The sequence below is a fragment of the Hemiscyllium ocellatum genome, chromosome 32 (genome assembly GCF_020745735.1).
Source record: "Hemiscyllium ocellatum isolate sHemOce1 chromosome 32, sHemOce1.pat.X.cur, whole genome shotgun sequence".
Lineage (NCBI taxonomy): Eukaryota > Metazoa > Chordata > Chondrichthyes > Orectolobiformes > Hemiscylliidae > Hemiscyllium > Hemiscyllium ocellatum.
The window spans coordinates 41200420-41272508 of NC_083432.1; the positions used below are offsets into that span (position 1 = coordinate 41200420).

The 72089-nt window shown below is 41.8% G+C and overlaps 1 protein-coding gene across 1 annotated transcript; it reads right to left on the bottom strand.

Annotated features, from left to right (window-relative positions):
* Window positions 1-3333: 3333 nt before the first annotated feature.
* Window positions 3334-46936, bottom strand: tbx21 (T-box transcription factor 21). The gene is made up of 6 exons (XM_060848515.1): window positions 46238-46936; window positions 23711-23865; window positions 12677-12798; window positions 11720-11878; window positions 9846-9907; window positions 3334-4490 (listed from the first exon to the last, which is right to left on the bottom strand). The coding sequence occupies exons 1-6, from the start codon at window positions 46765-46767 to the stop codon at window positions 3785-3787; spliced, it is 1734 nt and encodes a 577-aa protein (XP_060704498.1). The 5' UTR covers window positions 46768-46936; the 3' UTR covers window positions 3334-3784.
* Between the last annotated feature and the right edge of the window lie 25153 nt (window positions 46937-72089).

Consider the following 72089-nt stretch of genomic DNA (forward strand, 5'->3'; position numbering starts at 1 on the left):
ATAGTCAACAGATCACGAGGAATGAAATGTTTAAAATTAGCCAGACCAGCAAGATCTGAAATCTGGTCAATATTGAGTTAGTTAACCTCAACGCTATTCCTGTGACTTTCAGTTGTGTCATAATAATTCAAAGGTCCTGGCTAATACTCTAGAGACATGTGTTCAAATCCTGAGGCCATTGCAGCTGGTGAAATTTAAGATCAATGAATAAACTTCAAATGTATTTAGGGGATTTTTTTTATTCTTCTCTCTCAATATCTGAAATCAAAACTGGCCTCCTTTGTGAAAGGGTTGAATTTACCCATCATTTTATTAGCTAGGTAGATATTTTTAGTTAATCTGTTCAGATGTATTATTGCGCACCTCTAGAGCAGATGGGAGTTGAACCAAGGCCTCTGGCTCAGAGATAGAAGCCTACCACTGCACCACAAGAGTCTTGCTTTTTGGAGGCATCCTTAATATTTTTGTTTCCCGTCCAACGCCATGGAACAATGTGACTTGAGCCTTTCCATCCAATCCATCCCCACTAATGCACTGCTAGTATTAATGGTTCAGATTAGCACCTCGGTGTACTGTTGATGTGAAACCTTGCCAGAGCTGAAAATGTGTTGCTGGAAAAGCGCAGCAGGTCAGGCAGCATCCAAGGAGCAGGAGAGTCGACGTTTCGGGCATGAGCCCTTCTTCAGGAAATGAAGAAGGGTTCATTCCTGAAGAAGGGCTCATGTTCAAAACATCGACTCTCCTGCTCCTTGGATGCTGCCTGACCTGCTGCACTTTTCCAGCAACACATTTTCAGCTCTGATTTCCAGCATCTGCAGTCCTCACTTTCTCCATGAAACATTGCCACCAAATAATAGGTAATGTGAATCAATATTGCAGGAACATGCAAAACAAACTTGACTGGTGATTTGAGTGCTGAGAATGGGAATGTGAAAGCAGGCCTTTCAGCCCATTGAGTGCACACTGACCCTTCGAAGAGCAGCCCACCCAGACCTACATCCCACCCTAATCTCATGGCTAATACACCTACCCTGCATATCCCTGGGCACTATAGGCATATGGGGGCAGAATACATAGCAAAGAATGAGGCATGAGCTAAATGCATGGTGAGCAGAGGGAAGATTTATATTTATTCTTTCATGGGATGTGGATGTCACTGGCAAGACCAACATTGTTCTTCAGCCATAATTACACTTAAATTCAGTGACTTATCTGGCCACTGCAGAGGGCAGGTTAGAATCAATCATATAACTTATCGGTTTGGAGTCACATACAGGCCAGACCAGGTAGGGATGGCAGATTTCCTTCCCTAAAGAGCATTAGTGAACTGGATGGGCTTTTGCAACAATCAATGATGGTTGTCATTGCAATCATTTCTGAGACGTAACATTCAAGGGAAGACTTGAAGGAGAATAAATATCTCAAAACACATCTCATATAAAACAGTGATCTACCTTTAAGGTTGAGGATTGCTAAACATACTTTCAAGGTTCTACAGTTCTTCAATGAAGAAAATGAATGTAGTCAGTCATTTCCTCCTTAAATTTCAGAGCTTGGGTAAATTTTAGGTGTTTACAAGTAGCTGCTAAACCACACAATAACCTTCCAGCAATCAGCCGCAGAATGTGCCTGTTTGCACTGGTGAGGGATTGACCTCCATTGTGTGCATTTACAGCACATGTGTCCTACAAATGTGAACGTTTGAATCAGGAGCAGAACTAGACCACTTAGCTCTCGAGTTTACTGTGTGATTCAAATAGGTCATGGTTGACCCGATTGCTGCACCTTCTCACCTACCCCTGATAATCTTTCATCTGCTCGCTTACCAAGAATGTGTCTTCAAAATATTCAAAGACTTGACTCACCATGCCTTTGAGAAGAGAGTTCTTTCGACTCTCAGCCCTCTGTGAGTAAACATTTCTGCACATCTCCACCTTCAATGGTTGGCCCCTTATTTGCATTGTGTCTTTTTAAATTAATCCTTGTAGCCATAAAAATACACATTGAATTGCACACAGTACCATTTTAACAGAGGAGCCCTACATTGTGTTAAATGGTAAAACTCTTCAACCCACATGAAAAGGTCTATCCTTCAAACATAATTGAAAATCCTGGTCTCAGTCATTGTTTCATTTAAAAAATCAATTTCAACAATGGAAAGTTTGATGTAATATTATTCTTTTTTTATTACAAAATGAAATAGCTACAACCATTGTGCATTTATTTTCTATTTATTAAACATATACATTAACCTGTACAAAACCAGTAATGTACACCAATGCTTTTTGAATAAATTAAGTTTTCAAGAATAAAACTTCATAGTTAAGAAGTAATTCTACACTTAACATTGACACAATAGCAGAAATCTTTTTTTTAATATATACACAATTTATTTGTTGTGCATCTTGATTGTTAGGTCACATTTGCATTCAGTATCAATGTTGGTGGTTTGGTGATCTCTCAGGATTATATAAATGAGTCAATTTACAATTGGTCCCAAATAATTACATAATATATATATTTACATGTGGTCATTGTGCTAGTACGGAATAGCTCTTCCCTTCCCAAGGCTCAATTGCTAACTATACTGCTGGAATCAAATCTGATGAGCTAATCTCAGTTTAGGATGCTGGTCTGAGCCACAGCATTGATCTTGGCAGCTGTAGGTATGGAGGGTGAAAGATATTCATGATTCTCACTCATGACTGCCAGCTAGAGTTGTTTACTGTTGTAAGCATTAGGTGAAGATAAAACTAAGATCGGCAATGCTGCCCAATTATAAGTAACCCGATTTTCACTCTATGTCAAGGTTGCCTCAGAAAGAATGGAATTTTAGCTGAGACACTGAAGCCATGGGACCACACTCCAATGAGGATAGATCTGGGGTAGTTGGCGATTAAGGAAATGAGAGATCAGAGAAAGAAACACAGCAGGGTAATGGTAAACAACAAGGTAAACAAAGCAAAAGATGAGTGTTAACAGATTCATTTTAAAGTACATTTAAAAAGCCAATACTGCAGAAGATCTTGAACACAGCTATTTATTTTCTGCACATTTAACTTATCAAGACATTTTACTTTTAAAAAAATGAGAAGCTTAGTTCTGGCCCTGGCTCTGGCAACTTACAACATTATGACCTGAAGATCGTGTGCTGCCATGCTAGGAGAGCCAGTTTTCCTCAATACCATGAGATGAATTTTGCCTAAATTCATTACAGTGCAATGAAAGTTTTATTTAATCTTATTTTATAAAATCACATTTATAAACCTTGAAACACATAAAAAAAACAATCATATTTGGGCCTGCATTTTGGCAGCCACTTAATTGGTTCAAAAAGAATTCATTGTCTCCATTTTAAAATTATCATTTTCTCCCTCTGTATATTGCAATCCTAAGAAACATTGGTGGTGAAACGTTCATCGGTGATTGATAAAATTGTGCTTGATTGAAGTGTTTTTTCCAATAACCCCACGTATGTCACATAATAACTAACATACTTGCCCTTCAGTATGAACACTCCATACACCTCAAAACATTGCAGGTAACGTCTGTGTTGGAAAGACCAATTTAATAAGAAATAAATTCCCACCCCTCCTGCAGGGCTAGAAGATTTTCTCTATCCCTCTGAAGGCCAACGTCGTTAAGGGAACTTTCTAGAACAGTAAAGGGGAGTTGCCACCCCTTCCATCTTTGGGGTGATGACCAGTCCTGGGGACCCGATGTAGTTTATATCATTTGGCATGTTGTGCAGAGTGTGCTTGTCCAACATTGCCGTAGGAGTGACTCAGTTGGTATAAAAACTGTAGTACCCTGTATCACTTCCATTTTCCTTCTCATATTTCTCACCATTCTGATTGGGGGGTGAGTTCTCAGTGCTTGAGGTATAAGGAGACACTTTCCTCCGTTTACAATCTGCCTCGTACAGTCCCGAATCGGAAGAATCAGCCGACTTAACGGAATGAGGCTCGAGCCAAGACGAGTCCTCCGTTTCTTTGCTTTTGTCCTCTATGTTGACCAGCGTTGGCCTGGTATCAGCCACCGGCCTGTACCAGGTCAATGCGGAGCCAGGCTTGCTGTGGTGAAATTGAGAGGGTGCCCTTGCACCCCATGCATTTCCTGAACTGAACGGATGATCCTGGTAGTAGCCCAGAGGATGGGGAGTTGCTTGAAGAGGAGGGAAACCTTTCATACTGTAAGTCATAAAGGCATTCCCGGCATAGTCTGGATCATAGGAGCCAAAATCCAGTCTGTTGCCACTCTGCTGCTGTACTGGTGACACAAACCATCGGTGAGGGTTTGTAATGTCTTCTCTGTGTTTAGATGTGTGAGACACAGTCCGATCACCATTGTAGTACCGACCTTGAGGCAGGGCATTCATGTACTGGTCATGTAGGAATGGCTGATACCGTGTGCCTGGAACCAGCTGCTGGCAGTTTGGCTGATCCGGTGGAGAGGGGGTCAGTCGATCTCCTTCAGAATTCCCATACATTCTGAAAGAAACAATCCAAGGGGGATGGATTCATAGGAGGGATGGAATAGGAGAAACCCACTCCCAGTGTGTTCTATGAAGTTATGGCGTACTTCAGTAAGGCGTTCGACAAGGTTCCCCATGGGAGACTGATTAACAAGGTTAGATCTCACAGAATACAGGGAGAACTAGCCATTTAGATACAGAACTGGCTCAAAGGTAGAAGACAGAGGGTGGTGGTGGAGGGTTGTTTTTCAGACTGGAGGCCTGTGACCAGTGGAGTGCCACAAGGATTGGTGCTGGGCCCTCTACTTTTTGTCATTTACATAAATGATTTGGATGAGAGCATAAAAGGTACAGTTAGTAAGTTTGCAGATGACACCAAAACTGGAGGTGTAGTGAACAGCAAAGAGGGTTATCTGAGATTACAACAGGATCTTGACCAGATGGGCCAACAGGCTGAGAAGTGGCAGATGGAGTTTAATTCAGATAAATGCGACGTGCTGCATTTTGGGAAAGCAAATCTTAGCAGGACATATACACTTAATGGTAAGGTCCTAGGGAGTGGTGCTGAACAAAGAGACCTTGGAGTGCAGGTTCATAGCTCCTTGAAAGAGAAGTCGCAGGTAGATAGGATAGTGAAGAAGGCGTTTGTATGCTTTCCGTTATTGGTCAGAGTATTGTGTACAGGAGTTGGGAGGTCATGTTACAGGACATTGGTTAGGCCACTGTTGGAATATTGCATGCAATTCTGGTCTCCTTCCTATCAGAAAGATGTTGTGAAACTTGAAAGGGTTCAGAAAAGATTTACAAGGATGTTGCTAAGGTTGGAGGATTTCAGCTACAGGGAGAGGCTGAACAGGCTAGGGCTGTTTTCCCTGGAGTGTCGGGGCTGAGGGGTGACTTCATAGAGGTTTGTAAAATCATGAGGGGCATTGGATAGGAAAAATAGGCAAAGTCTTTTCCCTGGGGTCGGGGAGTCCAGAGCTAGAGGGAATAGGTTTAGGGTTAGAGGGAAAAGACATAAAAGAGACCTAAGGGGCAACTTTTTCACACAGAGGGTGGTACGTGTATGGAATGAGCTGCCAGAGGAGGTGGTGGAGGCTTGTACAATTGCAACATTTAAGAGGCATTTGGATGGGTATATGAATAGGAAGGGTTTGGAGGGATATGGGCTGGGTGCTGGCAGGTGGGACTAGATTGGGTTGGGATATCTGGTCAGCATGGATGGGTTGGACCGAAGGGTCTGTTTCCATGCTGTACATCTCTATGACTTATGCATCTACGGCTGAACTACAACACAACTCAATGTCCTCACCTTTGCCTGGTACCCCTCAATATCTTTGATTAACAAAAATCTATTGATCTTAGAGTTAATGATTGATCGGGTGTAAACTACTCATTTAGCAGAGTGTTCCGAAAGTCTATCACCATTTGTTTGAAAGGTCATTTTCCTTATTTTACTCCTCGAAGATCTAGCTCCAACGTTTCGATTACAACTCTTGTTATAGGGTCCCCAAAGAGCACAAACAATTTCTCTTTAGCTTGTCTATCTAATTGTCTTACTATCCTGAAAACTTCAGATCAAGTCAATTGTTAACCTTCTGTAAAGTAGGGAAGACATTAGTTTTCGTAACCTTTCCTTCTCAACTTCTTTAACTCAGTCAAGATATCATTCTCCTGAATTTATAGTGCATAAGACCATAAGACCATAAGACATAGGAGTGGAAGTAAGGCCATTCGGCCCATCGAGTCCACTCCGCCATTCACTCATGGCTGATGGGCATTTCAACTCCACTTACCAGCGTTCTCCCCATAGCCCTTAGTTCCTCGAGACAACAAGAATCTATCAATCTCGGCCTTGAAGACATTTAGCGTCCCGGCCTCCACTGCATTCTGCGGCAATGAATTCCACAGGCCCACCACTCTCTGGCTGAAGAAATGTCTCTGCATTTCTGTTCTGAATTGACCCCCTCTAATTCTAAGGCTGTGTCCACGGGTCCTAGTCTCCTCGCCTAACGGAAACAATTTCCTAGCGTCCACCCTTTCCAAGCCATTTATTATCTTGTATGTCTCTATTAAGTCTCCCCTCAATCTTCTAAATTCCAACGAATACAATCCCAGGATCCTCAGCCGTTCCTCATATGTTAGGCCTGCCATTCCAGGGATCATCCGTGTGAATCTCCGCTGGACACGTTCCAGTGCCAGTATGTCCTTCCTGAGGTGTGGGGACCAAAACTGGACACAGTACTCCAAATGGGGCCTAACCAGAGCTTTATAAAGTCTCAGTAGCACATCTCTGCTTTTATATTCCAACCCTCTTGAGATAAGAGACAACATTGCATTCGCTTTCTTAATCACGGACTCAACCTGCATGCTTACCTTTAGAGAATCCTCGACTAGCACTCCCAGATCCCTTTGTGCTTTGGCTTTACTAATTTTCTCACCATTTAGAAAGTAGTCTATGCTTTTATTCTTTTTGCCAAAGTGCAAGACTTCGCACTTGCTCACGTTAAATTCCATCAGGCATTTCCTGGACCACTCTCCCAACCTGTCTAGATCCTTCTGTAGCCTCCCCACTTCCTCAGTACTACCTGCCTGTCCACCTAACTTCGTATCATCGGCAAACTTCGCTAGAATGCCCCAGTCCCCTCATCCAAATCATTAATATATAATGCGAATAGCTGTGGCCCCAACACTGAACCCTGCAGGACACCGCTCGTCACCGGCTGCCATTCTGAAAAAGAACCTTTTATCCCAACTCTCTGCCTTCTGTTAAGACAGCCAATCCTCAATCCATCCCAGCAGCTCACCTCGAACACCATGGGCCCTCACCTTGCTCAGCAGCCTCCCGTGTGGCACCTTATCAAAGGCCTTTTGAAAATCTAGATAGACCACATCCACTGGGTTTCCCTGGTCTAACCTACTTGTTACCTCTTCAAAAAATTCCAACAGGTTTGTCAGGCATGACCTCCCCTTACTAAATCCATGTTGACCTGTTCTAATCAGACTCTGCTCTTCCAAGAATTTAGAAACCTCATCCTTAATGATGGATTCTAGAATTTTACCAACAACCGAGGTTAAGCTGATTGGCCTATAATTTTCCATCTTTTGTCTTGATCCTTTCTTGAACAAGGGGGTTACAACAGCCATCTTCCAATCATCTGGGACCTTTCCTGACTCCAGTGACTCTTGAAAGATCTCAACCAATGCCTCTGCTATTTCCTCAGCCACCTCTCTCAGAACTCTAGGGTGTATCCCATCGGGGCCAGGAGATTTATCAATTTTAAGACTTTTTAATTTTTCTAGCACTATCTCTTTCGTAATGGCAACCATACTCAACTCAGCCCCGTGACTCCCTTTAATTTTTGGGATATTACTCATGTCTTCCACTGTGAAAATGACGCAAAGTACTTGTTAAGTTCTCCTGCTATTTCCTTATCTCCCATGTACGGAAAGAAACTTTTACTGTCATTTCTAATATTACTGGCTAGCCTACCTTCATATTTGATCCTCTCATTTCTTATTACATTCTTTGTTATCCCCTGTTTGCTTTTGTATCCTTCCCAATCTTCTGATTTCCCACTGCTCTTAGCCACTTTATAGGATCTCTCCTTTTCTTTAATACATTTCCTGACTTCCTTTGTCAGCCATGGTTGTCTAATCCCTCCCCGGATAATCTTTCTTTTCTTGGGGATGAACCTCTGTGCAGTGTCCTCAATTATACCTACAAACTCCTGCCATTTTTGCTCTACTGTCTTCCCGGTTAGCTTCTGCTTCCAGTATATTTTTGTCAGTTCCTCTCTCATGCCCTCATAATTACCTTTATATAACTGTAATACCATTACATCCGATTTTGCCTTCTCTCTTTCAAACTCCAGACTGAACTCTACCATATTATGATCACTTCTTCCTAAGGGTTCCCTTACTTTAATATCTTTTATAGGGTCTGGTTCATTGCAAAGCACTAGGTCCAGAATAGCCTGCTCCCTTGAGGGCTCCATGACAAGCTGCTCCAAAAAGCCATCCTGTGAGCATTCGATGAATTCCCTTTCTTTGGATCCACTAGCAACATTATTTACCCAGTCCACCTGCATATTGAAGTCTCCCATGATCAATGTGACCTTGCCTTTCTGACATTCACTGCCATCAGAGTTACTACATCCTTACTACTTCTTATAGCACTGATCAAAGGTCTTGAAGCATAACTGTGTGCACTCTGTTCACTAAATGAATGATTAGGTAATTGGATGATTAGGCATGACTTTCTGAAAATACAATGTTAGTTCTTTTCAAACAAATGGTGAAAGAATTCTACTAAATTCTATAGCATGCGTAGGAATTTCCTGAGAAAAGTTGTAGAATGTCCTACTTTGGGAAGGAAACATTATTGTTTGATTGTAATGCGTTTTGGTTTCTAAATGGCAAGCCCAACAATAGAAAAGTGAAATGGAGTTGATGCTGATTTCCCTCATGCCGCTCATTCAGGTCCTCAGAAGACCAGGCCAATTGCTAGGAACGCAAAATCTTCCTTTCCGTCTGCACGTAACCCAACAAGATGATTCCTCTGTGGATGAGCTGGTCTGCAGGGAGCTTTGCATTGGTATGTTTGTTAGTTTAGCTTTTAACCTCCTGCAGTGACTTTGCACACATCTTGCGAATTAATCCAAGGCTGTTGTCAATCTCAATGAGCTGAGATGTCCCTTGGATTTTAATTCGAGATGCATTCAGAATGGGCAGGATGTGAGGGAGACTTAAGCAGGAGTCTGGACTCAGCAGGACTTCCAGTAAAGCAGGACAGTGCAGCATTACTTCTCGTCTGAGAATAGTGGGAGTGAGGCATCAATGCCACTAGAAAACCAGGAGAATGTGGTACCCAGTGGGGAAGTTGGGATATGGAAAGGGTATGGTTGAGGAGCTACTTGTGTTGGTTGGGACAGGCAAGGCTGGACTGGGAAGCCTTGAAGGACCTGGAGTGATTGAGGGTGCAGATGTTAGAGTTGTATTGGGGAGAAGATTTCTTATCCACTGGGATTGGCTAAACTGGAAACGCAATGTGGCTCAGCTTGTCCAGTGTTTGTTGTGACCCTGAAAGCAACTATTTCCTAATCAACCGGCTCAGAAATGCTGCAGCACACCTCTGGACCTTGAATACATGCATGAGAAAGGACCAGCCAAGTTACTGCCTGCTCCATCCAATCAGGATTGGGAACTTTTACTGCCTATTTTCTGCAGGGTGGACCAGTAACCAGTGCAACTTTAAATGTCCATCGTCCCTGCTTCTGGCAGAGGTTAAAAATGCTCCCTTCAATTCTGCTCAGTATAACCTCAAAAAATAATTGAGCCTGTGAAGATATGATACAATAAATATACTTACGAGTCAAAATTGTCTCGGAAGCCTTTAGCAAAAGGATTGTGGTCTATTTTAAGTTGTGTGATCTGGAAAAGAAATATCCCATAACAGTTACAGGCAGGTATCTTTCCCCTTACACTTCCAAACATTGCTGCAGCTTCATTGGTGATTATGTTGCTGAACACATCAGTTTTCTGTTTAATGGAAAATATTTTTGGTTGCAACATCTCTTTGATCCATTCACACCCAATCTGGCCTGAACCATGCTGGAGTTCACGATGACAAAGTACCACTCAGTGATGTAACACACTGGAGAAACTCAGTTGATCTGGCAGCATTTGTAGAGAGAGAAACAGAGTTAATATTTCAAGTCTGATATGACTCTTCATATTCTGGTCTCTGAAGAAGAAGAAACCCCTGAGCCAAACCACTCCAAGTGTCTGACTGACCGTACACAATCCTCTGGACTCATATTGAAGGCTGTCCTTGCTTTAGTGTGTTGGGACCTCCACACTGAACAGTGTCTGCCTTGAGTTTATTGAGGATTACTCTCCTTAGACTTCGAGACATTGCCATTTAGCAGAGGCACGAATGGTGTGTTTGGTGTCTACGTGGTTGGCACACAGTGTAGGTGTGAGGCTGATGAAGCACGTTGCCATACAGTGTCACATCCAACCCCCACCCCCCTCTGCTTGACTGGTCACTGCTGGCAGCCAGGATAGGCTGCCTGGCATTGGGTCTACACTAAGAGGGAAGGCAAGACAGAAGCAAGGTGTGTGCCTTTCAGCTCTGGGTGGGACAGCAAAGAGTGAGAAGGCAAGGCAAGGCTGTGAGTATCCAACTAATCGCAAAGTGAGTGAGCACAAAAACAGCAATCAGGGACCTGAGAAGCGGCCAGATCCGGCCCACAAAATGGCTGCTGGAGCCTGTACACAAAATGTGCTGGCACTAACACTCCAAGGTCATGATGTACTCCAAGGTACAGCACTGGAGAACTGTGTTGGGTCAGAGATAGGCCATGAGGCTGTGGTGAGGCTGGTGCATGTCCAATGCCAACCTCCATGGATGAGGGATGGATATGGTCATTGCCCGTGAGTGTTGGCAATTGCTGTCCAAGGTGGAGGCCCAGAGGATCTTGTGGTGAACTGGAGACACCAGATAACCGCTCTGACTTTCACTGAGGGAGCGGTCACCATGTAGCTTCTATTTTTCTTTTACTTTTTTTTCAGAGTCAGTCCCCTAAACTAAGGAGATTTTAAATCTCCTGGTTATGTTAATCAGCCAGGGTTTTCCTGATTGTCGCAGGTGAACAGTACACACTGACTGTGGCCCAGCCAGCACAGAGTCAGTCCCCTAGACTGAGGGACCATGTAACTTCTATTCAGTAAGTAGGACAATGGAAAACTGCAATTAAATGAGGTGCAATTAATTAATAGTGAGACGTTAATAAATCCAAATCGGCCACTCAATATTCATTCTCCTCTGGGTTGGAGAATTGATCATTTTGCTCATGACATAGCGAATCCCCTTACTGCTGATATCACCCTATTTACCAACTTTCTCAGCAAGGCCCAAGTCATTCACTTGCTGGAAACATTCCACCCAGAGTCCATTTTGTGGTTTTTTGGTTCCAAAGAAGTCATATTGGACTCAAAAACGTTAACTCTGCTTCTCTCACCAGAGATATTGTCAGATCCGCCGAGTTTCTCCAACAGCCTTTTAAAAAAGTTTTAGATCTCTAATGAGCACAGCATTTTATTTTTATCCAAACATATTATTCTGGTTGCCATTAGGGATATAAGGCTACATACCACTCTCTAGCCCTTCTCACCCTCTTCAGACATCCTGGCTAACAAAAATAAACAACGGGCTTGAAACTTTTACCAAGGTCAACTCACATCAGCATTCTGGTAAGCAGTAACAGCGATGAATTGTGTTTCGGGGAATGTGAAGGCTTGCATTTTCGTTGTGAGGTATGGGTCTTCAGTGCCGTCCTCCTTCACTTCCACAATGTGAAGCCGTGGCTGGTACTTGTGTAGGGACTGCAACACAATCATCTGCAACAGAAAGGTAGGAGGCAGTGATGGGCTGGGGGATGGGAGCAAGACACTCCTGGGAAGACTCAAAACCCAAATAAATACGGCAAACTCCAGCTGATCCTCACTAGAGTGAAACCTAGCACCCAGTGAGCCATGCCTGAAGATGACACATCGGCAAAGCCATTCTCTGGTCACCTGACATCCAAACAAAATTTGACCTCTGCCCTTATTGGAGGACAGTACCAAGTGGTGGGTGGGCTGATAAATTTTGACCACTGAGCTAATTCACAGATACATTTCAGGAAGGGGGTTAGAGTGGGGGCATTGAAGGAGAAGGAAAAAAAAGGTGCTACTTGGCGTAATTTATCTCTGTGAGCCTTTAGCTCCGTTTTTAAAGAAAACCTTTCTTACAAGCTGTCAGGGAACATTCCCTTCCCCCGTATCTGTCAAAAGATCCTCTCAGACCTCCAGTGTTGGCTGATTATCTATCCCCAAATATGGGCACAGCCAAAGAGAAATGGGGGCAGAAATATCTGAAGTCAGGAGCTAGTCAAGTGGGAACTAAAGATCATGATCCTGGAAATAGCCATCTAGTTTAGACCCTTCAGCCCATCGAGCTGGTGAAAAACACGCACTTTTGAATCCAAAGCTCTTATGAGGGGTCTTCCAGAGGCCCAATGGGAGCTGAATCCCGAAATTCGAGTCAGAGCAATTCCAATGGGGAATGTGTGGTTGAAGTGGAAGAACGTGGAGCTGAATTTACACAGACCCCACCTTAAAGAAAATGCAATTAATTTTCAGAATGGATTTTCTTACCTGAGTGACATTGTTAGATGCTCCTTTATTGTTGGTCAACTTGAGCTTCCCAAAGGAAATTTCTTGGCGCATCCAGTGTGCCCCTGTGTTTGGCGAGTCTGGGTGGATGTATGTCCGATTGCCTGCAATGGAACAATTGTGCCCATATCATCAAATCAGCCTTTAAGCAGATGCAAGGACATTTTTGAACTGACTTCACGAGGAAGGAATGACTCATGACAGGACTGCAATGCTGCATTTATCTGAATTTTAAATGAGTCACTAGTGTTTCTAAGAAAGAGGATTTAGCATATGTTAAAAAGTTAACAGGTACCTACTTGCAGTAAGGATGGATTAATGAATCTGGTGATAAATATTTGTACTGCATTATTGCTATTTTACTGGTTATTTGATTAGGGCACGTGTAAATGAGGCGTTGATTAATGCAAAGCTGAACTTGGGTTTCCCAGGGAAGCAACGTAAAAGTGGTCTATTGACCTTTAGGATGTGTTACTTTATACCTTCCTAAGACCAGGACTGGCTCCTGCTGTCTGGGTTTCACACTGCTGACTACAAGACTGGAGTACTTTTTTTAACAGAGACACTCTGCTCTCTAGGATTAGAAACCCCCCAGCTAACTCGTCTGTTCACTGCAGCTGATGGATGGTCACCCAACCATCAGGAGGCAACATTGCTGTTTATAAGCAGTCAAAATCAGTTTTTGTAAATTCTGCAAAATAAAGATGGGCGGCACAGTGGCACAGTGGTTAGCACTGCTGCCTCACAGCGCCAGAGATCCGGGTTCATTTCCCGCCTCAGGCGACTGACTGTGTGGATTTTGCATGTTCTCCCCGTGTCTGCGTGGATTTCCTCCGGGTGCTCCGGTTTCCTCCCACAGTCCAAAGATGTGAAGGTCAGGTGAATTGGCCATGCTAAATTGCCCGTAGTGTTAGGTAAGGGGTAAATGTAGGGGTATGGGTGGGTTGTGCTTCGGCGGGTTGGTGTGGACTTGTTGGGCCGAAGGGCTTGTTTCCACACTGTAAGTAATCTAATCTAATCTAAAAAAAGATAATAAACCTATTAAGTGATGTGCGGTTGCTGTTGTATTATATAAAAAAATGCAGCAGTCACTTTGTGCACAAACAGCAAAATGAGAATGGCTCCATCAGGTTGCTATTCTGTTCCAAGTGATGTTGATTGGAAACACTGACACCAGGCAAAACTGCTCTGCCCTTCTTCAAATAACATCACCAGACCCTTTGTACCCAGCAGAAAGGGCAAAAGGGACATCAATTCTTAAGTCTCTGAGTGACAGCACTTCTGACAGTGCACTGTTCCTTTAAAACCACATTGGAGGAGTGTTGGCTCAGATTTAATGCCTGCACGTGGGACTTGAACCCATTTAGCTTCTAACTCGGAGACAAACGTGCTACCTACTTAACTGAAGCCGACAGCTTGACATCTGCTTCTGCTGGATGTGCAGCCCAAGAGAGAACACTCACTAAAGCCATCCCTGCATTTATTTTTGCTTAAAAGACTCACTGCGCCAGGAAATAAACAAATGGTGCTTCACACACCAATGGCCTCCAACAGCACAAATGGAATGGTTGAGATCTCATCTAAGGTTTCCCTCAAGCGCCTCCAAATAGGAACCTACCCAGACACAGGCCGGTCACGCACCCTCATATGCAAGGTTGCCTCAGAAAAGAGGGATGACAGGGAGATCACTTCAGCATGTCTCTGACTTAGGGAATTTATTAACTCAATCGAAAGATGTGCAAGTTAGGTGAATTGGCTGTGCTAACTTGCCCATAATGTTCAGGGGTGTGTAGGTTAGGTGCATTAGGCAGGGGTAAATGTAGGGGAATGGGTCTGGGGGGGATACTCTTCGGAGGTTCAGTGTGGACTTTTTGGGCCGAAGGGCCTGTTTCCACACTGTAGGGATTCTAATTTCAATTCTAATTCTAATTGATGTTCTGATCCTTTCTAATCAGGAAATGGATGTTGTCACAAATGGAACCTCCCCTAATGGTTTAACTAGTATCCAAGGCCCATCAGAAAGCGATCAGAAGTCACATGACACCAGGTTAGCATCATAGAGTCAAACAGCATGGTAATAGACCCTTTAGTCCAATTTGTCCATGCTGACCAAATATTCTAAATTAATCTAGTTTCATTTGCCAGCAGTTGGCCCATATCCCTCTAAATCTTTCCTATTTATGTACCCATCCAGGTGCCTTTTAAATGTTGTAATTGTACCAGCGTCCACAACTTCCTTTTTTTATAGAATCCCTACAGTGTGGAACCAGGTCCTGCAGCCCAACAAGTCCACACTGACCCTCCAAAAAGTAACCCAACCAGACCCGTTCTCCTATCCTATATTTAGCCCTGACTAATGCACCTAACCTACACATCCCTGCACACTATGAGCAATTTAGCATGGCCAATCCATCTAACCTGCACATTTTTGGATTGTGGGAGGAAACTGGAGCACCCAGAGGAAACAGACACGAGGAGAATGTGCAAACTCCACACAGTCACCGGAGGATGGAATTGAACCCAGGTCTCTGGCACTGTGAGGCAGCAGTGCTAATCACTGAGCCATCGTGCCACCCTGTGCCCAATCCTTACACACACAACCCTCTGTGTGAAAAGGTTGCCCCTTAGGCTACCTCTACATCAGGTGTAATTTCAAATAAACTTGTTGAACTATAACTTGGTGTCATGTGACTTCTGACCTTGCCCAGCCCAGACCAACAGCAGCACCTCCACCTCAACATTAGAAAGAGGACCCATGCAGATGGGAAGTTGCTGATTGCCTTTCCCTGGTATGTATTGTATCTTAGCGAAAATCAGAAATGCAATAATTTTCTCCAGCACCCCTAGCTTAAGGATAGAAATGCCCATCCAAAGGGCATGCCATTTCTGACTGGAAGAAACAGGAGAGGTTTAGTGCATTTCCCTGATAATTAAATTTCCTCAAGCCTTGGCATCTGGAGACTACACGTCAGGTCAGTGTGAATACTGAAGGTGTTAAATCACAGGAATGTCAGCTGATGAAGGCATTAGGAATCTGGTGCACAATGTGCAAGGAAACAGCTGCTGTAATACTAGCTTAATATAAAATAAAGGTTTGGCTGGAAAATATTACAGTGCAATGGTTGCCGAAACAGCAGATCACTGTCGGAAAATTCATGATTCATAGAAATTGCCCGTCTAAATGTCTGAGGGAACAGAGAACCCCAGTTATTAGGCAATAAGTTGGGGTGGATCCATTTATTTGCTTTTTAACAGACTGGCTTATTCTATCCTCTATTGGAACAACATTAACAAGTGTCTGTGTGTTAGGAAGAAAGTCTCCCAACCCCAGGCAGTACGCAGCCCCATAAGCTCTAACATTTCAACTCCTGAGGTCCTGAAAATGTAATATTCCTGATCTATGGGTTTGTTTTCTTTTGAATTTTCTGGGCATGGGATTTGGAATTCTACTTGTATGTGATATATGACCATTTCATTGCTGCTGGACAATTTGTCTTACGTGAACCAGTGTGATTCTGCAATACTAGCCTCCTTAGTGTATCTTAAAACTGATTTTGGAAACGTAATGAGTTTTGGTGGGGCACCTTTCAGTTTAGGAATTGGACAAGCCTTACGCATTCAAAAGCAGCGAATCACCCAACTATTTGAGTAGATCATCAGGCTCAATTCTCCAGAGTTATTATTGCTGTTAATTTGCTTAAAGGCTTAACAGTTGTAAATCAAGCTATGATGCATCTACTCACTCAAACAATAGCTAATATGCTCTACTCCCTTGTGAATGTACAGATGAATGGGTGCTTTAAACTCTAGCTGTTAATGTAGCCATTAGCAAGTAATTAAGATGAGGCAATGTGATCTTAAGCTGCATTTTATGACACTACTGTTGCCAGCAGTCAATCTCAATGCCAGACTGTGACAGTGAATAGGGAGGTCTATGTGTGTTGACAGCTAGGTGAGGCTATGGCAGAGTTATTCAGTTGGATTCTTCTTTAAAAACGAAAGAACTAGAAACACCAATCTGATCCAAGGTTTTCCAAGTAAGAGAATCAAAGTGCACAATCAAAGATGATCAAAAACTTGCATAAATCCTTCCAAGAGTCCCATTTTTAATCAAACCACAGAACGGCATGGCACAGGAAGTGGCAACTTAGTCCACCTACCAAGTCTGTTCCAGCTCTTTGACAGTGATTTTCAATTAGTCCTTCTCTCCCATTCTTTCCCCAGTACCCTGCAAAGTGCTACCTTCTAGGAGAAAGTGAGGACTGCAGATTCTGGAGATCAGAGTCAAGAGTGTGATGCTGGAAAAGCAACGCTGGTCAGGCAGCATCCGAGGAGCAGGAGCATCAATGTTTCAAGCATAAGCCCGTCATCACTCATTCCTGATGAAGGGTTTTTGCCCGAAACGTCAATTCTTCAGGTCCTCGGATGCTGACTGACCCACTGTGCTTTTCCAGAATCACATTCTCAACAAAGGTCTACCTTCACTATTGCTCTAATTTCTTCTTGGGCCTCCTACATTTTGGAGCCTTGCCAACATCATGGATGGTGTAGAAAAAGAAAATCATTAAAATGGTACCAGTGTTTGGGAGGTTTTGATTATGAGGAAAAACTGGAGCTGCTTCACCAGAACGAAGGAAGGGATCTGAGCGTGATTCAAAATAACAATGAGTTTTGATAGATGGTGAATCCAGTTAAGCTGTTTTCACTGAGCGAGAATTGACTATCACCACCAATGATCAGAGGGCGAAATCAGCAAGTTGTTCAGAACAGAAACAAGAAATGCAAATAGGATCTGTAGGATGTGGAAAGGGAAGTGGTAAAATATTGGAAGAATCTGGGGAAAGGGCATGGGAAATGAAATTCATTGGAAACTTCTTTTGGAAAATGAATACGTTAAGACTAAATGGCTTGCTTCCATGCTGTGAAATGATCAATCTGCAGTCCACTCGGTAACATTGTCAGTCTATCTGCTACAGTCCCTGTTGCGAGGTGATGATTGTCTGTTGCCTGGTTTAGTGATTCGAATGAGTCGAGGGTGTGTCGCTGGAAAAGCACAGCAAGTCAGGCAGCATCCGAGGAGCAGGAGAATCGACGTTTCAGGCATAAGGTATTCATCAGGAATGAGGCTTGTGGGCTGGGGGAGCTGAGAGATAAATGGGAGGGGGGTGGGGGGGGCAAAGTAGATGTGAATGCGATAGGTAGATGAAGGTGGGGGAGAAGGTGGTACGTCGAAGAGGGCGTGTAGCAGACAGATGGGAAAGGTGATGGACAGGTCAAGAGGACGGTGCTGATTTGGAGGCTTGAGATTGGGATAATGTGGGGGGAGGAAAAATGAGAAAACTGGTGAAATCCACATTGATCCCTTGTAGTTGCAGGGTCCTAAAGCGGAATATGTGGTGTTCTTCCTCCAGGCGGCCTGAGACGGAGGTGAGCGGAGAGGTGTGGATGCAGGTTTTGCACTTCCTGCGGTGGCAGGGGAAGGTGCCGGGAATGGGATGTGTGCTGGTGAGAGTCATGGATCTGATGAGGGAATTGCAGAAGGAATGGTGTCTCCAAAACGCTGATAGGAGTGGGGAGGGAAATATGTCTCTGGTGGTGGGGTTCGTTTGTAGGTGGTAGAAGTGGCAGAGGATGATGCGATGTATAAGGAGATTGATGGGATGGAAGGTGAGGACTGGGAGTGAGGTGGGGGGGAGGGTTCTTCCCTTGTTGTGTTGGGAGTGATGGGGTTCAAGGGCGGAAGTACAGGAAGTGGAAGAGTTATTGGATATTATCGTCAACCACGTGGGAAAGGAAACTATGATCTTGGAAGAAGGAGGTCATCTGGGATTTTCTAAGGTGGACTTGATCATCCTGGGAACAGATGCGGTGGAGGCAGAGGAATTGGGAATAATGGATGGTGGTTTTACAGTAAGTAGGGTGGGAGGAGGTGTAATCTAGATAACTTTGGGAATCAGTGGGCTTATAGTAGATGCTCGTGGTTAGTCATTTGCCAAAGATGGAGATGGAGAGGTCCAGGAAAGGGAGGGAGGTGTCTGAGATAGTCCAGGTAAATTTGAGGTCAGGGTGAAAGGTGTTAGTGAAGTTGATTAACTGTTCAACCTCCTCATGGGAGCATAGCATAGCTTTCTCCTGATTGGAATGAGGGCAGTGGACCTCATTGACTATGAGATCCTTGATTGGGTTGTTTATCTGGGCCAATCAGGGAACCCCTGGCTGACCAATATAAAGAAGACTTCTACTGCTGTTAGGCAGTAATGTGGGGGAAAATAGGAGAAGGAAGAAAAAAACCACATATGTAACAGGAGATTTAGAGTCTCCTCAGTTTAGAAAAAAAAAGAGAAAATATATAAACAAGAGATTCAGAGAGTCTCCTTATTCTTGGGACTGGCTCTGAACTGGGAGAAAGTGAGGTCTGCAGATTCTGGAGATCAGAGTTGAGAGTGTATTGCTGGAAAAGCACAGCAGGTCACACAGGATCCAAGGAGCAGGAGAATCAACGTTTCAGGCCAGAGCCCTTCATCAAAGCTGGTTGGTCAGAGCCCTTGTCCTTTGCACCAGTAAATAAATGGTGACCCAGTTATTGGATACTGGCCCCTGTGTAGTTATTTCATTGCATTACAACCTGCAGAGTGACTGACAATTTCAATCAAGCACCTTTGATGTCCAGAGAAGACTCTCTGAAGGTCACTATGTCAATCATTCAACAAACAATCCTCACCCACCTTCAGTTCTGAGGAGGATTCATTAGTATTCCTCTCTCCACAGATGCTGCCAGATCTGTTGAGTTTCTCTGACATTGTTTTTATTTTAAATCTCCAGCATTCGCAAAATTTTGCTTTTGTTTCATCATACCTTTATATTGAATTGAAAGGATGATACAAGATTGGATTTTGTTATCCCTCGGTTTGTTGGTGAGCTGTTGGCGATGGCAGTGCCAATAGTGTCATGCCACTGTGGTCAAACGCTGGAATTGTGCCATCCAAAATGGCTCTGATGTTAACTTCAGAAAGATGCTGCTATTTTGATGCCAAAACTGTTTTGTGCTGACACAGAAATTATAGTATAACTGCACCTCTCCTAGTTTGTCACATTCAGAAACCATGTAATACAGTAACACAGAAACCATATACAGTAATTCAGGTCACCCTCGATTGTTTAACTACTCTTTATAATATAGATTGTAGAAAGAAAAAGAATCACTGGAAGCTTTGATGTTATATAAATCCTTATTTTAATCTCAGAGTTATAATCTAGAGAATGACTATACTAGTATCTCCTTTACAAGTAATTGTAATTAAAGTTGACCTGTTTAAAGGTAATGTCTGAAAACACTTCTCTACTTAAATGGGGATAGAAAACCAGAATTCTCACCATCCAAATGCTCAAACACACCAGAACAGACTTGGGGGGTCAATTCAAAATGGAGCTTGACAGTTTTTTAAAAAAATAATTAAGGTTATTCGTAATTTAGGGGCCAAGACAATGAGATGAAGTCAGCTGTAGGGCTTTATTTTCTTTTTTATATCCAGAGTGTTCTTACACATGACTAAACAGCTTTTCTCCATCACCAAATCACCGTGACTTTAATTTTTTGCTCATAACTGTTAACTGCCACCAGTAAATCACCCACACAACCATCAGAAGTGAGGCAGGAGTAGAAAGAGCGGGAAGCAGCCTTCCTTCTGTTAACTCCCACATTCACCTCTTTTTCAACATTCTATCCTCACCTGGGGTGTGTATTCAACTGTTACCTTTGGTGCTTTTTCGTAACACTCCTTGTCAAACAGGATTGTCTTAAACTCAAAAATCTAGCTTGACACGGCAGGGTAATGTCTGAGGGAGCACTGCACTGTCAGAGTTACTGCCTTTTGGCTGAAATGTTTAATCAGGTTTTCACAGTAGGACCTGAAAGAACCCATGAGACTGGTTCAAAGAGAGTTATCCCTGATGGCCTGGCTAATAACTACTCCTCAATTAACATCACTGAGATCACCCATCTCTTCTCACATTACAGTCTATGAGCGCTTGCTGCGTGAAAATTGGCTGCTATATTTCCTACATGACAATAGTGACCGTATTTCAAAACCACTTTATTTGCTGTAGCAAGGTCCTGAGGTTATTTAAATACACATACTTTCTACCTCCCATTCCTATCAGGAAATGATATTCAGCTTCTGATTGGTCATGGTTTAGGCACCTCTTAGCCATGAAACAGCTAAGATTCCTGACCACTCCAGTATCAATCCTGTTCAGATTGGGCATATCTGAGTGGCTGTTGAGAACAACATCTTCCAGGTGATGACCATCTCCACAATCTAACCATTGCCCCTTGGCATTTAGAGACAATACCATAATTGAATTCTCCACTATCAACATCCTGGGAATACCACTGACTAGCGACTGAGCTGGATTAGTCATACAAACACTCTGGCTACAAAAATAAATCAGAAGCTAGGAATTCTGCAGCGAGGAACTCATCTCTTGTTTCCTCAGTGATCGTCTCAGCATGTACAAGACACAGGCCAGGAGTGTGATCGAATAGTCTCCATTTGCCTGGATGGATGCAGCCCCAGGAAAACTCAGGAAAGTTGACATCATCCATGACAAAGAAGCCTGGTAAGCACCCTATTTACCAACGTCAACAGTCACACACTTCACTGCTGTCACACAGTGATAGCAGTATGTACCATATATAAGATCAACCACAGTAATTCACTATGACTCCTTTGACAACATCTTCAAAGCTGTGAGCACTGGAAGGATGAGGGCATCAGAGGGCAGAATAATGCAATTACATGCCAGCTTCCTTCAAGCCATATATCACCTGACCTGGAACTATATTATTATTCCTTCACAGTTGCTGGGTCAAAATTCAGGATCTACTTCCTAACGTTCCCAACATCTCAAGGACTGCAGTGATTCAAGAACGTATCTCACCTCCACCTTCTCCAGGGCAGTCAGGGATGGTCAATGAATACAGGCCTAGCCTTCGATGCTCACTTCCATGAATGAATGTACGTACCCCAGTGGTTGATCTGTGCTCTTAAGGCTCAAAGTGCCATGAGCCCTGGCTCCTTGCTATGGTACAACAAGCTGTGCATTCTAACTGATGTCAATGGATATTGTGCTGCCTGGTAGAACTCCAAATTATTGATGTGCTTGGCATGAATTCATTTTTAATCTGACAAGGAAAGTTGTACCAGAAAGATTGATATACCACACAGGGGATATCATGAAAATGCAATCACATGAAATGTGGAATATAGATCTATGCATTAACGAAAGACAGGTCAGTCCTGATGATGTGGATGTACTTTGTTGAGAGGGTTTTGTCTCGTTTCTGACTCCTTCAGAGAATAATGCAGTGAGGACAGAAACTGCAATGGGAACTTTTATTCCACAGTAGATTTCATTTACAGTTCCCTTGAAATGATTTTCTCCTTGTCCTTAGTATAAAGGGGATAGCTTTCTGCCCCTTCTCCAGGGATTTGATCAAATGTCTGTCCTTGGATTGAACCTAGGACTGATTACATATTGGCTATTTGATTGTGGAAGTCATCAATGACAAACCCGAGAATGGTTTGATAATGAGTTGGAGTTCAAACCCTGCAGAAGCCTCTTACGTGTCCACATCTCCCTCCCCTCCAATAATGATGGCCAAGACCTCAGCCATTGAGGCCCTAACCATTGAAACTTTCTTCCTTTAGATCTTCTACAGTCACTTGGTGGTCAAGAACTTCAATGTCACTATGAAGAGAGATATGCTGCCAAACCTTTTTGACTTGTTGCCCATTTCAGACCAAATGCAAGAATACCAGATTTCAAATCTATTGCAACAATCTCTGATTTAAAGGTTTATCCTTGAGCGTAAGATGGAAACCTTTAGCAACATAGTAAAATATCATGCAACACCAGGTTATTGTCCAACAGGTTTATTTGGAAGCACTAGCTTTCAGAATGTTGCTGCTTCATCAGGTGGTGAAGGAGCAGGGCTCTGAAAGCTAGTGCTTCTAAATAAACCTGTTGGAAGATAACCTGGTGTTGTGTGATTTTTAACTTTGTCCACCCCAGTCCAATACCGGCATCTCCAAATCATGTTTAGCAACATATCTCTTTTTGCAGCAATATTCCAATGGGAGTTACCTAGATTTCTAATACCTGTCCTAACTGAACAGCATGCAGTCCTTGGGTGAATAATTATTTTGACTCTCCAGCAGTTTGAAGAATTTTGCTGTGGCTTTCATATTCTCAGGACAATTTAGAGCATTCAGTTTCGAACAAAAAAAGAACCCATCCACTGCCAACAGGGGAAAACGTAAAGCTTCGCATCTTCAGTAAATGACTATATTAATGGGATATATTTAATTTTCAAAACTGTTTGGAACAAGCAAGCTCCTCAATTGTATTGCTAAATGTTGGCCAGTGCTCAGTGATGCAGTGTTCTATTATCATATGCCCCAAGTATCTGATAACATTTAATATTTAATATTACCCCTTGGTCTTAACATTAAAGTGTGGTGGCATGAGCTTGTTTTATCCTGCAGCATATTAACACAAATATCTTACAGAATGTTAAGTGAAACCACTGAAGCAAAACTGTTTCCACCAAGAGTGAGGGTACAGAATTATATATGTATCTGTGTCTGTGCACAAGGTCTAGTGGCAGCTGTCTTCTATAAAGTCTGTCATGTAGAAATTATCATGGGCAGTACCTCAAAATGGGTGATATCTGATTAGCTGCCTGTTATATACAGTGCCTGATATTTAGTGCCATTGACTGCACTGGAACTAAATGGCTACACATAATGACTAGCTGATCTGATGCACTCCACTTTATGCTACCTCCTCAGATTAATTTCCAGCACAAAATGTGTACCATACCACCAAGAAATTACGTGTTTTGGACCACGTGTACAGTATACCCTTTCCATATGAAAGGATTTTAAGCGCAGTGCAGACTATTCTGGTAAAGTGCCCACAGATGTTCATGCCTGTTGCCTCTGGCACACTAACCTTGCATGTTGCCTTCTGCTTTGCCACACTGTACCCATTTTCCTCCCTGGTACCTCCAATGATGCTGATCTGCCAGGACAACATCCACATAAATATTATAATGAGCAGAAGGATCCAGCCCCGTGATGTTAAAACTCAGGAAAGGAAACATCCGCCTGGAAAAAGAGAGGAACAAGAAAGGTCAATATTCTGCCCATTTAAAAAAGAAAAAAAAATGAACTGTTTGACAAAATAATGCTCTTTCTGTCACTCAGTCTAGAATCATATTGTTGAAGGAATAGTCTTTCGTTTTAATTTTATATTTGTCACTGTGATTATCATTACCAGAGATGGACACAATTGTTAATCAGAAACCCCGAATAGTTTGATCTCCTGACCAAAGAAAGCCCCTCCACCCATATCATTGTCATTTCCTAGTTTGTCATGTATATATATTTATATATTTATGGATCTGGCTGTGTGCAGAATGACTGGCCATGCTGTTTTTCTTAAAACACCTCTGGACGTTCTAGGGCTACCAAAGTCATTTCCTTGATGCAGGAAAATATTAAGAAAGTCAAGCTGTGTTTTTTCCAAAAATGCTACAACCAATAATTTAATATGAAACTGAAATAGCCCAATAAGGAAAGGAATTCTATCAAAAATTACCTGGAAAATTACAAACCGTCCTTGGATAAAATGATAACAATCGACATTTATATCACACAACCAATATAATAAGCATTCGCATAATTACCCCAGTTTAAATTAAAATTTGACAAACCTACATAAGAGGAACAGAGGGATCTTGGGGTGCTTGTCCACAGATCCTTGAAAGTGGCAGGACAGGTTAATAGGGAAGTTAATAAGGCATATGGGACACTTGCCTTTATCAACCATGGCAGAGATTATAAGAGCAGGGAGGTTCTGTTGGAATTGAGTGCCACAAGGATCGGTGCTGGGTCCTCTATTTTTTGTTATTTACATAAATGATTTGGATGCTAGCATAAGAGGTACAGTTAGTAAGTTTGCAGATGACACCAAAATTGGAGGTGTAGTGGACAGCGAAGAGGGTTACCTCAGATTACAACAGGATTTTGACCAGATGGGCCAATGGGCAGAGAATTGGCAGATGGAGTTTAATTCACATAAATGCGAGGTACTGCATTTTGGGAAAGCAAATCTGAGCAGGACATATACACTTAATGGTAAGGTCCTAGGGAGTGGTGCTGAACAAAGAGACCTTGGAGTGCACATTCATAGCTCCTTGAAAATGGAGTTGCAGGTAGATAGGAGAGTGAAGAAGGCGTTTGGTATGCTTTCCTTTATTGGTCAGAGTATTGTGTACAGGAGTTGGGAAGTCACGTTACAGGACATTGGTTAAGCCACTGTCGGAATATTGCACGCAATTCTGGTCTCCTTCCTATCAGAAAGATGTTGTGAAACTTGAAAGGGTTCAGAAAAGATTTACAAGGATGTTGCTAGGGTTGGAGGATTTCAGCTACAGGGAGAGGCTGAACAGGCTGGGGCTGTTTTCCCTTGAGCGTCGGAGGCTGAGGGGTGACCTAATAGAGGTTTATAAAATGATAAGGGGCATGGGTAGGGTAAATAGGCAAAGTCTTTTCCCTGGGGTCAGGGAGTCCAGAACTAGAGGGCATAGGTTTAGGGTGAGAGGGGAAAGGTATAAAAGAGACCGATGGGGTAACCTTTTCACACAGAGAGTGGTGCGTGTATGGAATGAGCTGCCAGAGGAAGTGGTGGAGGATGGTACAATTGCAACATTTAAGAGTGATTTGGATGGGTATATGAAAAGGAAAGGTTTGGAGGGATATGGGCTGGGTGCTGGCAAGTGGGACTAGATTGGTTGGGATATCGAGTTGGCATGGACAGATTGGACCAAAGGGTCTGTTTCCATGCTGTACATCTCTATGAGTCTATGAGTTTGGTTAGGCCACAGATGGAGTGCTGTGTGCAGTTCTGGTCACTGTACCATAGGAAGGATGTGATTGCAGTGGAGAGAGTGCAGAGGAGATTCACCAGGATGTTGCCTGGGATGGAGTGCTGTAGCTATGAAGACAGACTGGATAAGCTCAAGGTGTTTTCTTCAGAGCAGGGAAAGGCTGAGTGGGGACCTGTTAGAGGGGCATAATGTTGTGAGGAGCAGGCTGGATAGAAAGCGGCTGTTCCCCTTAGAGTGAGGATCAATAACAAGGGGTATACATTTAGGGTGAAAAGCAGGAGGTTCAGAGGGGAATTGAGAAAAATCCTTTTCAACCAGAGGGTGGTGGGTGTCTGGATTGCATTCCTGGGAGGGGAGATGAAGTGGATAACCTCTTGGATAAGCACTTGAAGGGTCATAACATTCGAGGCTATGGGCCAAGTACTGGAAAGTGTAGATTAGGCTGGCTTTTTGTCACTTTAGACTCGATGGGGTGAAGTGCCTCTTCTGTCCTGTGTGATTCTAAGATATGAAGTCAAGAGTTGAGAAATGAAGGGTACTCAAAATCTGGAGAGAGTACCACATGTTGGAGTGTGATGTCACGAGGAACAGACATTACCCAAGATGCTATGTCTAGAAACAGATTGATAAGAATGGAATCAGGAGAGTACAATCCCATCTACTGATCTTCAGGTCTAAGTCAGTGAAGCAGAGGGTGCAGACAATTGAGGAGGAAAGGTTCAACTTGGTCACAGTCATATGATAAGAGTTGTTTTGGTACTGTGATTGGAGGGAGTCAGACATAGCGTTCAGTGAAAGATCAGTGTTTGGGAGGCCATGACATCTTCAAAGACTTTGGAGAGGAACAGGAAGTGGAGTAGGAGTTTGGAACGATGGTGTTGTACAATGTTTTTTTTTGAGGGTGGTGATGGTCACAAATTTAAAAGGAGAGAGGGACAACAGCTAATAGTGAGAATATTAACAGTCTTGGCCAACTATGGGGTGGAAGGCAGAAGAGGAAGTTGCGGGGTCAATGAGTTTAATGAGAATAGGAACAAGGGATCTGGAGGTGGGTGCCAATTATTAGGAGGTAGTAGAAAGCATAGGGGCAGATCCATGTTATGGACTGGGATGGATGTTAAGGACTGGGATGATTCTGGGATAGTAGATGAGAACAGCTGCCTTGGTTTTAAAAGGTTCATCAGAATCTGATTCAGCTTACATTTAGTCTTAAGATTCATAGAGATGTACAGCATTGAAACAGATCCTTCGGTCCAACCTGTCCATGCCGGCCAGATATCCCAACCCAACTTGTCAAATGACTAGCAATAGATAACTGGAGATGCATCATGTATCAGTCTTGTGCCTGATTTCAGCAATTTTGAAATTTCTCCTTGAAACAGGCAATGTGCATTGGATATATTTTTGATAATTGGATCAATTTTCAAATAATGTAAACTTATTTTTAAAAATGATAAAATCAAGTAATCAGAGTAACAAACTGAGTGAGGAAACTGGCTAAGGTTCATTGACTACAAGCCTTTTCTGACTTGCTCACTCTGGTATGTACAGGAAAGCGTAGTGGATCACATGATTGAAACGTTTTCAGTAAAAACCACTCGAGCGGAGAAAGAAAATACAACAGCCAAGTTCCATTACTAGTTTCCGACGAGAATGTCAATTTGAAATGAAACTGAGCCTTGCAATAATCTAAAATCTCAAACATTCAGTGAAGTGGCGGGGGAAGGGCTGCGAGGTTCTATCACAATGGGATAACAATCAATTGGAGGGGCCTGTGGTAAAATGGACACCTAATGATTCAGTAAAGCAGTTTCTTTATTTGCCACCAGCAAGTCACATGAAGTTTTGGAATGCCATCAGTCCAGCAGGTATGGACCATCAAAACCATCTTGAGTTGAATGGCAAACCCTGAATGATTACTATGACTCAGTAACACTTGCATCTCTTGAATCTTGTAGGTTCCAGCTCCTCTGTAGAAAATTGAGCATTACGTCCGGGGTTCTATAATTCGGGGGAAAGAAAGCTGAGGCCCTTAATTGAAGAATAGTAGAGTTTTTCTAGAAAAAGTAAAGTGCTGTGGAGGCTGGGGCAAAAAAAAGAATAAAAACAAAAAAATGCTGGAGAGGCTCAGCAACTCTGGTCCCACCTGTGGAGGGAGAAACACAGTCAATACTTCAAGTTGAATATGACTTTTCTCAGCCTTCAAAGCGTTAACTATGTTTCTCTCTTTACAGGTGCTGCCTGATTTACTTCGTCTCTCCAATGTTTTGTTTTCACTTCAGGGGACTTCTGCCCAGTCCCTGGCCAATATCCATCATGAACCATCATGATCCAGGCATTAATAACCACTTTGCTGTCTGTGAGAGGCAATCTCATTGAAACATGTAGAATCCCTAAGGGATTTGACGGGCTAAATGCTGAGAGGGTGTTTCCCCACCTTGGGCAGTCTGGGATAAGAGAGCATGGTCTCAGAATAATGGGGGTGACAAATTTAAAAGTGAGGTAAGGAGGAATTTCTTCTCTCGGGTTCTTTGGAACGACTTGCCATAGAGCTGTGAGGTTAGAATGTACATTTAAGGCTGAAATAGATTCTTGATTAAGAGGAAATTCAAGGGTTACAGGGAAAACGCAGGAAAATGGACAAGACAAGTGTAGGATTAGCTGTGCTCCTATTGAATCAAGGAACAGGCTCAAGGGGCCGAAAAGCCTATTCCTGTTCTTATTTGATATAGTCTTATGGGAGTAAGCTGGACAGTCCGTGAGAGGAAGGGACAGGAAGACAGTGAGATAACGAGGATTCAGGTGAGATCTCTAACAGTGGATCATTTTCACTGCCGCAGGACACAAATCTTGTTGCCATTTCGGCTGCAATGGACAGTTTGAAAGAGAAATGCAAGGAGTTAAAAAGCCGCCATGAAGCTGTTCACTGGCTTAGAGCTCCACAACTGCCATAAATGCTCAGAGCTCGCGAATGCAACATTTCGGGTGTGTGTCAACCTCCCATTGCATCACTTGCTGCTAAACACGACTTCACAGAATGGATTTGCTTTAGTTTTCAAACAGTCAACAAATTGCACATCAGACCACACTGATGCAGGAAGATAGTGAAAGGGTAATATGACATGACTGTATATAATCATACGGATTCATCACATAAAATGAGTTCACTGATTAAAAAAAGCTTTTGGCTTTCAAATCTAAAAATCATGCAGTGAAGTCAAAGCACCTTTGGCCTTTGCTATATGCATTAGAGAACTATTTCAATTGTAACCGTGATTATTTGCTCCTGTTAGTAAAACCATATTTGGTGCTAGTTTTCTGCAGTTTTTAATGTGTTGAAAAACCACTGCAGTCTCCTGAATACATTAAATGCCATTACAGATGGGTAGATAATTCAAATGTTGAGATTCAGTTGACCAAACTGCAGTCTTAAATGCCATCTAAATATTTAAACACTGTTAATGAGAGTTAACACTTAAAACTATTGGCAGAAGCAAATTGTCTATCCTAGGCATCTTCACTACCCATTGGTTTATGTCCTATCCTATCATATCTGTTGGTTTATGTCCTATCAAATTGAGATCTCTGTGTCAGGCTTCCATAGCATTCATTCCGTGTACACCCCTCAGTCCATCCCCCAACTATACCTTCCCAATCAGAATGATTCCAGAAAAATGCATTCAGCAGTATTCCCAGATAATTTGCAGGGAAAAACAAAATGCATTAACCTAGCAATGCACAGGAGCTCACAACATTTCAGGAAATGCAATAAAAAAAATTTGGTTAACATCATCGCTGCACCAACAGAAAACATAGAACAGTACAGCACAGTACTGGCCCTCGATGTTGTGCCGAATTTTTATCCTACTCTGAGATCAAACTAATCTACATACTTTATATTTTACCATCATAAAAGTCACCATTTTCTTCAAAGTAAATGGCAGTGTTCCACATTTACCAGCAGCTTATGCTGGCTCACAATTAATGGTGTCTAATTTTTTTTCTTGAATGAACCAGTTGATTTGTGCATTTATGATGTACCTTGGTAATTCAGTATTATATTTGCAGCATACTTAGGACTAATTGTGTACTTTCGCATGTGATGGAAAGAAATTTGGAACCTCCACCATCACCTTTCATAGTCCTGAACTACCACATGCATGGAAAACGTCTGATGAATTCCTCTAATTATATCCAATATTTCAACTGAGTAAACTAGCAATCTATGACCGGTAATATTTATTGAAGATAGTTCTAAGACTTATGCAAAACAACAATCAATTCTGTTGGCAATGGGAGAGGATCAGAAAGTCCAATCTTCAATCTCAGACACCAGAACAAAATCTTGGGTTGCCTACGCTAACACCCGCCATTCTATTGTATCTTCTGTATAACATACTGAAGGGGTCCTGCACCGTTGGGGGCACCGTCTGTCAGGTAAGCTATTAAACTGGGACAAAATTGCTAGAAAAACTCAGCAGGTCTGGCAGCATCTGGAGAGAAATCCTAGTTAAAATCTGTGTCAGGTGACCCTTCCTCAGAACTCAGAATGTTCTGAGGAAGGGTCACTAGACCCACAACTTTCACTTTGATTTCTCTCCACAGCTGCTGCCAGACCTGCTGAGCGTTTCGAGCAATTTTTGTTTTTTTCTGATTTCCACCATCTGTAGTTATTTTGGTTTTTGTCTATTAAGTTGTGACCCTGCCAGCTCTCTATCGCATGGCAATATTTCAAAGAATAACAGTGAAATTTTCCCTAGCCTAATATTCACCCTTTAAATCAATATCACTTCAAGGGATTACCAAGTCATTATATTGTCACTCCTTGTGGGATCTTGCTGGGCACAAATTATCTGCTGAAAATGTGTTGCTGGAAAAGCGCAGCAGGTCAGGCAGCATCCAAGGAGCAGGAAATTCGACATTTCGGGCATAAGCCCTTCATCAGGAAGCTTATGCCCAAAACGTCAAATTTCCTGTTCCTTGGATGCTGCCTGACCTGCTGCGCTTTTCCAGCAACACATTTTCAGCTCTGATCTCCAGCATCTGCAGACCTCACTTTCTCCACAAATTATCTGCTACATTTCTCAAAAATAGGGCAATGATTACGTTTTAGAATGATTGCCAGAGGAGCATTTTTGGTTGTCCTGAACTTATGAAAGGTACTATGTAAATGCAAGTTCCTTGTTTAACAACAGTATGTAAATGTATGACTGATAATATATTGCTGAATACATTGCAAAAATACTAGTGCCAAAGAAGGTTCTCCTTGCTACAACATATGCATGTAAAATAATATTATTGCATTAAACATGTTGCAACAATTTCTCTTCTCTTTTTGTGAACCTTTGTTTCCTGACATCAGGGCAGACAATTAATCTGTTGATTGTGAGCCATGACGACAATGTATGACCAAATTGGAAAATACTCTAACACAGAACTCTGAAACTCTGTGTCTCCATTCACTGGTGCTGCAACAATATCAAAGCCATTATAGCACCATACTTTTGCTAAAACATCCCTAATGTGACTCACAGGAACTGTGTCAGATTTCAAATAGAGGGGACGTTAGAAAAGGTGGCTGAACATTTGGTCAAAGGGTTTAAGGAATGTGAAGGAGGGAGAAGTGGAGAGGTTTAGAATGATAATTTCAAAACCAAGTCAGCTGAAGATACAGTTCCAATGATGGAGTGAGCTGGTGAAAATATGCATGAGGATAGCATTTGAGGAAAGCATCCTTCGAGAATTACAGAAATTTAAGGGGAAAGAGGAAAGAAAAGGCATGGCTGCAGTGAGATTTGAAGGTGAGGGTAAGAATTTAAATTACATGTACTAACTTGACATGAGGCCAAATTGGGAGAGATTGCATATATTTGTTCACTAAAAATGAAGATTCTTTGCCCTGATGAATATCTTTGCTTTACACAAACTCTCGTTCATGCCTACTCTGCTTGGTGAAACAGAAAGTAAATTGAAGTTGTTGTAACAGAACTGTATTCAATCCAATTCTTGTGAATCTTTTAACTTGCATTAATAAGAATGTTAATCAGGCACTATGGATGCACAAGATTGCAACTTATATTCATCTAGAAAAACACATCTAAATTGGTGTAAAGGAGGTGATGAAATTATTTTATTGGTGTGAGCATTATGACTAATTTACAACATATAAATACGAACCTGGATGGAAATGAGACTATGAAAGTTAAATGTTAGGTATCCCCACATTGTTCAGGTCGGGGTTGCAGTGCACACATAGAACATAAGCTGTTGAATATGTAAATTATATATTTAAGAACAAGCTGTCTGAAACTAATGTCATTGAGTTTAAATTGGCTTCCAGCTAATCGCTGATGAGAGCACATCTATGCTTTGGGACTAGACAAACAAGATCAATGATTACTTGTAGCTCTGTGAATGTAAATTTCAAGGACTTTTGGATGTTTCTTGTAAATTTATCTCCCAGTGAGAAACAGGGGCACACAGGCCTGCAAGTCAAAAGTTCAATTCTCGGTTTGTGCTGACTTAACTGATTTAACCTCTGAATGTTATAAAATGACCCAAGTATTTAAAAATTAAAATCTTTCAGGCAAAAATTGACAAAGCCAAAGAAAGGGACAATAAGAGATGAATGAAAGGTTAGCCAAAGAAAGACTAAACATTACAGATTAATAATCTATTAAGTCTATTTTCAATTTAATTACTAGGAATGGCTATTGAAGCAAAAGTGGAATTGCAGAACTGTGCTCTGAATATAGGCGCACAACTGGCTACATAGATTCATGAACCTAACACTTGTCATACATTTTACTTCCCAAATGCAATTTGTTTCACCTCACTAAACTGCAGGTAATTCAGCATTTTGCTTTTACAATACTATATTTTCTGGGCTAATTCTCTGACTTATTAGCCATTAACCGTAACATTGTATGGTGAAATCGCATATATAAGCAATTGTCGTTAATAATATAGGAATTCCAACGTAAAGTGCCACAACCCATAAAGTTCATTTTCCAGTAGTCATTTGAAATAATTGAACTTTTAACTAATCATAGTGATTACTTGTTATTATTAAAAGCAATAAAACCTGCAATTATTATAAAGGCTAAAGTTTAGATGGATCAATGATATGGAATATGTCAGGATTATTTCACTATTTTGGTTATACAGGGTGCATTGATGTTTAAGATTTCCCCAGAAACTGAATTTACTTAACTCAATGCAAGTGAGCACTGTTGCAATTGTTTCAATTCACTATCTATCAGGATTGTCAGTGCTGTATTCGCTTCCCATGCACCTTATTTTCTTTCTATGTAAATGACCCTTGTGTATTTTCGTGAGGCAGTTTACATTTCTCTATATTAAATTGAATCTACTATAATTCCCATAACTCTCTAGTACATTCAAATCTTACAGCACGTCCTATTCAATATTTCAGCTGAACAACTTTATTAACTATGTATCATCTGAATGTCTAGCCCCTGTAACTGTGACTTCTAGCTCCAGATCATTTAGGAAGATATTAAGCAAAAGAGGTCACAAGACAGCTATCCCTGTTGGCACCAAAATAAGAATCATCAATTATTAGACCATTACACCACAAGAATTAGGAACAAAATAAGCCATTTAATTACTCAAGCTATTCAATAGGATCATGGCTGATCTAACACTCCTCACTTCCACTTTCCTGCTCTTTCCCCACAACTCTTGATTTCTCCATTGATCAAGAATCTATCTCAGTCTTAAATATACACAAGGACTCTGTGGCAAGGAAATCCACAGATTCATCTTTGATCATTTGAGAGAAGAAATTCGTCCTCATCTCAGTTTTAAATTGTCAGTTCTTTATTCTGAGACTATGCCTTCTGGTCCTACACTCTCCCGTGAGGGTTAACATCCTCTCAGCATTTATCCTGTCAAGCCCCTGAAGAATCCTGATGTTTTAATGGTTCAAATACAGAACAACTGGTTAACCTTTCCTATACCAAATTAGAATCTGCAGAACTATCTTTGCATATTTTATTTTGCATGTGAAGTAAATCTGAAAGTGGTATCACATTGATTGGGGGTTGGATTATCGGACAGTCATTCCATTAATCTCAAGAGTGAAACTTGAGTTTATACGATTACTGTTGTGTCTCGAATACTTGTAAAAGTTTAATTTTATTGCAAATTGTGTAATATCGAAATTGAAATGCTTTGTAATGTATTTTTACAAATGTATGAATAATGTAATTTTTTGGAAAAATATACAAGAAAGTCTGAAACTGTAATGATATGAATTTAATTCTTGTACAACAACCATCCTTTCAGGCATTGTATGAGGTGAAGGAACAACAGTAACATGCATTTGTACAATTATGTAGTAAACCAATACAAGAACCATTATAAAAGATTTGATTACTGAGCTAAAGGCATATTATGACAGGAAACCAAAACTTGATTAAATGGTTGGTTTTAAGCAGCATCATAAAGGTAAGGAGAGATGTAGAGAGGTGGAATAGTTATGAGTAGAAATTCCAGAGTTGAGGATTTAGTCAGTTAAAGGCATGATCGAAAATTGTGAAGCAATTAAAATCAGGACATGCCAAGAGATCAGAGTCGGGGAAATACAAGAAATTTAACCAGGCTGACACAGATTATAGAGATTGGGACTGGTTAGTTCATGGAAGGATTTTCAAACATCAGTGATAATTTTGAACAACTATAGACTAACGTTTCACATTTTTTTCAGAATCCAATGGTTTTGTTAGTTGGGTCTGATATTAGAAACCTGTGCCCCTGAAATTACTATTTGTGAAATTTGCATTTCACCATTTGTGTAATGTTCTTTTGTTGCTATTTTAAGAATGACAAAGTGAATTAATAACTTTACTGATGTAATGAAGTGTTTTCTGCAGCAATTTAAAACAACATTCAATGTGCCTATTGCTTTAGCAAGACAATTTTTTTTGCATTGTAACCCCTTCCTATTTTTAAGTTATTTTTGCAGAATATGCAAGTTGTTGTTCAGTCTCTTATCTGCTTATAGGATTTTTCTGATGTGGTAAATTTGCTGATGTCTGCAGTTTTGAAAAGTGCTGTGTGTAAATACAGGTGTAAAGGGATAAGAGGTCTTGAGGTTGAATGACCTGATTAATATGATTAGTACAGCACTGCAGTATGATATTGGTCCGTTCTCTCTTCTTCCAACATCACTATCCTCAATTTTTCCCCTTTCTATTTCAACTATTTGTTGGTGGATATCCACTGAAGGCTAAATAAATCTAGTGCCTATCCAGTTTTAATTTCACGTCATGTTTGGGATGGATGGTAGTATGGACTCTGGAGAGTACTCAATATGGAAACCCTGGAATCCTTAGGCCTGGGTTAAAGCCAGATAAAGCTTTTGACATTTGCCTGCAATCAGTGAACTCAATCCAGACTGGGACTGAAGTTGGTTTTTTCTTGCGACTCTATCACCCTGGATGGTACACTTGCCATTCAATCCATTGTAGTTTTCAGCAATTCAAGGGTTGTTACCTTACTGCAGCTATGTCATTTGCAATTATAGTGGCCACTTGACTCATTTGGCTTGATTGAAAGTTTGAAGGGGACTGTAAGCCTCAGAGTGCTACTATTGGCCTTAATGCCCTTAAATTGGACTAGACTGTAAAATCTTTACCGGGTTTCATTGGTTTTGTTGTACTTACAAACATACGAATGAGGAGCAGGAGTAGGGCATTTGGCCCCTGGAGCCCACTTTGCCATTTATTAAGATCATGTCTGATCTGACTGTAACCTCAAATCTGCATTCCCGTCTGCCACTGATAATCTTTCAGACCTTGCTTACCAAACATGTATTCCCTTCTGCCTTAGAAATATTCAAGGATTGTTTTTGCTGTGATTTCAGGAAGAGAGTTACAAAAACAAAAAGGCCTTTGTAAGAAAGCTTCTTGTCTCTTCTGTTTTATTTTTCAAACTGCAATCCCAATTTCTACTTTCTCCCATCTACCCAGTCAAGTCAGGGTCTTATATGTTTTGATTAGATTACTTCCAGTCCACACCGACAACAAGTTCACACCGACCCGCCGAAGCGCAATCCACCCATACCCCTACATTTACCCCTTTACCTAACACTACTGGCAATTTAGCATGGCCAATTCACCTGACCTGCACACCTTTGGACTGTGGGAGGAAACCGGAGCACCCGGAGGAAATCCACGCAGGGGAGAATGTGCAATCTCCACACAGTCAGTCGCCTGAGTCGGGAAGTGAACCCAGGTCTCTGGCGCTGTGAGGCAGAGCCACTGTGCCATTGTGCCACCCACAATCGGGTCTCCGATTACTCTTCTAAGATCCAGTGAATATAAACTATAACCAGCGGATTAAAACAATCTAACTTTCCTCATTGGACAACTCACCTATTCTGGATATTAGATTGGCATTTTTTTTCTGAACTGCTTCCAATGCACTTACATCCTTCCTTTAGTAAGGTGACCAGTACTGTATACAGTACTCAAGATGTAGTCTTATCAATACCCTGTATAACTGAAAAGTACCCTCACTACTTTTGCATCCAATTTCTCTCACGATAAGTGATAACATTCTATCGGCTTTCCTAATTAATTGATGTATCTACAAATTATTTTTTTCAGTTCAAGCACAATATAACAAAACTGCTCTGCATCTCAGATCTCTGCATTCTCTCACCATCTAGAGCTGCTCTTTGGAGGGTAGGTGCAGACATGATGGGCCGAATGAACTCCTTCGGCACTTTATTTAATCTTCGGGTCAAAATGTACAAATTCACATGTTCCCATAAAGTACTCCAATTGCCACATCTTTGTCCATTTCTCTAACCTGCATGGTGGCTCAGTACTTAGTACAGCTGAAAAGTGTGTTGCTGGAAAAGCGCAGCAGGATAAGCCCTTCTTCAGGAATGAGGAGGGTGTGCCATGCAGGCTAAGATAAAAATGCGATAGATGGAAGGAGGTTAAGGTGAGGGTGATAGGCCAGAGAGGGGATGGGGGCAGAAAGGTCGGGAAGAAGATTGCAGGTCAAGGAGGCGGTGGGATTCCAGTCTGTGTGTGTGTGTGGAGTTTGCATGTTCTCCCACTCTCTGCATGCATTCCTCCCACAGTCCAAAGATGTGCAGGTTAGGTGGATTGGTCGTGCTGAAATTGTCTGTAGTGTTCAGGTATGTGCAGACTGGGTGGATTAGCCATGGGAAATGTGAAGGTGTAATAGGGGTGTGAGTGGGCTGCTCTTTGGAGAGTCGGTGCAGACTTGATGGGCCGAATGACTTCCTTCTGCATTGTCAGGGTTCTACAATTCTATATCTTTTTGTAGTCTCTTTATGTCCTCTTTAACATTTACTTTTCTAGTTATCTTTGAGTCACCAGTCAATTTGGCAACAATACATTCTGTCCCTCCACCCAAGTCATTGATATAAACAGTGAGGCTCCAACACAATCCCTGTGACACAGTGGATATTAGTTGGGGAGTAGGAATGAGGCTTATCTTTAATTTACCCACCTCTCTATCACACTTCCTGGTCCTGTTCAGTTAGTTGATCCATAATTATCATTTATTCTACAAGAAGACTGATCATTTTATCAAAATACTGAGAGAGTTTGGATAGCACCTTCTATAGAAAAAAGAAAGTTTGTTCTCCGAATCACAAGTACAGTACAATATATTTATCATTCACAGAGTTAACATAAGAAGGTTTTGGCTTGAGGCACACGTTCAGATTTCGGAGTTATGTTTCTGGGTGGTGGCTTTCCTCCTGGGCATTCTCAAAAGCCAACTGATGAGACATAGCTTTACTGACTGAATAACATGCTGTTGTAGATTGTAAACTGCTCTTTGTATTGCTCTGATAAGGAATAGTTGCTAATGTTGGTTGCACTAATAGGTATTGTGAGAAGCTACAAAACAATTAGTAACATTATTCAGATTAGATTCCAGAACTCATTTAAATTTAGAAATTCCCTCCTATTATACACGCATATGTATCAATCTTTCTACCCTCTGTAAATAGATATAAGACACTGCTCCTGCCTAGATTCTGTGAATTACTGCAAAAATTGTGGTTCTTAAGATGCACAATAACCAAATGTTGAAAGCTACAATATTTGGACATTGCTGTTTGAAATCCTGCCCTCCTAAGTGGGCTTTATTTCATATTTAATGTGGTTGGAGGAAAGGTTGCTTCTAAGAAGCTAAGTCTCATCTAGCTGCAGGGCTGACAATGCCGTGGCTCATTGAACAGGTTTATAAACATGTCTCCTGACAGCACTGGGGTAAAGCAGAGTTCAGCTACTCCCAGAACAACACCAACATGTGCTACTACAGAGCTGACAAGAACTTTGCACAGGCCAAATGAGATATACTCTTAACACTAAGCACTGAAAAATAAACACCAGGCAGTACTTCGGCAAAGTGCAGTAGCATATGATCACATTCACATACGTTCATTCACAGACACACAGAATCTGGCCTGGGTAACGAGAGCTAAAATGAGGGTGGGGAGGAGAATGCTACATCCTGGAAATCAAAATGAAAGAACAAATTAAACAACAGCCAAATGCGGCTAAAAGACAGCCTAAACATTTAGAAATTGAAAGCTGTTTGAAATGTTATAACCATCTATTCAGTTTTTCATTCTATTTGACTTGCTAAGCATTTCCTGTCAATGTACAGTACTTAATTTGGTTACAAAATCTCCCACTGCATTCATCTGCTCTAATGTTAAATGTATATCTGGACACAGGTTTTTGATCAAATTAAGTGGGCATTTATCTAGATATTACTGTAAAGATTTCCTTACATAATGTTCACTATGCAGGAACACACATGGTCATATCAAGCACACTAAATAACAGGTCAATCAAAGAGCCAGATAGTACAACAGTTACATACAAAAGGATGATTAAATGAAAGACACATAATTAAAACAGTACAATGCTATAATATACCTGAATATTAGAGAGACTAATAGATCATGATGATAAACTTGCTGTAAGCCTTCAGTGTGCCAAGCAACCTATAAAGGCTGCAATGATAATTCACAAGTATTTAGATGGATCGGTCTGATAGTTAACTAACCTTTCAAAATATTTTAGTATGATGAGTTTATCAAAGATAGCAAAGATTGCACAAATCTGGATCATGATGTATTCGGAAATACCTTCTAATCTTGGAAAGCAATGCTGGTTTAAAGTTCATAGATTGACTGACTATTAAGGTTGGATACAGTAACCTGCAGGTAAAATGGCTTCATAAACACAATCTATATTCCACACATTCAGAAGTGATGAGTGCATGCAATTTTTTTAAAACCACATTTTTAAACAGCACTTGTGCCATTTTAAAGAAGAGAGCGAGAGGTAGTTCTGGTTTCCTGATCAATCCCAGAATCAACATCACAAAAGGCAGATTATTTGATAATTGTCACATTGCTGTCCATGAGAGCTCTATGCTACCTTGCAACAATGACTGCCCTTCGGTTCAAGGTAGCCTGCTTGCAGACATCCTTTAGTCAAGAAAGACTCCAGAAAGATTGCTGCACTTCTGAAAGATTCTATTACTGCACTAACATTTTCCCCTCTATGTGCTCCTACCAGTGTAATATGCTTTGATTTAATGTAAAGCAAAATATTTCTCTAAACATAAACCAAAGTCTTTGCTGTAGGGATTCTATGAAATTCTATGAAAATAATCAATGAAATTATGGACAAAATCTTTACTGTACTTTTTGCAGCTAATGTGGACAGTTTAAAAAATGCATGCATCAGCTATTATACTTTATTGATATATATCACAGTGGAATCCAATGGGATAATACAAAAGTAACACATTCTGGATATTAATAAAGGGCCATTGCATTTGATCATACAACCTGCTAAGTCTCCAAGCCATTGTTGCAATTTATCATTCCAATCCTTCCTGCATGAGGTATATAGCTTAAGGTCCATCAAACTCTGTCTCAGGCTTAATTCCTGATCTTTGCCCAGATCATCAGAAGTTGCAATGCCACACATGACCTCAGTACCTTTCAAGTAGTGATGGGAAAAATATAATTCACCAAAGCTCCTGGTCACCATCCAGTGACCCCAGCTGGAAAGTGCATGTGTGACTGTTGGCTGAGGACCTGCTGACATTCACTGTCTAGACATGACGTATTAAGATTGGCCATATGGGTACATAGCTGGTAGATAGCCAGCTCCAATAGAACCATTTCAATAGTGGACATTGAGGAGAAAAAAGAAACCATTCCAGGCACAAAATTAAAAGAAAATTATAAACAACTTATCTAAGAAATAGATCTTCTAAGTCTTCTGTACTTAAATCTATGCAATTCTAATTGACAATTAATTTTGATATATCTGAAAAATATTTTGTATTTACACAATGAGGTCATTCAGAAACATTCCAAGGTGTTTCACATGCAACTAATTTCTTTAGGTTTTATTGCTGTTGTTAAATGGGTGAACCTGGCCTCCATTTTGTGCACAGCAAGCTACAACAAACAGCATTGATAACCATCCGTATCTGTGTTGCTCAAGGGAAGGATGTTGGCTGTCTGGGTCTTCAACATTCACTTGAACCAACACTAGAATATGCAGGATGGAAATATATATCGGAGCAGAGACTGTATTTAATAGAAACTTTGGTTTGCTGGGTTTGCTGAGGTAATTGTAATACTTCAAAATATTACCATCATACACGGAAGTATTATGAACACTCCAAATTTGTAATCTATGACACATCCAGAATAGCTTCACGTTCATTTATAAAGGTTCCTGCTAATGGTTGCCTCTTTATAGACCTGTGGCTTAACTACTAATTACAGAGAAAAGGATGGATTTCCCAGTGAACATAAAATAATGGAAGTACATTGAATGGATGGAGGTTTAATTCCTTAAGTTTCCAAAGATGTACTGCAAGGTTAGTTTTCAGGTGGTTGGCATTTGGCATTCACATCTGTCTTCGGTCAAATAGAAACAAAACACCAGAGACACTGGAAATCTGACATATAAACACAGGGTGCTGGAGAACTCGGCAGGTCTCACTGTGGAGAGAGAAACTGAATTAATGTTTCAAGTTTGCCAGACCTGCTGAGTTTCTCTGCTTTTTAGATTAGATTACCTACAGTGTGGAAACAGGCTCTTCGGCCCAACCAGTCCACACCGACCCGCCGAAGAGTGACCCACCCAGACCCATTCCCCTCTGACTAATGCGCCTCACTCTATGGGCAATTTAGCATGGCCAATTCACCTGACCTGTTCATCTTTGGACTGTGGGAGGAAACCCGAGCACCAGGAGGAAACGCACGCAGACAAGGGGAGAATGTGCAAACTCCACACAGTCGCCCGAGGCTGGAAGGGAACCTGGGATCCTGGTGCTGTGAGGCAGCAGTGCTAATCACTGAGCCACAGTGCACACCTTCAGCTAGTATTTTGGTATCAGTGTGTTATACACACAGAGGAGAAAGAAAATAATTTATCGATGTCTAACTAAGTTAGCAAGATTGACATGAATTGGGTTGTTTTAACTTAATTGGGATCCTTCTGGTGGAATGGGAATCCCTCTCTCTGAGCTAAAAGACCTTAAGTTCAGGTACTACATCAGGACTATGATGGTCATGGAGACGTGTCTTATAACATGTCCAAGCAGGTTAATTAAAATTGTCAGGTTTTATTAGAAGTGAAGACGTACAGTCCAGTATGGTAAGGGTTGGAGGTGCAATGCTGAATACTCCCATCAGTTCAGATGGCTTTTGGCAACTTTGAGGGCATCAAAACAGGAACTGAGAATTAGACCAATTTTACGAAGTACTTTGAAGCCACAAAGGACAAACTACAGATTCCAATTAACAAAAAATTTTACAAAATTGAACCAAGGTGCAATCCCCTGAAAAAAAAGTTTTTTTTTAATTTTAGAAGAAATCTCACTTGAGACTGGCCGGTGACTTATTTTGAAATAGAATGCTATGTACCATAGCGTTTTTTTTTCCTTTAGCATGGATATGAATGAAGTGGGCGAAAGAAAGGAAGGCCATTTCTTTGAAGAGGAGAGAATTAAAATAAACTCCTACACATTTTAAATAAAGATTTCAGTTTGATGAATCACCCCTTGGTTACTCATTTCACACTGGACTATTCTGACGAAGACAGTTGTAGGGGGAGCGGGAGCTGGCATTTTAGATATAATTCGAACCCTAATCTCCCTGGGGGCCCATCCCGCTGTCTGACCAAAATTCAAACGCACACCCCATCCTTTCGCCAGTGGGAGGTGCAATACTCAGTGGGTCACTGCAAAAAGACAGACTCTAGAGGAAGGTGCTGCGCACGGAGGAGTATGTAGCGCTAGGGAGAAGATGCAAACAAAGTTTGACTTGCGGTTTTTAATATTCATTTCCGTAAAATGGAGATGAAAGCAACCAGGCAGGTTAGGCGCATATACACAAGGCCAGTATAACCTGCAGAAACTACCTCAAAAACACAGAAATGGCTCTTCAAGAAATTCCAGGATAGTATAACAACACAAGGAAATATATTTAGGGAGACAGAATAAAATTAATTAAATAGAGTGTTGGCCGCGAGAGGTGGTTGGTCAGGTTTGCACTCAAGAGATAAGGTAAAACACACGGACAAAAAAAAAGATTCAGAGAAAGGGGAAAGCAGTGAGGCAGAAAAAGAGGGGAAAAGTAAATGTTGTAAGGCAGGATATTTATGTACAGGTAGATATTTAACGATGGTGCAATGGGCCATAGGTGTCGATATAAACTGTCAACAGAGAATAAACTCCCCAGACACAGAGGAGGAGTGAAAATGGGGGGAAGCAGAAACAAAAACATAGTAAAGTTCCGAAAATCCAAAAGGGAGAGAAAATATTCTTTTCGAGAAAATACATTCGAGAACGGAAAATGTCTACATTGCAGCAAAGCCCAAACTGTTGAAGTTGTTGCTACAAAGTGTAACTTCAGCACAGAATTATATGGGGAGGGGGGTGATCTTCTTGTCAATTTCCTTGCATTTGGTTACTCTAATCTTGTTCAAAAGGTTGACGAAGCATCGCTCAAAATCGCCAGTATCAATCAATTCTACAAGAAATATTTACAAGAAAATGAAAGAAGTGATAAGGATAACTCGTCATAAAGCACAGTGCATGCTGCCAAAGCAGTGAGTCGGAACTACTCAAATGTATGTACACTTTCCCCCCAACTGAGATTCATAGGTTGACTGTAATTCTTTTTTAAAAAATTGCAGCACGTAAATTAAACTGTAAAAAACAATCAATTTGAATTTAAAAAGAGCATGTCGTTCTTTGAAATTTTTACGTTATGCATTCTGCACGTTACGAATTCAAGCCCAACCCAACCCCTCTAAAAAAAACTATGCTCTTTCTCTGTGTAAAAAGCAGAATTGCGATGCATTGTCTCTTTTTGCAAGTGATCTCGACTCCCATTTCCTACATGACACCGGTTACCACACTTTGACAAGACTTCCTGGGCTTGTAGAGCGTTTCTGCTGACGCTCTGGGGGCGTGAGGGGCGTTATATCAGTGCTGGCTCTTTCCTATTTGCGTCTAAATTCTTAAAGATGCGGCAATGTTTATTTTAAAGAACCCTAGTCCTTCTCCCGAAAAATAGTTGGGTAGACGATGCAGGCATCGAATTTTACAATACGCCGACCTTAGGTTCTGTTAAAATTGCATGCAAATTCTATTCTAGGACTAGGTATCTAGTTGATTAGGAGCTGACTTGAGACAGATGGTAAAATGTAAGGTTGGGTTTTGCTGACGGGACTAACGCAGTCAAAAAATACAACAGCTACAATTGTGACCCTCCTCGGGTGATGCTGAAGAGCCCCTGATGCTGGTAAATCCAACTCCCTGTGGGGAATGTATTCGGCGAGAGTTTGCCAGGGATCAGTCTCCTTCTCTTTGCAATCTTCCCGAGGTCCAGGCAGACTCTCTTGTAGAGCGAATTTGATCAGAATATTTGGCGGAAGTTGCAAAGATGTCAAGAAATGAGAAAGCGGGAGGGTGGAGGGAAGGATTTTGAAAAATGAATTGTACATCGTGTGGTCATGGAGAATCGAATGAAGCGCTGGGCGTGTATGTGTAGCTTGCTTGGGAGGGTGAACACATTTAGATTTGTATATGCGTAGCATCATTTCTTATGGTTTTATAGATCTATCCTACTTAATATTATTAATGTTGTACTCCGCGGATCATTGGTGTTGCAAGAGGTGATGAAGATAATCAGAATCTATATTGATCTTGAACTTCCCATGAACTGTCACATCTTAAGAAAGAAAAGCAAAAGAGATAGGGTCTTAAGCGTTTGCTTTTTGTCCAGTACTTAATGGGTTAACTGGCTTCGAGTTTACTGGTACCAATGAAGTGGAGCAATGAATCTCAAACCTCTGTGTGGACCACATACTCTTAACAGATTGGCTGTGGTACAGGAACATGTGCACATACACACGCAGCAACAGGCTCGGGGTAATGAGGGAGCAGATTAAAATTTATAAACCTCAAACCGAGTCAGTCACCGAGGCAAGTTGCTGAAATAGGCAAGTGGCTGAGAGTGCCGTTTTGACCTGCCCTCAGTTTGAGTGAATATGTTACAAATACTTTAACATCCCCAGTCCATGAGCGATCCACTCCCTACAAAGAGTGCTTGAAAACTGTGTCTTTAAAAGGAGTCATCCTCGATTACAGGAAATTGGGTGTTTCTGAAAAAAGTGAGTGACAGGTGCGCCTTCAGGTCTGTTTTCCAAGGCAGATTCAAGCTACAGTTTATCACAGCCGATCGCGTTCGGAAAGAGTGGGAAGCCACCTGTGTCACCGAACGGTTTTTACATTAAAAACAAAGTGTTTCAGATTCGAGGGGAGTAGGTATATCTCCTGAGCTCTACCATTCAGTCTCTTTCAAACCCGGATTTCAACCGCTGGGGGTGGAGACGGAAAAAGGGGCACATTTTCAAATGTATGTATCACTCCCGCTCGCAATGACAAAAGCCTGAGCAAACCGTCTGTGCAGACACTGGGGAGAGGGATTGAGAGGGTCTGTGCAGACACTGGGGAGAGGGATTGAGAGGGTCTGTGCAGACATTGGGGAGAGGGTCTGTGCAGACATTGGGAAGACGGATTGAGAGGGTCTGTGCAGACACTGGGGAGAGGGATTGAGAGGGTCTGTGCAGACATTGGGGAGAGGGTCTGTGCAGACATTGGGAAGACGGATTGAGAGGGTCTGTGCAGACACTGGGGAGAGGGATTGAGAGTGTCTGTGCAGACATTGGGGAGAGGGTCTGTGCAGACATTGGGAAGACGGATTGAGAGGGTTTGTGCAGACACTGAGGAGAGGGATTGTGAGGGTCTGTGCAGACATTGGGAAGAGGGATTGAGAGGGTCTGTGCACACACTGGGGAGAGGGATTGAGAGGGTCTGTGCAGACACTGAGGAGAGGGATTGTGAGGGACGGTGGCGATTTCAAATGCAGTTTGGATGTTTTAAAAGTTTCTGAGTCAGGGTCGGACAGCAGATAAACAGTTTACGGCCAAGACACGAAATTGTACTCTTTGCGAGTCTTCCCCCAGCCCGGGTTAGATTAGAGGTCAATTTGAAATAGTCTCTTAGCTAAAACACTGATGCTAACCTGGAGTTTGGACTGCCGTTCCTGTAAGGAAATTTCTCTAATCCTGACATCTGTCTGACTTCACCCAAGGTAAAATTGCCTCGATCGGGAAAAGAAAAGCCCATAGGCCTGGAAGTTCATAACCAAACTTATGGCGCTCAAACCGATGTTGTCCAAAATTCATGAGCTACACGGGCCAGGTATAGTGAACCCGGAAGGGTCAGTCCTTCCTCAGGCAGTTACGGGGTCTCCCGCCCTTTTGAGGCGTCCGGACAACTGGACAGTGGGGGCTAAAAGTGAAATTCTCGCCGGTTTCACGAAATTGACAAGGCGCGCTGACTTGGGAATGGGGAATAGGTTTCGTCTGAAAGGAACGCTGTGTGTGTGTGTGAACAATGGGGAAGTGACTCTCTCTGGGAAGACGGCGGAACGGGGTTTGAAAGAGTACACATTCGCTCGCCAAAATAAAACAACACGGGAAGCGGTCAAGCAATCCCCCTCCCCTGAACCCACACCCTGTGTTTCTGTCAGGGAGGAGTTAGCAAGGCTTCCATTTTTATTATCTGCCGTAGAAATTATCATCTTCAGTCTAGAAGCGGGCAAAAAGAGAGAGAGAGAGAGATTGTGTTTCAAGTTTGGAAACCACACGCGCTCAGCGTAATCCTGAAACCCAGAGATTTGGTTTTGAAGAAGTTAACCTCAGACACGAAATGAAGCAAGTGTTCCGAGTGAGTGAGAGGGACACAGAGAGAGAGAGAGAGAGAGCAGTGAGTGTGGTGCAGGTTTGACCAACCTGAACCTGAGACCTGAAATCTCCACGAGACTTGATGTGTTCCCTCCTGAAGCCGAACAATTCGGACTCGGGTCAGTTCCGTTCGAGTTTTAGACTCGCCAACTCGGATGGGGGAGTGACACAGAACGCCAAATAAACAAGAGCTCGGCTGTAAGAAGCACTCACCTGCCCTGCTTGGTGATGATCATCTCGGTCTGGTGTTTGTGAAATTTAGCCCAAAGCTGGTAATTGCAGAGGAGAATCTGCACTTTCCCGGCCGCCTGCAAGCCCGGCACGCCGTAGATGGATGTCCGCTGGAAGGAGGGAGCGTACGGGGCCGAGAAGGAGTCAGTGCCCGCTGAATAGACCTCGGCCCCGGGGGCTGGGTAGCTCGGCGCTCCGGGGACCGGCGCTCTGGTGGCGGGGTAAGGGCAGTTGGATAAAGTTGGACTCAGGAACCTGCTGGCGTTGCCCACCGAGATGCCAGCCGCCGAGATGTGTTGGCTGGGGTACGGGAGAGGGACAGAGTCCGGGTTGCTCTGGCACTGGTCAGCCGCTAGGTAGAACCGGTCCTGCATGCCATACCTCAGCTCGGGGAAATCTTGCATGGGTTTGGTATTCCTCTCGGCGTCTTTGCTGAAGTTCTCACTGGACTCTGGCTGGTTCAACATGCTGATGGGGAAACTGGAGCCGGAATTTGGAGTCGATCCTCCCATGGACTGTCCAGAGAGAGAGAATTAAAAGGAATAAAAAAAGTGAAACTTTTGTTTTTAAGACCAAAACAAACAAAAAAAAGGACCCTGAGCGTGATCACACTTGGAGATTGCTGTTGAATGTAATAATGTCCATTCTGGTTCTAAAGTCTCTGGTCTACCAACCTCCCAGGTACCAGCTCCCGTTAAATATTACAGGCTGCAGCCTCAGGGTCTTTCTAATCCGATTGGCTCAGTCCTCATTAATAGGCAACATCAACCCGCTCCTCATTGGCTCCCTGTTTGTATTTGCATAGTCAACTCTGATTCGTCCAATCACCCTCTCTGAGGCCCGGAGGAGGATGGGGGTGAGAGGATGAGGGAACCTCGGGAGGGAATGGAGCAAGAGGGTTTGGTGAGGGTTAGGGGGAAGAAAGTGAGTTTATAAGTGAATCTTTCATGTGAAATATATCAGTCAGCAATATCCGCAGTGGCAGCAGAACAGGAAGAAAGAGGAACTGACTCTAATGTATTTTCTGGGGACAATTGAGTCTACACTTTGGGGGTGGGGGGGGGGGGTGAGGGCTGCGTTATCACGGTTTGGGTGCAAGAAGGCGAGGGTGCGGGATTGGGCAGCTTTTCAAAGCGAAACAAAAAAATCTGTCGAGGCGTCCTACTGCTGCAGGGCTAGAAGGTCTCACCTGTCCCCGGAGGTGTGTCAAACCGTATCAGAATAGTTTTTTTGTGTGTGATTTGAAGGTATCGGCTCCGTCGAGACAGACGGAATGGCCTCTTTTTGCACTGGAAATGCGATTAATTTTTTTAAAAATGCTGTCTCTAAGACAATTCCGAGGTCGGCAACCTTTCTAATCGAACACCAGGCCGGAACTCCTGTGATCAATTTTACTTCCAACTGAGCATTCAGTGAAACATGCACCATTTAGCACAGGTCGGATTTTCGCCTGTCATTTCCGTCTTCTGTTATTTGTAATTTCCCAAATACTGAAATAGTTTATTCCATTTGGGTTTAAACGGTTACTTGACTGTTCTCGATGGCTTTGATCTTACACATGATCCGCTCCCTGAGTTCAACTGTTACAAACAATGTCGAATTCATTTGAAGAATACCAACTCTTGGTTGTGTGCGTGATCCATCGGTATTAAAAAAAAACTCAATTTCGAAAATTCAATCAGATCGTTGCGAGAAATAACATGAAAAAGAGTCACCACTCTCATCGTTTCCAAGAGTATGGACTGGTGGCCAACAGAAAAAAAGGGGAGAGAATCAATATCACACACACACACACACACGCACAGACACACACACACGCATACACACACTTACACATGGACACACACACGCACAGACACACACACACGCATACACACACTTACACATGGACACACAGACACGCACACACACATACACATGCACACACAGACATGCACACACATACATACACACATACATATGCACATACACAGACACACACATACACACAGACACACATATACACACATACACATACAACACACACAGACACAAAATAATTAGTTAATCGGATCACACGCAAATACTCAATTTGGAGTTTGTCTTCACATCCATTTACAGCAGTTTTGTCGGGTGCAATTCACCAGCCGCCCCCTGTTATAATCATCTTTACTTTATACTGGGGTGGGGGAGAGGGACGGCGGGTTAATGCTAATAAGAAATGTCTGTGTTAATTGTAAGCCAAACGATAATTGCGATACATAAAGGGAGTGGAAATAGCATTAAGAACCGTCTCCATCGCAAGTCTTCACCTTGAAAAAGCGCTATCTGAATGACAAACTAACTTAAGGTGAAACCCAGCCACCAGCACCCCTCCTTCCAATTCACTCGATGCGAAGAAAGAATATGATTGTTTTCTCTTGCTCCCTTGAAATAAATGGAGCAGCGAATATGGGAAGCGGAAAATCCAGTGACATACCCAGCGACAGCTTATGTCGCAGCCACAGTCCCCTGCCACTTTGCTATATTTTGGTGATAGACATGAATTCTGAAGAAAGGTCACGGGCTCGGACATTTCTCTCTCTGTACAGCTGATGCCAGACCGCAGTCGTTAGGAAGGGAATTTGATTAGCTGAGCAAACCAACATAAATTTATATATGGCAGCATCAGCAGTCCTTTGCTTTGTTATAAATTTATATGTCATTATTTCAGTAACTGGTGGGCTAAACCTAGGAACATGTTTATAAAATTAATGATATACGCCGATGGTGTTTAAGGCTTATTTTAAAACAGCAAAAAGGCCAGAATCAAACGCGGAATTTCACAAAACGTCTGATTTTTTTTAAAAAATCCAGTCCACAGTAGCATACCCTAGTGATGTTATGTATTATTATTAAGGGCAATAATATAAATGTTTTTGTAGATTAGATTTTAAAATATATTTTCATCTCCGATGTTATGCACACATTATCAAATTGTTTTATTCCTTTAAGGTGAGGGCGATGCACCGATTTGAAATATTTGCAGTGTGTACAAAAAGGTAACTTTTAACGAGCGAATTTTTTTGTACATTGTTAAGAAGCCGATTGGTTACAGTTGAGATTTGCAGTGTAGGTGCCAGATTTAGTCAAACACCTTTTTTAAATAATAGTTCGAATCAAAATATGTGCTCCCCAGGTAAACCTGTACCTCCATGATCTAACAATGCAAGATCCCTACTCTTTGCTTTCCAATGGACACCATACCGAATACAACCATGATAGTGTAGGAAATGTTTTATTCAAGCCTTCCCTCCGGTCTCTCTCCGTTTGGGAGTTTATTCCCTACTCTCCATTATCTTTGCAGTCGGGTTCCATTTGGTTCACCCTAAATTAATTGAGTTAATTAGCGTGAACAAAGTAGTGATTGAAACAAAACTTACATAAAATAACAAAACAAAATGTAATTGGAGCGAACTTGGAAGATGTGGATAAATAGTACGCTTCATAAATCACCTACGGCCAAAGAAGTAACTGGTGCTGTGTAAACATTTAAGTTAAATTATTCGATGCAATTGAATAGGTGCAGATTTAAAAAAAATAAACACACACCCAGCCATTTTACATCTAAATGTGTCAACATCTGTTTTTGTATAAAATGCCAATTGGTGACTCTGTATATTTACAATATATCTTATATAACATTTCTTTACAAGTGGCCGTAGGTAAATGTTCATTTCCATATCCCACACCACTTTCCGCTCATTAGTCAAAAATGTATAATTTATTGTATATTCTGTATCGCAGGAAAACCTCTGCAAATACCTTCAATGGGCCTTAAAAGTGATCAGAGTTGGTGAAGGTTTCTATGTTACGCAATTAAAAAATTACCATTTCACCTTAACATGTTCTGCAATCTGTTATGTTTGTAATAAGCAACATTCTCAACAATAAAGAGCTCGCTCATCGAACACCAGGCTGGCTGGATTACCAACGTGTTTAGATCTCTGCTCCCGTCGAGATGGAGAAATTGGGACGATCGTTGAAAACGGATAAATGCAACGAGTTATCACTAATGTGTGAACCTCCAGAGCTTTCTGTGCTGATGATATGTCGGTACCTGCCAGTATATCGTATTGAACTTTCTGTCTCAGTCGCTGCACCGCGAGGGTTCACAATTGGAACGCAAACTCTAGGCTGATGCTCTAGAATGTGATGCACTGTCGGAGGTATCAGTTTTCAGGCAAGGCGTTTGCTCTCTCAGGTGGAGGTAGGCATTCAGTACCACTTTTGAAAGAACAACATTATGTCCTGCCTGCCATTTAGTTCTCACATTCCCCCCACCCCCATACCACCCTCCCCAAATAGACCCATACCAAGGATGACCTGGTCATTTACACCAGTGTTTTTGGTGAAAACTTTCTTTGTACAAATTGTCAAGAGAATTTGGTATCAAGTGCACGCCCTGATTGCACAACCCCAAGTAAAGCTGGCACTGGGCACTGTCTGTCCTGTCACATGCATGCAAAGGGTAGAGTTCCTTCTGTTGTCATTGCCAAAACAAACCCTGGCCCAGAGGCGGCACGGTGGTTAGCACTGCTGCCTCACAGCGCCAGGGACCTGGGTTCAATTCCCGCCTCAAGCGACTGACTGTGTGGAGTTTGCACGTTCTCCCCGTGTCTGTGTGGGTTTCCTCCGGGTGCTCCAGTTTCCTCCCACAGTCCAAAGATGTGTGGGTCAGGTGAATTGGCCATGCTAAATTGCCCGTAGTGTTAGGTAAGGGGTGTATGTAGGGGTATGGGTGGGTTGCACTTCGGCGGTGTGGACTTGTTGGGTCGAAGGGCCTGTTTCCACACTGTAAGTAATCTAATCTAATGTAAAACACCAGCTAAAACAGCAGTTTGTGGGATCTTGCTGTACACAAAGTGGTTGCTTCCTCCCTTAGAGCAGAAATTGTACTTCAGAATTGTACTTACTGGCTGTACCATATTTGATCATGTCCTGAGATAGGGAGAGGGGCTTTTTAGTATCATGCAAATTCCTCCAGAGCTCCTTGCACTTGCCAGGATCTGTCTCAAAAGGACCAAAAGGGAGCAGCACCTGGCAACCTGGTAAGTAACTGAGACAAAAATCAAACACCTTAAGTGTCCCCAATGGGCAGGCAGGTGGCAGTTCACATGGCAAAGGGTGAAATGGATAAGGAGGGGAGTGGAAAAGAGAAGAAGAACTAGGAGTCAGGGAGTGCTTTTGTAAAGGAGTGGTGAGCTAAACATTACAGAACTGAGCTGTGAGAGGATGCAATCTCTCTGTGAACTGGTTGGTGATTGGATCTCACAAAAGGTCTACAGAGGTAACAGAATGGAAAGCAAGGCTCTCGTTAATCTATTTAATTGTCATTTTCACTTTTTTAATTAAATGTATTAGTTCATTATCATGTTATCGTATACCATCATCAAATGCAGTAATTGGAAAATGTTACATGCTTATTTAACACAAAAAAATCTCCAGGACTCTATTGGGTAAGTCATCTTTCTCAATCCCATTAAAAATGAAATGTTTAACCCCTTACTGTTTGGATTCTTCAGACTTCTATGTGATTTTTAAGTTTTCCAGTACAGGAGAATGTAACTATTATTTTAATAGAAAAATCCTTGTAATTACTTAAGTTCCAACTACTAAATCATTATATTGTTATTCTGAAGCTTTTGCTAGTTTGTTATATTGCAAAGTATAGGTGGGTCATTTTTCAGTGACCTCCACCACTGGTGCCACCAAAATAGTTCCTTACTTTTCTTCCAAACAAAATAATATTCAACTTGGAACACTAGTTAAAGTGGACAACATCATCATTAATCAGAGAGGCAAAGTGCACTAATAAATAAAGACTTTCTCCTTCACACATTATGATCTATATTCATAACAGAGAGATTAAGGATCAAGGCCCAAATTTACTGCAGGAAGGAAAAGGCGAATTAAAACAACTGCTTGTTGGCACTAAATTGAAATCTCCAGGCTGTGGAAGAGGAGGAAAACTAGTCAAGGCATTTTGAAAATAATGGATTTCTGATGATACTAACATAAAATACTATACATGCTGCAATGTAGATTGGTCAGGAGAGAATCTAACACATCCCTTTGGAATTAAACATCATGACCATTGTGGAATGACTCACTATCAATGTCCAAGAGGCAATATTGAGCAGAAACTTAAATGCATCAGCCTCATACACACTGTGGCTGCAATAACAGAACAGAGGCTGGGAACTCTGTGAAAAGTATTTCACTTTGTAACTCCTCAAATCCTGTCCATGGTCTACAATTCAAAAGTCAGAAAAACAATGAAATACTATTGAATTGCCTGGATGAGTGCAGCTTCAAGAACACTAATGGAGCACTACGCTAATGGGAAAATGCAATCTGCTTGATTTTGATCTTATTTGTCATTTTAAAAAAAATTCCTTCCACCACCTCACAGTCCTCTGCAGCAATTCTTAGGGTTTATTCAGCAGCACCTCCTAAACCTGCAACCTCTATCAATAAAGCAGGAGTTCCATGGTAATACCATTTTCAAGCTACACAGCATCCTGTCTTAGAACTAATTTGCCGTTTCTTCACAGTTTCTGGGTCAGAATCTTTGATTTACTTTCTCCACCATACCCTGAGTGGACCTACATCACATAGACAGAAGTGGTAAAGAGGGCAATTAAGCATCATCTACTCAAAGAGAAATTTAGACGACACAATAATTGCAGATCTAGCTGGTAATAATCAAATCCATTCAAGGAATAAAAAGTAAATCAATCAAATCTCCAAAGAGAAAAAAGGAATTATTCCATTTTGAATGCATAATATTTATCCAAACTAAAGATGTAAATCGTTTGTTTATTTTTGAGCTAATACAGCAACCTATGGTAAGTAAAGTTAAAAAGCACACAATACCAGGTTATAGTCTAACAGGTTTATTTAGAAGCACTAGCATTCGAAGCACTGCTCCTTCAGTAAGTAAAGGTATTAAGTCCTATTATCTAAGTGTTACAATAAACTTATGAGCAGAATTTTACACTCCATATCTCAGTACCATTTGTATTTCAAGTGTTAGTCTGTTCTATGATGATTAATCACTATTCTATGGTTTGTGATGATTATAGAGGTTAATGAACTTTTTTTTTAATCAACCCAGTTCACCACTTAAATAGGAATTGCACGACTATAAATCTCCAATCATATTGGATTGCAATTTTAGTTTGATTATAATACTGTACAGGCATTTGAATAATATATTTTGCCATCAGAAATTTATTCCCAGAGGAAACATGTTCTTTTTAAATATATATTTTTTGCACTGTGATAACCTGTATATTTATTGTTAGACCCAAACCCTTCTGAGAGTTTCCCTTTCAGTAAGTTGTGTAGGAATAATCCTTATTGATAGATTGTGGTTATACCATAAAAAGGGTGCACTTTACCTCATAAAGACTTGTTGAAGATTCACAACTGGAATTTTTATCTGTTTCCCATTGGAAACCAGCATACTTGCAAATAATTGATGTTTTAATGGCACCGAAATTGATTTTATTGCATCATTTAATATTAGTAATTTTATCAGTTATTGGAAACAGTGAGTTCCAAAAAAAAATTGAGGTGCTTATTATATTAAAGAAAGCTATGAAATGTGTCTTTCACCTCAAATTCTGCTGCACCTGCCCTCTCAAAGAACGTGAGTCTGTCCAGTTCAAGTTCAGGTTGACACTGTTATCTGCAGATTGGCAGAATCAATCTGAATTTTTAAAAATTGAAGTTGACTCATAGACTGGTACAGATGGCGCGAAGGTTGTGTGGTTCCTTTCACTTCTATATATATCTCATCTAGTCAATTACCAGTTTTTAATAACTGTTTCATAGTTACTGATTTGTAACTTGCTACATTGTACAGTAATTAAGGTTACAGTTGAATACTTAAGAGTTAACAATAGTTTTCTTTTTTTCTCTCTGTTGTTGTCTCTCTCCTGTCACTAGAGTAAAAATCATAGTATTTGACTGTCAATTTCTTTAATTAATTATAGTTCAGATTTTAAAGACTGAGTTGAGAAAGTAAAGGAGAAAGAATGAAAGAGAGAATAAAGAAACGAATAAGTTAGAGAGAGAGAGGGAAATGTTAAAGTGGTATTGTACAGAAATTTCAAGTAGTGATGAGGCAAGCTTTGGATTGGTTATGTATGTACAGCCTTGAAATGCCCCAATAATGAAAGAGAAAGTTAATGCCTTCGGTTTGATTTCAATCTTCACATGACTTTGAAGCGGTTTGACATTCACAGAAGTTCGATGGCAGATAATTCTGTTCAGTCATGACATTCGTATTAATACTCACCATGTACTGAACCCCACAACACTGCATTCTCAAACCGAAGGACTATAGCTTTTTGTCATGACTATAGTAGCTAGAAGATGTATTATAAATGCAATCAATCCCTTGACATCCTTTGTTACAATTCCTGCAGAATCAAATCAGCAGCTACTGATGGCAGTTTATACTGTTCTTAGCCGTTAAAAGTTTAAGAGCTGCTGATTAGAAGAATCTCATAGAAACCTATAAAATTGTAACAGGACTAGACAGGAAGGATATTCCCGATGGTGAGGGAGTTCAGAACCAGGGGTGTAGTTTAAGATTGCGGTGTCAACCTTTGAAGACTGATATGAAGAGAATATTTTTCACCTGCAGAGTGGTCAGCCTGTGGAATTCACTACCACAGAAAATGGTTGTGGCCAAAACATTATGTGTTTTCATGTAGAAGATGGATATAGCTCTTGGAGCTAAAGGAATCAAGGAAATGGGGGTAGGGTGGCATTGGGGTATTGAACTCAATGATCAGCCACGATCATATTTTGACATGATTTGATTTAATTTTGAGTTAATTTATTACTGTCACATGTGATGAGATACAGTGAAATGTGTTGTCTTATGTGCTTTACAGGCAGATCATAGTATATTAGTTAATGAAGGTAATGAAACAATATCAGATGCAATGTTATTGCTGCTGGGAAGGTGCAGAGAGAGAGAGAGAGAGAGAGATCAAGATTAACATTAAAGAATATCGAATGCTGGAGCACGTTTGAGGGATTGAATTACCTTTTCCTGCTCCTATATTCTAAGTTTCTATGTTTCTATTAGTTACCAAAAATATTACTGAAGTTACTTGATGAAAACATAAGTCTGTTTCAAGTTGATAAACTATATTATGAATTCAACATCCATTTCCATTAGCACTCATTACCATGAATGTATCATTCAGCAATCTATGGTTTCGAGGTATCTGTAAATTTGAAGTAATTTAAGTAAATCAAACAAATGCTAGAAATTAACTGTGGGCCTATAAACACCTGTAAAAGTTTTCACCACTGGTCTTTGCCACATTTGATTACATCTACACTTACAACGTCCAACCTACATTCACTGCTTTAACAGGTACTGACAGACCTGGCAGGTATTTTCAGGGTTCTGTATTTTAAGTTCCATTAAGTTGCATTTTTCCTATTTGCATTAAGTACAGTTTAATATCTGATTCCTCATACTGTTATTACACATCTCAGTCCTTTTTAGATCTATCTAAAGGAGATAATGTAGCTACAACAGCAGGAATTTGTCTTTATATAAGGAACTTTTAACAAACATCCCAAATTGTTTCATCAGACAAAGACAAAAATTGCTACTCAGATAGGTTTTAAAGAATGGCAGAAGGTTTACAAAAGCTGCAATTTAAATAATTTTTCATCACAGACTAAAAGGAAACACTAATGTGATTTGTTTTCATTAGGTTGATGGGATAATTTGAATAGTGCTTAAAAATTCTGATGGATGGGCTTGGATTGGACTGAGTTACAAAGCAATATTTCTATACTATTCCTGTTTCATGTGAAAATCATAGATATAAATACACTTGAAATTTAGAGAAATACTCAGACTAGGTGTTTATGAGCGCCTGTTGGGAGGGAGATTCATGAAGACAATATGACCAATTCTCCTATCTTTGTCTTACTGGAACTCTCTATAAGTTAGGAAATCTAGGTGAGAAACTAAGACTCCTTTTATAAGAATCTAAAATGGTAGGCAAGAAAATGTGGAACTGTACTTATGGTAGAGTCATGGAGTCATAGAGATGTACAGCATGGAAACAGACCCTTCGGTCCAACCCGTCCATGCCGACCAGATATCCCAACCCAATCTAGTCCCACCTGCCAGCACCTGGCCCAGATCCCTCCAAACCCTTCCTATTCATATACCCATCCAAATACCTCTTAAATGTTGCAATTGTGACCAAGGTGACCTTTCTTCCTCAATTGTCTGCACCCTCTGCTTCACTGACTTAGACCTGAAGATCAGTAGATGGGATTGTACTCTCCTGATTCCATTCTTATCAATCTGTTTCTAGCCATAGCATCTTGGGTAATGTCTGTTCCTCGTGTCATCACACTCCAACATGTGGTACTCTCTCCAGATTTTGAGTACCCTTCATTTCTCAACTCTTGACTTCATATCTTAGAATCACACAGGACAGAAGAGGCACTTCACCCCATCGAGTCTAAAGTGACAAAAAGCCAGCCTAATCTACACTTTCCAGTACTTGGCCCATAGCCTCGAATGTTATGACCCTTCAAGTGCTTATCCAAGAGGTTATCCACTTCATCTCCCCTCCCAGGAATGCAATCCAGACACCCACCACCCTCTGGTTGAAAAGGATTTTTCTCAATTCCCCTCTGAACCTCCTGCTTTTCACCCTAAATGTATACCCCTTGTTATTGATCCTCACTCTAAGGGGAACAGCCGCTTTCTATCCAGCCTGCTCCTCACAACATTATGCCCCTCTAACAGGTCCCCACTCAGCCTTTCCCTGCTCTGAAGAAAACACCTTGAGCTTATCCAGTCTGTCTTCATAGCTACAGCACTCCATCCCAGGCAACATCCTGGTGAATCTCCTCTGCACCCTCTCCACTGCAATCACATCCTTCCTATGGTACAGTGACCAGAACTGCACACAGCACTCCATCTGTGGCCTAACCAAAGTCATAGACTCATAGAGATGTACAGCATGGAAACAGACCCTTCGGTCCAATCTGTCCATGCCGACTAGATATCCCAACCCAATCTCGTCCCACTTGTCAGCACCTGGTCCATATCCCTTCAAACCCTTCCTATTCATATACCCATCCAAATAATCTTAAATGTTGTTGTGGTTCTGTTCGCAGGAAGCTTCGCAGGAGGCTCCAGAGCACTGATGATGTCGCCTAGCCAGGGGACGAAACGTTTGCAACAAAAACTTCCAGCTCGGCGAACAGAACCACAACAACGAGCACCCGAGCTACAAATCTTCGCACAAACCTTGAATCTTAAATGTTGCAATTGTACCATCCTCTACCACTTCCTCTGGCAGCTCATTCCATACACGCACCATTCTCTGTGTGAAAAAGTTACCCCGTAGGTCTCTTTTATATCTTTCCCCTCTCACCCTAAACCTATGCCCTCTAGTTCTGGACTCCCCAACCCCAGGGAAAAAACTTCGTACATTTACCCTATCCATGCCCCTCATAATTTTGTAAACCTCTTTAAGGCCACCCCTCAGCCTCCAACGCTCCAGGAAAAACAGCCCCATCCTGTTCAGCCTCTCCCTGGAGCTGAAATCCTCCAACCTTGGCAACATCCTTGTAAATCTTTTCTGAACCCTTTCAAATTTCACAACATCTTTCCGATAGGAAGGAGACCAGAATTGCATGCAATATTCCAACAGTGGCCTAACCAATGTCCTGTACAGCCGCAACATGACCTTCCAACTCCTGTACTCAATAAACTGACCAATAAAAGAAAGCATACCAAATGCCTTCTTCACTATCCTTTCTACCTGCAATTTAAATTTCATATGAAGAGGGCTTACTGTGGATGGATGAGTTTCATGAAATTAATGTCTAGGGAGATCATTTGAATCGAAAACAACATAGCAAGTCTTTCTTCGAACATGGTGTTTCTCTTGGCTAGGAGCACACTTGCCTCTTCTGGCAGAGATTGTTAGCTCAGGTTCTACTCTAGAGACTTAAGGCAGATACTCCAGTGCAGTACTGAGGTGGTGCTTTGCTGTCAGAGAGGCTGTTATTCAGTGAGATGTCAAACTGAAACCTATTCTATTCTCTCATGTGGACATTAAAAACTCAAAATGGTATTACTCAAAGAAGAATAAAGGAGTCCTCCTCGATGTCCCAGACAAAAACATCAATAAATAAATGTCAAAGTTGTCGCAGAATTTATTGCCTCCCTCTCCCCCTGGTGAGTTGGTGGTAGGAGGCATTTAATCAGGCGGGAGATTGACAGGAAAGAATCCCACTGCCTTCCTAAATCCATCCTCATTAAACCTAAGATAAGATGGGTTGATCTTCCCACCCCGTTATCAGTTAAAGCACTTACTGAATAATTAATGCCTCACTAAGGGCTGCATCCCACTGCTCCCTGGTATGGACCCTGCAGTTGGTTGGGGATCTCAAATAAACATATGATGGGTTTCTTGCAGTCATTGATGTGGGTTTGGGGGATGGGGGTTGGGGGATGGGGGATGGGGGATGGGGAGCAGTGTCCCTTGTTCAGGGTTACTCATTGCTTGATCAAGGGATTCGTATCAAAAAGAAGGGGGACCCAGTGAAAGTCTTGCTGCTGGTCTACCATACCACCCCCTCCTCCCCAATATCACTCACCTATGAGCTGGGGTCCAGCACTGATCCAGGATCATAGATGGGTGCTATAACTGAGTGGTATTTAATTGAGCAAACGTTCCATTTAAAAAAAGCAATGGTGGCCTACTCATTGTCACCCTGCTTTTTGTTGGGTCTTATTGTGTCCGGTTCTGATTGCCCTACTATAGGAAAGATACAGAGGCTTTGGAGAGGGTACAAAGAAGGTTTACCAGGTTGCTGCCTGGACTGGAGGGCTTGTCTTGTGGAGAAAGGTTGACTAAGCTCAGACTTTTCTCTCTGGAGAGAAGGAGGAAGAGAGGTGACCTGATAGCGGTATACAACATAATGAGAGGAATGGATAGAGTCAATAGCCAGAGATTTTTCCCCAGAGCAGGATTGACTGGCACAAGGGATCATAGTTATAAGATATTGAGAGAAGGGTAAAGAGGTAGGTTCTTTACACAGAGAGTTGTGAACGAATGGAATGCATTGCCTGTGATGGTGGTGGAAGCAGAGTCATTAGGGACACTTAAGCGACTGCTGGACATGCACATGGATAGCAATGAATTGAGGGGTGCTGGTTAAGTTATTTTATTTTACACTAGGATTAATCCTTGGCACAACATTTTGGGCCAAAGGGCCTGCTCAATGCTGTACTTTTCTAAGGAGAAAGTGAGGACTGCAGATGCTGGAGATCAGAGCTGAAAATGTGTTGCTGGAAAAGGGCAGCAGGTCAGGCAGCATCCAAGGAGCAGGAGAATCAACTTTTTGGGCATGAGCCCTTCTTCAGGAATGAGGAAAGTGTGCCAACCAGGCTAAGATAAAAGGTAGGGAGGAGGGACTTAGGGAAGGGGTGTTGGAAATGCGATAGGTGGAAAGAAGTTAAGGTGAAGATGATAAGCCAGACTGGGTGTGGGCGTGGAGAGGTCAGGAAGAAGATTGCAGGCAAGGACGGTGGTGCTGAGTTCGAGGGTTGGGACTGAGACAAGGTGGGGGGAGGGGAAATGAGGAAACTGGAGAAATCCGAGTTCATCCTTTGTGGTTGGAGGATTCCTAGGCGGAAGATTAGATGGTCTTCCTCCAGCCATCTGCTCATTTCCCCTCCCCCCCACCTTAACCTCCTTCCACCTATCGCATTTCCAACGCCCTTCCCCCAAGTCCCTCCTCCCTACCTTTTATCTTAGCCTGCTTGGCACACCCTCCTCATTCCTGAAGAAGGGCTTATGCCCGAAACGTCGATTCTCCTGCTCCTTGAATGCTGCCTGACCTGCTGTGCCTTTCCAGCAACACATTTTCAATACTTTTCTCAGTCCTATGTTCTATGTACTGTATACAAATTGGAGGATGCCTTCCTTGAAGAGATTTTAACCTACTGCGAATCCTCTTACAAGGATGCCTTCCTTGAAGAAGCTCTCTTCCTCCCTCTACAAGGATTTCAGTGAGTCCCTCTCTCACTGCACCCCCCAGGTCATCTCCTCTGCACAGAAGCTCCACCTATCCCACCTCCATCGCCCCTCCCCCTAGTCCCTCCTCCCTACCTTTTATCTCAGCCTGCTTGGCTCTCTCTCTCTTATTCCTGATGAAGGGCTTGTGCTCGAAACGTCGAATTCTCTATTCCTGAGATGCTGCCTAACCTGCTGTGCTTTGACCAGCAACACATTTGCAGCTGCCATGTGTCCCACATTACAATGACGATGACTACAACAGCACTTACTCGGATGTGGTGCAGCTCGGGCTGACCTGGGCCGTTCTGAGTGGCAGAAAGTTAATGCCAGTCCTTTCATCTAATGAGGACAGGCAAGAGACAAGCATGGGGGAAATCCAGATGTAAACTTTCCGAGTTCGAAAGGGGGATTGTTCAGCTGATTAATGATCATGAGTTATAATTTTAAAATTTCCCGTTACAAATCAGAAGGACCACCACCATCTTGTCAGGGCAACTAGGTATAGAAAATAAATGTGGTCTTGCCAGGGTCAGTTAAGAATTTTCTTTAAAGATGGGAAATATTTTAAGTGAATGGTACATTAAACACTGGAAAGCTGAAAAACAAAGGCAATTTACCACTTTTCTGTAAATATGTGTCAAATGCCACTCATTTCAGTAAGAATTATTATTCCTTCATCCAGACTTACTACTTAATTTAAGTAACCATTTCCAGGTGCTCAAGGCCAGCTGTTGGGAGTATTTTCATATTAAACTGTAAGTGCTTTAGAGGAGTATCTTACTTAAACTCTTTGCTGTTCCCCCTTTCCAAAATACTGAAAATATTGATTGGACTGAAGGGCCAATTAAACAAAATGAGATTGTTGATATGACTGAAGGATGACAACTGATACAGCACCCCGAAAAGTAATTCATTGTGTGAAGTGCTTTGAGACGTTTCAACTTTTTGACCTGATAACGCGCTATATTAATGCAAATATCACTATTATATCTAACTGTTGTGATTTAATGAATAGCAAACACCCCATCTGTTGGCTGAAAAGTGATTAATTAACGATAGAAAAAACATTCTTTGGAATTGAATTCAGTGCAAAAATAAAAGTTGATAGAATCACTCGTATGAGGAGCAAACAATTCAGGCTTGGCTCACTCTCTTGTACATCATCCTGCAACTGCACTCGCTTAGGTGGGATTGGACTTTAATGTGAACATATTCACATGATGGTCAAAGTCCAAATTGCTCCCACTGAACAGTCTGGTATTTGTTTCAGTCCCACAGTAGCTGGATATCATCTTCATCTATTCAGAAGATTTACATAGAATTATGTAAAATGGCACTCAGCTCTTCTGCTGCATGCCTATATTTGAACCTCCTTCAACCCCTCCACCTCAATTTTTATTCCTCTTTCTCTCATATGTTTGTATAACTTCCTTTTAACGGCATCCACACTATTTGCTTTAACTTCTTCTTGCGGCATCGAGTTCCACATTCTAACCATTCCCTGTGCAAAGTGATTTCTCCTGTATTCTGTTTAGGTTTAAGTAAACCATCGAATGGCCTGTATGGCCGTCCTCACAAGTGCTAACATTTCTTGCTGTACTAGCCTATCAAATTCTCTGCTGATCTTAACCTTCTGTGAGGACCCTTTCTTGAAGAAGACAAACTGTTCACATTGAACTATGCATAAACCACAGAGAAATCAATCGATTTTACATTGACAGGAAATCATAGTTTGAGGGTTTTGAAAGATTGTCACATGAACTGTATTGTACAAATTGAATAATGGTGCATCACATCAACCTTTATAGGTGGAAAATGAAGCAAAACAGTTTTAAGGTACTGTACTGAGATGTTCTGGAATGATTATCATGTAAATTCAAATGATTCTAGATCCTTCTAATATTTTTTCATATTTCAATTTGTTTGTGCTGTTCAATATTTCAATAGAGAACTCTGCCTCAGAAGGCAGTGGAGATGTGATCATTGAATATTTTTAAGACAGAGGTAGATAGATTCTTGTTTGGCTAGGGAGTCAAGGGGAATTGGAGTAGAGGTGGGAATGTGGAGTTTGAAACACAAACAGATCAGCCATGGTCTTATTGAATGGTGGGGCAGTATCGAGGGCCAGAATGGTCTACTTCTAGGCCACTGAAGCGATGGTAGCATAATGATAATGCGACTGAACAGGAGTTTGTGTGCCACTATTGAAAATGGTGAAATTTGAATTCAATAAAATCTGGAATTTAAAAAAATGTTGGTTGAATTGAGAACATTGTCACCTGGTTCTTGAATATCTTTTCTGTAAGGAAATCTGCCATCTTGGTCTGACCTACAGACTCCAGACTCCTGTATGACTCCAGATCCACAGCAATGTGATTGACTGTTGACTGCCTGATTAAAAATGAAGACAATTGCTAGAGCCACATGCAAGAGTAAAAAAAATCCACAGTATTAACATTTACTAAACTTCATGTCAAAATGTATTTAGATTTGGTACAAAATAAATATTGGAAACTAAGGCATTACATCCATCTGTGTAGAATCCTGATAAAATAATCTTAACTAAGTCTAAAACTTTCTTTCTGAGGCCTGGCGTCCTCCCACAGGCACCACAATGGAAGTGTAAGCTGTCCCTGATTGAATCATAGACCACCCCTGAACCTCCTATACCTTCCTCTGTCCACACATTTACCTTGGGCCTGGTTTTCCCAATTGTAGGCTGCCCAACTCTCCACAGCTTTCCAGCATTCTCAGTCAGGAAATTGGCCAGCGGCATGTTAATAAGCTCCGTCTGTTAAAATCTGCTGGGCCTCCCATTGCTGGTCCCAGATGAGTCAGTGCTTGCCAGGTCTCCTTCCTGCCTGGGATTAAAATTCTCACCTTAATCTTTGCTTTGAATGCAATTGTATTGCATGTTTGAAATTACTTACAAATATGGCTATCAGATTGTATTTGGAGAGCGTAAAATTGATTCTGTTCATTTTATTTAAAAAGAACACTCTTATTTCTAACTAATGTGCTCTAGTTCCAGTTCCAATTTTTTGAAAAACAAAATGACCCAGTAAGTAATGCAGAATGAAATGTTTTTCCTTAGGATTGTGCCAGTCTTCAGGGATCCTGATAACATTAATGAGCTGACAGAACCAAAATAAACAAGATATCCTGTACATGAGCAAAGACTAGCTCCTATCACATTCCTTACAGTGTGTGTAAGAGAATGGGGCCATGCAAACTGGATTAAAAGGGACAGTCACTTGCAAGAAATCCTCTTGTCACCACCTTTGCCAACATCGAGACCATTTGTGAAAGGTTTCTCTGATTATTTCTGTAAAGTTGTGAATATTCTGATGGAGTTTATGCATGATCAGAAATACCAAGGTGAACAAACTTTTACAAATAGCATTTCAATATTACTACAGGTTTGACATACTTGGGCAGCATGGTGGCTCAGTGTTGGTACTGCTGCCTTACAGCGCCAGGGACCCAGGTTCGATTCCAGCCTTGGGCGTCTATGTGCAGTTTGCACATTCTCCCCACGTCTGCATCAGTTTACTCCCACAAAACAAAGATGTACATGTTAGGTGGATTGGCCTTGCTAAATTGCCCATAGTGTTCAGGGATGTGTAGGTTAGGTGCATTACATCAGGGGTAAATGTGGAGTAATAGGGGATTGGATCTGGGTGGAGTACTCTTCAGAGAGACGGTATGGACTTGCTAGGCCAAAGGGACTGTTTTCACACTGTAGGGATTCTAAGGTAGTAGCCAGAGGAATTGTTCTTCCTGAAAAGTTACAGAAGTTTTATGGTGTGTTTATAAGGGACTTTAGTTATAGAGGGTGGTGAGGCATGTCGGGGTGATTATTGGTTTGCATTGGAATGGAGCGAGGTAGGGATGTTTGTAAGGATACTCATGCATGGCAGTCTGTCACTGTCTGTCATTCTGTGGCTGTCAATGTTTTTGAACATCTCAGTTGGCTCTGTGGTATTGCTCTTACTTCTGCTCCACTTCAATACTGCACCAAACCGTTAGCTTAGATTAGATTCTTAAGCACAAGGTGCCAATTCAGTGCAGTGCCAAGGAAGTGCCGCACTGCTGAAAGAGCTGCCTTGCTGATGAAGCATTGAACCATCTGCCATTTCGGGAGAGTATCGACAAATCCACAGCCCTATTTAGAGAACAGCAGAGAAACGTTCAGGCGCATGGGCCATCACCCTTTTCTCAAACATCATTCGCATAAAGTTTGTGTTTGATTGTCATGTTTGCCTATGCAGCACATCAAAAGATAAACTGCAATCACTTTGGACATTCTGAGAATGTTATATGTTATGATACAAATTCTCTTTACTTTTTTTCAAGCTGCATTAAGAGTGTAAGAGTGTTTAAACTGCATACAGACATGGCCTACATTTCAGGAATTCTCAAAGGAACACAATACTTCTGTTCTGAACGGGTTTAAGGTATTAGTAACTCATGGGCTTTGTGTAGCCACAGGCAGCATGAAGTTAAACGCACAGGATTGTTTATAAGACTGGCAGTCAGGATGGTCTTTTTTTTGCTGGCTTTTCCTGACTGCTGGCAGGCTTCCTGGAGCTCGTAAGCACTTGATTCTGACAGTAGTATTGTGATTTTGGCAAACGCATGACACTGTCATACAAACCCAAGTGGTGGCATTTTCCAGGATCGATGCCATGGCTTTTTTCAGGCTACTGGGCTGCCGATCACACCTGTACAAACAAGCGTGTGTTCAAACTCAGTGGTAATACTCTTGTCACCGAGTCAGAATCTTTTGGACTTCAGCTCCACTCCCCAGCCCTGAACATATAGGTTAACATTGTACAGTAACTTTACAGTAACACTTCAATGCAGCACTGTCTGCAGCAATGTATTTTAACTAAAATGTTAAATTAAGGCCCATCTTCTCTGGCAGCTGGCCATAGAAGATTCCAGGACACCATTTGCAGAAGAACAAGGGACTTTTCCTTGACTCTCTCAGTCCATATTTATCCCTCAATCAACATCATTGGATTAATTTGTTTGATGGTTATTATGTTGTTTTGAGACTCTTACAAATTGGCTACTTGTATTTTCTACATTACAGTGACTAATCCAAGAAAACCCCGAATTGACAGTAAAATTCATGGGGCTGTTCTGAAGCTGTGAAAGTTGCCAACTAAATTTACACTCCTTTTATTACTCTTACGTAAGACTTAGATATTGCTGGCAAAGCCAGCATTTGTCATCCATTTCTTAATTCCCTTGAACTGAAAGGCTTTACAGACCAGAGTCTAGAATTACATATAGGACAGACCAAGTAAGGATGCCAGATTAGTTTCCCTAAGGGGAATATGTTTGTGTGACAATTGTTTCATGGTCACCATTAAATTAGCATTTAATTCCAGATTTCAAAGTGCATTTCAAATTTCAATATCTGCCACAATGTGATTTGATTTTATGTTGCCAGAAGGATATGCTGGATAGGGGGATTGCTAGTTCAGTAACACTACTGCAATATCATCTCCACCCCATTCATTTTAACAGAAGGTCATTAAGCTGAAATTAACTCTCATTCTCTCTCTTCACATTGAGGTTTGACCTGCTGAGTGTTTCCAGAACTTTGTTTTTATTCTCTGATAAATAATCTGATTTCTAGCTTCAGCAGAAAAAAGGAACTGACAACTTTGCACTTGCACATTCTCTCTATGATGTTACGATGTAATATATTTAAGCCTTCCTTTCTTAACAATTGAATAGTAGTGTGTTAGTGATAACTTCCCATTAAAAAAAGCTTCAGTGTTTGAAAAAATCCTGAAGTGTTGGAATTGTGAAGACATTATTCCATCGGCTTTAGATTAGATTACTTACAGTGTGGAAACAGGCCCTTCGGCCCAACAAGTCCACACCAACCCGCAACCCACCCAGACCCATTCCCCTACATTTACCCCTTTACCCAACACTATGGGCAATTTAGCGTGGCCAATTCACCTAACCTGCACATTTTTGGACTGTGGGAGGAAACCCACGCAGACACAGGGAAAATGTGCAAACTCCACACAATTAGTCACCTGAGGCGGGAATTGAACCTGGGTCTCTAGCACTGAGGCAGCAGTGCTAACCACTGTGCCACCATGCACATAACATTCAGGTTAAATTAGTGCTTGGCAATGGACATATATGTATATATAAGCCCTCCTTTCATGACAACTGAACCTATTCGTTGTATATTAGTGATAACTTCCAGTCAAAAAATCTTCAGTGGGCAGCATGGTGGCTCAGTGGTTAGCACTGCTGCCTCATGGCACCAGGGACCTGGGTTTGATTCCAACCTCGTGTGACTATCTGTGGAGATTGCACATTCTCACTGTGTCTGTCTGGGTTTCTGCTGGGAGCTCCAGTTTCCTGCCACAGTCCAGAGCTATGCAGGTTAAGTGGATTGACCAAGCTAAATTGCCTTGTAATGTCCAAAGATAAGTAGCTCAGGTGGATTAGATGTGGTAAATTTGGGGTTATGGGGATAGGGTAAAGAGATGATGCTCTTTGGAGGGTTGATATAGACTCAGTGAGCCAATTAACCTCTTTCCACACTGTAAGGATGCTATGATTCTATCTTGTATCAGTCCAAACCTGAACACTTCCGAATTCTTGCCGCATTTGGATATAGACTTCTTCAGTTTGCACGGAAATGCAAAAACTATTGAACATTGTGCAGCCATCTGCAAACTGAGCTTTTGATAGTACGAAGTTATTTTAAGCAGCTGAAGATGCTTGGAATCTAGAGCATTCCTCTGAGAAATTCCAGCAGCAATGCCCTGGGACTGAGATGATTGACCTCAATCCATCCAAACCACCTTCCTTTATGTAAAGTATAACCCCAACCAGTGAAGCGATTTCCTCCTGATTGCCAGTTTTCCTCAGGCTCTGGGATGCCATACTCAGTCAAGATGGTGAAAGTGAGGACTGTAGATGCTGGAGATCAGAGTCAAGAGTGTGGTGCTGGAAAAGCACAGCAGGTCAGGCAGAAGAAGAGTCAACGTTTCGGGCAACAGCCCTTCATCAGGAATGATACTCGATTAAGATGTAGAGGAGCCGATGTTGTATATAATCAAGTAATAATCACACAACACCAGGTTTTAATTCACCAGCTTTATTTGGAAGTACAAACTTCCAAGTAAACTTGTTGGACTATGACCTAGTGTTATGTGATTTTTAACTTTGTCTACCCCAGTTCAATACCAGCACCTCCACATCACAGTCAAGTAATGCCTTGCTATTAAGGGTGGTGACTCTCGTTCATATCTGGAATAAATCTGGGAAATGTGCAAGTGAATTGGAGACTGCAGGAATCTGGAAGTGCTGTACTGCTGGGAGCAGTACCACAACCTGTGTTTATGTGAGTAAAAGATGTTGTTGCTGTCTGGACATTTAAACTTGGAAGTATGGCTTTTAGCTGAGAGTGGAGGAATTGTGTATCATCAATACGAATGCCTTTCTTTGCTTCCTTGCATCTGGGTTCTTTGAGGTGTGAAACTCATCACTATTTATTCAAGAGATCCAAGGGAAATTCACTCTTCACTCAAATTTTAGCCTCTGGGTACACGCTGTGTTCTTTTGAATTGCTTCTGGTCTGGGAAATTGTAACTTTCCCAGCAGGGTGTCACCTTTGGTCACCAAATCAAAGTCCTACTTTGAACTTGAGTCAAAGCCTTAAATGTTTATTCTGGCGATTACATCGTCTGTAAAATTTGCGGGAATGCTGCCTCCCAATCTGCAATTCAAAACGATCATGTCCGCACTGATTCCCCAGCTGATCCCACACTATGTTCCAATGTTGATGTGAAGGAGGAGTGGGTTGGGGATGGGAGAGGGGGCTGGTGTGTACAGCCAAGAAATACCAACAGAGAAAAACACATGACAAGGTGTACTAACCTGCGACCAGCAAGTCAATTTCCAAGTATAACTATTTGTTGAGATCCGAGTACAGAAATCCCATTGAAAATGTTGACTTGATTAACTTAACAGCAAAGAGTTGGGGACCCAAACAGCACAACTATCTATTTCTTTCTTTACTTTTACTTAAATGCATTAATTTTCTTCGTCCAACTAATCCTAATGTAACCAGTGGCATATTCTAACCACCCTCTGAGTAATGATCTTCATTTTATATTTATTTTGTTAATTCTCTGCAGATGAGTGCTGCTGGGAAAGACCAACACCCTTAATTTCTCTTGAGGAATTGCTGCACTTAGACACTTTGGGGGCAATCTTACTTTGTGGCTGGGAGATTGTTATCAGGTGCAATGTTGATTCTATACATTGCCTGTGCTGTTTCAATGCAGAGCAACTTGGAGAGAGTGCAAAACTAACATTGCATCCAATCCCTTTCATTAGTTTCTAGGTAAAAGTTATCCTTAGCATAGAAAAGAGTAGCAGGAGGCCATTCAGCCCTTTGAGCCCACTCTACCATCTAATATGACTGTGTCTGATCATCCAAATTGTTCCCACATTCTCTCCATTGCTTTTGATCCCTTTAGCCCCAAGAGGCGGCACGGCGGTGCAGTGGTTAGGACTGCTGCCTCACAATGCCAGAGACCTGGGTTCAATTCTCAACTCAGGCGACTTACTGTGTGGAGTCTGCACATTCTCCCCGTGTCTGTGTCGGTTTCCTCCCACAATCCAAAGATGTGCAGGTTAGGTGAATTGGCCATGCTAAATTGCCTGTAGTGTTAGGTAAAGGGGAACTGGTGGGTCGGTGTGGACTTGTTGGGCCGAATGTTTCCACACTGTAAGTAATCTAATCCAAACTGTATCTAACTTTGTGAAAACATTCAACATTTTTGGAAGTTAATCTGCCATCCTTACCTGGTCTGGCCTAAAGTGACTCCAGACCTACACTAATATGGTTAACATTTTGGCTTCAAAACTGCTTTCCGTATCAGAGAATTCTCCAGGCTCACCACCATCTGAGTGAAGATGGTTTTCCTCATCTCAGTCCTAAATGGCTTCACGATGTGACCCCTGATTCTGGACCCCTTGGTCATTGAGAATATTCTTCCCGTATTTTCTCTGTCTGGTCCTCTTAGGATTTGATAGGTTTCTATGAGATCCTTCTTCATTCTTCTAAATTTAGAGTCATATAGAGTCATAGAGATGTAAAGCACGGAAACAGACCCTTCAGTCCAACTTGTCCATGCCAACCAGATATCCCAACCCAATCTAGTCCCACCTGCCAGCACCTGGCTCATATTCCTCCAAACCCTTCCTATTCATATACCCATCCAGATGCCTTTTAAATGTTGCAATTGTACTAGCCTCCACCACTTCCTCTGGCAGCTCATTCCATACATGTACAACTCTCTGAGTGAAAACTTCTTATTACTTCCTTTTAATGAGCCCCCAGCTTTCTGTTTTTGGGATTATGATAGTTAAATTTCGCAAGCAACTAGCTTATGGATGGGAACCTGCAGGTAATAACAAAGAGAGTCCAGAGATCACCACATCCAGAACTAAGCATGAAACTACCTTGCTCCCCAGCCTCAGCACCTTTCATCAGAGTCCTTTGCCACAGTATAAGCAATTTCAAGAGAAACATTTCTGCCCTGTTGGTCATTTAAAGTTTAACATTTTTAATGCATCTTGTTAGATTTCTCATTGCAAATAGCATTAACAGCAGCGTTGGTGCTGAATGTTGCATTCCTGTTTAAAACATAGACAAGAAAAAATGCTTCACTTCCTGTCTTGCTGTTACTGTCAATTAAGAGTCTATAGAATCTACTGGTCAGGAAGTTACTCAGCTAAACGGCACTATTCAAAAGACCATCTGTGTATCAGTCTAGTTTTTGAACCGCTGCATAAAGTCTCTATGGGGCATGTTTTAGTTCAGATGCAAATGTTTTCTGTACTGCTTATTTTTACAGTTGCTAGCTTTGCCAGCATTGGTTGTTGTATGTTCCTCCATCAATGTAAACAATTGAAATAGGGTGCCACACCCTCGCAATTGATCCCTTTTGCTCAACTGCAAATTCATTGCTATACATTTCCTGGGATCTACATGGTTGCTTGTTTCCAAATACAATCAACTCAGGCGTTTTATGCCATGGATTGGGATCAATGGAAGGCAGCAACAATCACAAGGATTTATATTTGCACAGGAGAAAGTGAGGAACGTAGATGCTGAAGATCAGAGTCAAAAGGTGTGGTGCTGGAAAAACTCAGCAGGACAGGCAGCATCCGAGGAGCATCACAATTGGCTTTTCATAGAATCCATACAGTGTGGAGACACACCCTTTGGCCCAACAAGTCCACCCAACCCACCGAAGAGTAACCCACCCAGACCCATTCCCCAACCCTATTACTCTACATTTACCCCTGACTAATGCACCTAACCCACACATCCTTGAACACTGTGGGCAATTTGGTATGGCTAATTCATCTCACCTGCACATCTTTGGATTGTGGGAGTACCTGGAGGAAACCCATGTCGACACAGTCAGAATGCGCAAACTCCACACAGCCAGTCTTCCAAGGCTGGAATCGAACCCAGGTCCCTGGTGCTGTGAGGTGGCAGCGCTAAACACTGAGCTACTGTGCCGCCCTTCATCAGGAGCATAAGCCCTTCATGAGGAACGTGGGGGGAAGGAGGCTGAGAGATATATAGGAGGGTAGGGTGGGGTGGGAGCAAGTTAGCTAGGAAGGTGATAGGTAGATGTAGGTAGGGGGTGATTGCGATAGGTGGGGAGATTGGAGCTAAGGTGGAAGATGAGGGAACATCTCTGAGATACACGCACCGAACAATTCCACCACCCTGTTACTGACCACAACAATTGCCCCCCCCTCCCCCCATTCCTCCAAGTGCATGCAAGTCCTGGGCCTCCTCCACTGCCAAATTAACCTACCTGACGACTGGAGGAAGAACGCTTCATCTTCCACCTTGGGACCCTCCAACCACATGGCATCAACATTGACTTCACCAGTTTCCTTATCTCCCCTCTCCCCACCTCTTCCCAGATCCGACCCTCCAACTTGGTGCTGCCATCTTGAATTGTGTTCCTGTCCAGCTTCTTTCCCACTTATTCGCTCCACCCTCCCCTCAGACCTATCACAATCACCCCCATCTGCATTCACCTATTGCCTTCTCAGTTACCTTCCCAGTTCCCAGCCCCATCCCCACCCTCCTATTTATCTCTCAGCACACTTTGCTCCCCCCCAATATTTCTGATGAAGGGCTTATGCCCCAAACATGACTCTCCTGCTCCTCAGATGCTGCCTGACCTGCTGTACTTTTCCAGCACCACACTTTTCAACTCTTTATATTTATATAGCAAACTTAAGGTAGTAAATTGCACATTCACAGAAATTTAGTAAATATGCTTTGAAACCAGGTAAAATAAGACAGGTGACTAAAATTTTGATTAAAGAGGAGACAGAAGCAAACATTTAGGGGAACGACTATAAACAGAAATAGTGGAATTGTAGTAATGATACTGGCTCGTAATCTCCAACCACGGTCTATTGTTCTTGGGTCATGAGTCTGACTCTCACTGTGGCAGATTGCGAAATGCAAAGTCAATAGAAATCCAAAGCTCGTTAATGATGACCATGTAGTTATTGTTGTAAAAACCCATCAGGTTCTCTTTCGGGAAGTAAATCTGACATCCTTCCTTGATCTGGCCTAATGTGACTCCAGACCCACAGTAATATGGTCAACCTTTAACTGCCCTCTGAGC

Coding starts and splice junctions, on each gene's coding strand:
- tbx21 (XM_060848515.1), bottom strand. CDS start 46,767: ATGGGAGGATCGACTCCAAATTCCGGCTCCAGTTTCCCCATCAGCATG. Junction 12,799..23,710: donor AGCAGAAGGCAACATGCAAG/GTTAGTGTGCCA, acceptor GTTCCATTGCAG/GCAATCGGACATACATCCAC. Junction 11,879..12,676: donor CATCTAACAATGTCACTCAG/GTAAGAAAATCC, acceptor TTTCTGTTGCAG/ATGATTGTGTTGCAGTCCCT.